At 48.1% G+C, this 52,492-nt stretch overlaps 2 protein-coding genes across 7 annotated transcripts; one reads left to right on the plus strand and one right to left on the minus strand.

The window, feature by feature from the left end:
- The first annotated feature begins 3,629 nt into the window (after positions 1-3,629).
- AMZ2 (archaelysin family metallopeptidase 2) lies at positions 3,630-13,206 on the plus strand. Of its 3 annotated transcripts, none has more exons than XM_042966839.1 (9): positions 3,630-3,714; positions 4,207-4,300; positions 4,840-4,929; positions 5,464-5,746; positions 6,537-6,710; positions 6,824-6,952; positions 10,329-10,492; positions 11,876-12,052; positions 12,998-13,206. In XM_042966839.1, exons 4-9 carry the CDS (start codon positions 5,464-5,466, stop codon positions 13,148-13,150), a joined length of 1,080 nt encoding a protein of 359 aa, XP_042822773.1. In that variant the 5' UTR covers positions 3,630-3,714; positions 4,207-4,300; positions 4,840-4,929; the 3' UTR covers positions 13,151-13,206. The 3 variants fall into 3 exon arrangements, with proteins under 3 accessions (XP_042822773.1, XP_042822774.1, XP_007077602.2); XM_042966840.1 differs by having other exon boundaries at positions 3,687-3,774; XM_007077540.2 differs by lacking the exon at positions 3,630-3,714 and adding an exon at positions 3,847-4,012.
- A 7,860-nt stretch (positions 13,207-21,066) lies between these two features.
- Positions 21,067-39,549, minus strand: SLC16A6 (solute carrier family 16 member 6). 4 transcript variants are annotated; one of them, XM_042967167.1, is made up of 7 exons: positions 39,376-39,549; positions 33,004-33,238; positions 32,370-32,608; positions 29,463-29,606; positions 27,272-27,400; positions 24,266-25,075; positions 21,067-23,390 (listed from the first exon to the last, which is right to left on the minus strand). In XM_042967167.1, exons 3-7 carry the CDS (start codon positions 32,599-32,601, stop codon positions 23,140-23,142), a joined length of 1,566 nt encoding a protein of 521 aa, XP_042823101.1. In that variant the 5' UTR covers positions 32,602-32,608; positions 33,004-33,238; positions 39,376-39,549; the 3' UTR covers positions 21,067-23,139. The 4 variants fall into 4 exon arrangements, with proteins under 4 accessions (XP_042823101.1, XP_042823102.1, XP_042823103.1 ...); XM_042967168.1 differs by lacking the exon at positions 33,004-33,238; XM_042967169.1 differs by lacking the exons at positions 33,004-33,238; positions 39,376-39,549 and adding an exon at positions 37,149-37,236.
- Between the last annotated feature and the right edge of the window lie 12,943 nt (positions 39,550-52,492).

A 52,492-nucleotide genomic window follows, 5' to 3' on the forward strand; every position in this document is an offset into this window, starting at 1 on the left:
CAGTCGGTTAAGCGTCCGACTTCAGCCAGGTCACGATCTCGCGGTCCGTGAGTTCGAGCCCCGCGTCGGGCTCTGGGCTGATGGCTCGGAGCCTGGAGCCTGCTTCCGATTCTGTGTCTCCCTCTCTCTCTGCCCCTCCCCCGTTCATGCTCTGTCTCTCTCTGTCCCAAAAAAAATAAATAAAAAAACGTTGAAAAAAAAATTAAAAAAAAAAAAAAAAGAAAGTCCCACATCCAGCAAATATGGAGAGAAGGAAATTTCTCAGAATGGAAAGATAATAGACTCAAGATTGAAGAGCCTCCTGAATGAGCAGCAAAATGAATGGGGAAGAAAAAAAAACCAAAAAGCTCAGACCAGCTCACATCTTTAAAAAACTTATAAACATATATACTTAAAAAAACTTAGAGTTCTCCAGGACTCTAAGGATGAACGGAAGATTCCAAGATCTTCCTAAAAAAAGCAGGTAACATACAAAGGATCAGGAATCAAAATGGTTATATTATCGTTAAGTCGGAAAAAATGGAAGAAACCCTTCCTAACGCTGAGGCAAGAAGATTTTTCCACCTAAAATTCCACACCCATCCAGGGAAACTCTCAGTCAAGAAAGCGTGCTCATAGCACACGGCTCAGCTCTCCAGTGAACAACGAATAATTATCCTGGTGGGGGTGCTGATCACAGAGTCAATCAAAAGTTGTGATACAACTACATGGGGGGGGGAGGGGAGGAGTGAGCCGTGTGAGGGTGTGTGAGAGAGGTCACTCCCCATCTACCATGGCAACAAATCAATAGACGCTGCCTTAAACCAATGGATCAAGAAAGCTCATTATATGCACCCTGTTCAGAAATATGACAAAAATGCCAGGGAAAACAGCTGAGAGCCTCTTGGAAGTTGGCCTATCGGGTGGTGCTGTTACTTTTCATTACAACTCTTTTGGTATGATCTGGCTTTTTAAAATGTACTTGGAATATTTTCATATATTTAGTAATGTATTTTATTTATTTACTTACTTACTTACTTATTTACTTACTTACCAACTGAGCCATTCAGGCATCCCTAGCAATTTTTAAATAAAATCAGAGAACTAGGAAAATAAATGATAGATTAGCTGTTAAACTAAATGGATCTCTAGTGGAATTTCAGGGTGAGTAAAATTCAGAGACTGTGGGGAAATGGACGAGTGGGAAGGGGGAAGAGGTACAATTAAAACAGGAGTTCACACTGATAAGAAACTCGTATTTATTTATGAAATAATTATGAAAATGTGCTTGGTTTTAGAAAATATATGCTGGAGTAGTTAGGAGTAAAGAGACATCATGTCTGCAACTTACTCTCAAATGGTTCAGAGGGAAGAAATGTAAATTATATACCTTTTTATTCTAAAACTAAAGCTTAATAAATACAAGGTACTAACATTTTTAAACAATAGCTAGTAAATACTTAGGGACTGTACAGAAATACGGTATCCTTCTAAAATTTGGGGGCAACCACAATGGGTTTTTTTGTCCAGGAAGTGAATTTAAATGGTTTAAATGAAAAACGAAAAATTCTTGTTAATGAATACAGGAGTTGAATAAAAACGTAATGAATAACTTTTGTTCCAGATACCTTGAATGAAAGCGTTTCCCTTTAAGCATCTCACAGTTTAGAAAGGGAGACATGAGTTATAGTCGTTGTGATAAGGACAAGGAAAGCAGTATACGCAAGGCGACGAGCACTGGAGAGGAGTGGGTTTTGTCTTCCAGGAGGTGGGGTTAGGGAGAGCTCTATGGAACAGGTGAACGCCCAGCTCGGCGAAGGCTCTCAGGATGTCAGAAGGCCATTCGATCAAGAGTTAAAATGTCCAAAGTTAATTCACTTATTCCCTACGACTATAGAAGGTCTGTGCTATTATTATCTCTGTTGTACAAACCAGGAAAGAGATGCGTAAGGTTAAATAATTCATGCAAGGCCATATGCTAATGAGCAGGGGTTCCAAGGTCCAAACCCAGATCATCGTCTTAGCCCCTGCCCTACACTGACTCTCGGGATGTCTTGGAGACTGGCATTCAATCAAAAGGCACCACGTCCAAGAAAGTTTGCTACTTCTGGGCACAGTGTGAGGGATGCGTTGATGTTCTCAGTTTGAAACTTGGGGATCGGGAATGAGGGGCGTACATTTATTGAAGAATAGGGTCCAGGTAAGGATGGGAATGGGCGCTGTGATCAAAGAATGAATTCGGACATTTCCAGATCGAGGGGGAATAAACAAATGAGAGACCCAGGTCATCCCCGGAGTTGAAAAGATCAAACATCCATTAAGTGAAGGCTCGCTAAGGAGAGACAGCAAGCGATTAAGGGTGGAGAAGATAACCATTAGAGACGGCTCTGTAGTAGGACGATGGCTTGGAAGTGAAAACTGGGGCTCAGGGGTATTTTTGAGTGACGGTTGGAGGGAAGAAGCGATGTCCAGGGAGGAAAGCTGGGTGTCCCTTAAGGTGAGGCTCTTGGGAAGAGAACTTGCGGGGAAAGGTGGAGGTTCGAGGAAACAGGCTTAAGAATGGACTAGGGTTTTTCCGGGGTTCCTTGCAGGAAGCTGGTGTGTATATGGAGTGGAGAGCGTGGGGCGAACCTGGGGAAGAATCAACTGAGTTGGATCCGGAGGTGGGTGGGCTTGTTTGGACGCGCACACCCTTGAAGGGAGAGGGGATGGGGATTAGGTTGGCTTTTGTCCTTGGCAGCCCTAGGGGGCACTAGCGCCTGACCACCGACACTGGGACACAAAGGGGCTGTAGAGGGGTGGGCCAGGGGATCCTCTGCGTTCACATGCAACTTCCCAGGGCTGAAGGGGCTTCAGGGATCAGAGCTCCCTCCCGCCACCTTCCCACAGGAGACCCCCTGAGGCCCAGAGAGGTCAACCGGCCTACCCAAGACCACACAGCTAATTCAGTCCCAGCGCCCGCCCGCGCCTTTTTTCTACTTGTCTCCGGCACACGCCTTTGGGCCTTTTCAGCACCAGCGAAGCACCAAGCGAGGCATCCCCGGGTGGACAGAAACCCTGCCGGGGTCGCCCGGTCCCCGCCTCCGCGCCGCCCGCCACCTGCGATTCGCGGTCGCGGCCCGCGCGGAAGCCGCTGCCGGCGCCGCGGCCAAAGAAGGGAAAGTCCAGAGGGTGACGGCACCGGGGCGCGCGCCCAGGCTGTGCGTCAACCTGCGGCCACGGCTGACTTATTTTGGACCCGGTCGGTTACATCGGTCACGCCGAGGACGCTCCTCAAACCCGAGGTCCCCGGCACGCGCCACGCGGGCAACCGCGGCCGCGTGACACGATGTCCAGCAGGGCCCCCCCGCCCCAGCTGCCCCGGGGGCGGCCCTTGAGGGGCCATCGGGGGGCCGGGGGACAGAAGGCGACCGTGGGGACTGACTTCGACGCCTCGTGACCCCTCGCCGACCGCCCCCAGTCGCAGAGAGGGGGACCGCGACCCCTCATCCGACGTGGGCTCCGCGCCTGCGAGACAGCCTCACGCTACGGGGCGTGGCGTGCGACGTGGGGGCGTGGCAGGGCGTGGAGCGCGCGCGAAGGGGCGTGGCGCGGCGGAGCGGTGCGTGGTGCGATGGGCGGGGCGTGGCGCCGTGTTGGTTGGGCGGGGGGCGGAAGGCGTGGCACGGCGAAGGGCGCGTCGTGCTGGCGCGCCGTAGCGGCCGAGGGAGGCGGGCGGTGTCTAGGCCCGGCCGGGTGAGGGTCGTGCGGTGGAAACGTCAGATCCGGGCCGTGGCCTCCCGGGCTGGGATCCTGGTTGGAGGGGACGGGGGACGGTCGCGGTGGGTGGGAAGGGATGAGGCTGTGGGCGAGGCCGCTGCGGCGGAAGCAGGGGAAGACAGCGGGGGCGGGGGCGTCTCCTGGGAGCCAGGCCTGGCCTCTGCGGAGGCTTCCTCCGGGGCAGGCGGAAAGTCGAAGCGAGAGTCCCCGGGGGATCCCCCCACCCCACCCCGGCCAGCGACCTGGTTGCGGTCGCTTTGGGGCCCAGCCCAAGGTGCGGGTTGCTATAGCAACCAGCTGGGGTAACCAACTTGTCCAGGTTTGCGCAGGATGTGCTGGTTTTGGCACTCAGCACTGCAGGCCTCCAGCCCGCTGAAGCGATCCTATTCGGCCTCCCGCGGCTCCGGCCAGAGGAGACCTGGGAGGCCGGCCGAAGGCCGACTTTTCACACTGCCTTTTCAATATTAGGGTGAAGGCGCCCGGCACAGCACTTTCTCGGCCAGGCCCAAGCATGCCAGTCCTTGTAAGACAAAGACTTCAATGGGAGCCTTCCTCCTTAAAGGTAGGTAGAATACAGAAGGGCACATTTTGTTTGGTGTCTTGGAACTTCAGCCCAGGTGTGGAGCAGCGAGGACGAGCGTCTGCACATATCGGAGCTTTGACAAGAGTGACCTCTGTTTGAGAATTTCTTCCACACTCTGGAACCCCAGGATTCTGGTGTCCAGCCAGAACGGACGTTAGCTGAAAATTTCCCATCAATTGTCAATCATTAAACTGTAAACATCCAGATAATTAGAAAATATGGGGGCGCCTGGGTGGCTCAGTCGGTTAAGCATCCAACTTCGGCTCAGGGCATGATCTCACTCTCTGTGCGTTTGAGCCCGGCCTGGGGCTCTGTGCTGACAGCTCAGAGCCTGGAGTCTGCTTCAGATTCTGTGTCTCCCTCTCTCTGCCCGTCCCCTGTTTGTTCTCTCTCTCTCTCTCTCTCTCTCTCTCTCTCTCAAAAATAAAGATTTAAAAAAAATTTTTAAAAATAAAAGCAAATATAATAGGTTCCAGACAGCGAAGTTTAATTTTTTTTTCCTTTTCTAACTCAAAAAGCCTTATGGTGAAGCAGCTGTTTGACACACTCAGAAGGAAGGATGACAGCTATACAGAGGAACACGATGTGAATGGAAGAGACCTGTCATTGTGAGTCTGGCTTTTGATTAGTCACCTGGTGTCTTCCCCAGGGTGACATGACTTTGAGGCAGTAAACTTCAGTGACTGAGATCTATTAGGAGCCTGCAGTTAAATTACAGAAATGGGCAGGATTTACATCAGTTCTCTTTTTTGTGTGGTCTGGAACATCTCTGACTCACCTTGGAAAGGCTGAGTATTTTTCATGTGGCCCTGATGACTCAGTTTGTAATATTGTTACCCAAATGACAGAAGGAAGTAGGCAATCAGGTCATTCTCTTATGGTTTTTATAACGGGAGCAGGTTCTTTAAGAGAAGAAGGGATGAATTTCATGATTTTTCTTTTCACTTTTTCAGATCCTCTCCCCAGGAAATTGATTGGAAATGGGAAGGGGGGGGGAACCCGTTGTTTGGTGTGAATTAAAAAGAAAGCAATCCGTTTTTCCATTCTAGGGAGAGATTATACATGCAGGTGGAGGGTAGGTAGATTAAAGTCACCTGTATGGATATGCATTGTATATTTGATTCCTTGTGTTTTTCTGGTAGATGGAAACAGTACGGCACTCTGAACATACACTAAAAACAGCTCTCATCTCGGAGAACCCAAGGCTTGTGTCACAGTATGAGAAGTTAGATGCCGGGGAAAGGCGTTTGCTGAACGAAGCCTTCAAGCCAGACCATGATCTCTTCGGACCCATTACCTTGCATTCGCAATCGGATTGGATCATCTCCCATCCTGAGGCTCCCCAAGACTTTGAACAGTTTTTCAGTGATCCTTACAGAAAGGCACCGTCTCCCGACAAACGCAGTATTTATATACAGTGCATTGGTGTGCATCGGTAACGGGCTGGATTTGTTTGGTTTGCGATGGGGCTGTCGCCAGGGACAGCCTGGGTTGCTGATATCATTTAAGTGGGCAGCTTTTATGATCTTTTTTTAAAAAAAAAACGTTTTTTTAATGTTTATTTACTTTTTGAGAGAGAGAGGGGCCAGAGGCAGAGAGAGAGGGAGACACAGAATCCGAAGGAGGCTCTAGGCTCTGAGCTGTCAGCACAGAGCCCAACGCGGGACTCGAACTCACGAACTGCAAGATCATGACCTGAGCCGAAGTCGGATGCTCAACCGACTGAGCCACCCAGGCGCCCCATGATCATTTCTGACATTCATCACAGTGGTGGAAGCGTTGTACCCAAATTGCCTTAAAAGAGGACATTTTGTTTCTTTCTAATTCATATTCACATCAATGAGTGATAGAGGTTTATTAAAGATTTAGAGTCCCATTTGCTTCTAATTTCAGATTTCTAATTAGAGACTGAGGTAAAGACTGAATGTTTTGGGGTGCCTGGGTGGCTCAGTCGGTTGAGCGTCCGACTTTGGCTCAGGTCGTGATCTCAGGGTCTGTGAGTTCGAGCCCTGCGTCGGGCTCTGTGCCGACAGCTCAGAGCCTGGAGCCCGTTTCGGATTCTGTGTCTCCCTCTCTCTCTGACCCTCCCCCATTCATGCTCTGTCTCTCTCTGTCTCAAAAAAATAAATAAAGGTTAAAAAAAAATTAAAAAAAAAAAAGACTGAATGTTTTAATCATCTTCGAGTCTGACTTTACATGTTCTTCCACCTTACAGGCTCTCTAGGCAACACCAGAATTATCAGTGAAGAATATATTAAATGGCTCAAGGGTTACTGTGAAGCATTTTTCTACGGCTTAACAGTGAAACTCCTGGAACCAGTTCCTGTCTCTGCCACGAGGTGTTCCTTTAGAGTCAATGATAACACACAAAACCTACAAATTCACGCAGGTAAATTAAACAGCTTTACAATTTGAACTGAGTACAGGAGATCTATACATAGGTGTATATGGAGAGACATGTATGGATGTACGTATCTCACACACGCATCCCTTTTTAAATAGGGCACATCCTGAAGTTCTTAAAAAAGAAGAAACCTGAAGACGCCTTCTGTATTGTGGGAATAACGATGATTGATCTCTACCCAAGAGACTCCTGGAATTTTGTCTTTGGACAGGCCTCTCTGACAGATGGTACTCCTTTTTGACATTATTGGTAGAAATATCCTCAACTTGAGATTACTGGAAGATGTTGATAGAGGGAAAAAGTTCCAGCCAGTTATAATGTTGGTACTAAAGGCTGTATGGTATTTCTGGAGCATCATGCTGGTGTGGGAAATGTGCTGTGGATAGATTCTGATGACCTGGGTCCCTGCCCCGCTCAGCCATTCACTACCTACGTGACCTTGAGGCCAATAATACCGATTTTTTTTTAAGTTTATGTATTTATTTTGTGGGGGAAGGAGCAGAGGGAGAGAGAGAATCCCCAGTAGACCGCACACTGTCAGCATAGGGCCTGATGTGGGGCTTGAACTCAGGAACCGTGAGATCGTGACCTGAGCCAAAGTCGAGAGCCGGAGGCTTAACTGACTAAGCCACCCAGGCGCCCCTAACAATACCTATTTCGGAGAGCCCTTTTGCGATGGGTTACCTAACAGTGCTGATACATAAACAGTGTGGATACGTAAACTGTGTATATATGCCTGGCATATACATAAGGCGTTCAGCACAGCAGACAGTAGGTGTCCGAAACTGGGTAGCAAGGTGAATGAAGTCCAGTAAGGATGTTTGAACTGTCGTTAACGTAAGTGAAAGTCTTGCTGGTTGCTTTTCAATTCTTAGTTCTCTCATATAGACAGGAAACTATAGGCTGATGTACAGGTGTGTGCTTCTTGTCCTGTGTCTCATGACGTCTTGTTATTTTATTTTTGTAAAAAAGTCGACTCCAGGTTTTGATTTAAGATGTAGTCACCTTGACTCACCAGGGCTTCTGCATGGTGATACTGGGGGTAGGAAAGGATCTGGAAGCAAATCCTATTTTTGCCTAATTTTTTTTCTTCTTCCCGTCTGTCCACTTCTTTCCTCCGCACCACTCCCTTTTTGCTGTCATCTCTCTACCTTCGTCCCCTAGGATCTGACAAGTTGGAGGGGGACAGTCCAATGCACTAAGGGGAGTGGTTGTCTGTTAGCAACGTGGCGGTGGGGAATAGGTACCTGGGACTGTCCCTATTCTGAGTTCCAGTTTGTGGACTGTCTAGGTGTTCTCGGTCTTTCACAAATGTTTCTTTGTTAGGTATCTCCATCTCTGACACATTGATCGGGTCGGGGGAGGGGGGGGACCCAGGGCACCACAGAACCTGTTCATCCCCCTTACTCCTTCATGGGGGTTTCTCCATTTACATTCCTATGGCGCCCCCTCCCCAGTCGGCATACTCTCCTGGAGACTCTGGTCACTGCTGTCTTTCTGACTTTTGGATGAGCTGTCTTTCTGTCAGAAGTAAATTTTTACGAGCTAAACTTTTATGTCCCCTTTTATTATTTACCTGACAGAGACAGAAACTTTAAAAATGTAAAACAATTTATCTGGACATTGCCAGCTGATGCATCTTATGCATTTCAAGAGGGCAGGAGGCATTTTCCCAAAATGTTTCTACTTTAACTCCCCCCCCCCCGCCCTCCCTTTAAAAAAATTTTTTTTTAGTGTTTATTTATTGAGAGAAACAGAGCGCACGCGTGTGCATGAGTGGGGGAGGGGGCAGAGAGAGAGACACACACACAACCCGGTAGGCTCCAGGCTCCCAGCTGTCAGTACCAGAGCCTGACACAGGGCTCGAACTCACCAACAGGAGCCAGGAGCCGCCTGAGCCACCCAGGCAGCCCACCCCCCACCCCCTTTTTAAGTAAGTTTCTTAACTGCTGCATGGCCTCAGAGAAGATACAGGCTTGCAGGACTGATGGGCCAGGCAGTGAGACAGTATCTTGCTACAAGTGACTGTTCTCTCCAAGTTTACGAAGATGGGTATTTTAAAACGGAGAAATATTTAATTACTAAAGAAAATAACCTTCCATTTGTAGGATTATCAGGAGGAATGTTCTCACTAGAGGTATTATAATGAAATATGCTCACACTTCCTTGGCAAGAGGACAGAGGAGGTCAGCCGTGACATGAATAGATTCAGTGTTTTCTTAACTTTCAGAATGTGCTCTTTCTCTCTCTCTCTCTCTCTCTCTCTCTCTCTCTCAATATCAAATACGAGGCGACATTTTCCAAGGGTGGGGTGAGGAGCATTCTCTTTGGATCAGGTTGGATTGGACAGACTTACTGTGAATTCATTTCTTTGACAAAAAAAAAAAAAAAATCCTTATTACTTTCAAGTAACACCTGAAAGAGACAAATAAAAGTGATCATGTCAACAAGTGCCGTCATAAAGCCGTGCCCTTTAGAACGAGCTGTGCAGCAAAGCCTGTTCTCCACCTGTGCAGAGGTGGTTGCTACGAGCCTCAGGGTAACAGGAAGTCAGTTACAAGGGTGTTTATTCTGGTCACCCGACGGCAGCCACATAGTACAGTTGTGTTGTGAGCGAGGAAGGGCAGGAGGGGAGAGGGTCTGTCTGTAGGCGTGGTCTCAGGCATGGTCTCCAAGCATCAGGGCAGTCGCACGGTGGTTTTCCTCAGCCTGTTAGCAGGGACATCCAGGAACTCTCCCCGACACACAGGACCTAGAGATCTGTTTATTGTGTTTTTTTTTTTTTTTTGTAAGTTTATTTATTTATTTATTTTGAGACCGAGACAGAGAGAGCACGAGCTGATAAGGGGCAGAGAGAGAAGGAGAGAGGATTCCAAGCAGGTTCCATGCTGTGAGCGCAGAGCCCGACGGGGGGCCCGATCCCACAAACCGTGAGATCGTGACCTGAGCCGAAACCAAGAGTCACACGGTTAACCGGCTGAGCCACCCAAGTGCCCACGTTTGTCGTGTTCTTAAAGAGTAAAGTTGGGGCGCCTGGGTGGCGCAGTCAGTTAAGCGTCCGACCCTTGGTTTCGGCTCAGGTCGTGATGTCACAGTCCGTGAGATCGAGCCCCGCCTTGGGCTCTGTGCTGATGGCGTGGAGCCTGCTTGGGATTCCGTCTCTCCTCCTCTGCCTGCCCCTCCTCCGCGTGCTCTGTCTCTATTGCTCTAAAAATAAATAAATTAACTTAAAAAAAAATAAGAGTGAGGTCATGGGTGTGTGTTGTCCATTTTTCAACGTTCCTCTTGGAGTACTTGGTTTGGACTATTCTGGGGAAAAAAAAGACTTCTTCCGTGGGGAACAAAAACCTCTGGAACTCCCGATTTCTCGAGAATTTGGACCTCGAGCCCTTTGTGTTTTACAGGGCAGGGCAAATTGGACAGCAGCGGCAGACTTGGGTAGGGAAACCCGGGGCCGACGGCCACCTCTGTCTTGGCAAACCTCAAGCACATGAGACCGTGGGAACATGGGAGCGCAGACGAGACGCCCGGGCGGGCTCTCCTCTTGGTTTGTCCTTCAGGAATCTTGCTCCCGTTCTCTTGCTGCTTGTCCTCCTTTTGTAGGTGTGGGGATATTCAGCTTTGCCAGGTATGGCAGTGATTTTTACAGCTCCCGCTACGAAGGCAGAGTGAGCAAGCTGCAGAAAGGATCCTCGAGTGACTATGCAGTTTTCGATAACTATTACACTCCTCAAGTGACCAGTGTTCTGCTGCTTCGTTCCTGTAAGGTGAGTTGTTGAAAAAAAAAAAAAAAATCCAACAGGAGTATTTTTTAAAGAGCTCTTCCCCGCCCCCCCCCCGCCATGTTTATTTATTTGTTTTTGAGAGAGAGACAGAGAGGCAGAGAGAGAGACAGAATCCCAAGCAGGCTCCACGCTGCCAGCGCAGAGCCCGATGAGAGGCTCGAACTCACGAAACTGTGAGATCGTGACTTGAGCCGAGATCAGGTCGGACGCTTAACCAACTGAGCCACGCAGGCGCCCCAAAGAGCTCTTAATTCCCTACATTGTATGTCAGCAGTCCTTAAGGTAATATGATAAATGAATTTGTATCATTCGTATGCTTTTGATGGACATCGTGTTTGCCTGAAATTACCAATAAAAACAATTTAAATGGATACCTTACTGATAGTGACATTTACAGTATCTGTGCTGGAATTATGCCCTGTTAGTTATGTACAGCCTCAGTTATGTACAGCCCCACATCCTCACCACTAGTTCAATTCCAGAAGTCTGGTATGAGTAAGTAACTGACTCTTTGAAGTTGTGGTCATCAAGTAAAGCCGCTCTTGGAGGGCCTCTGCTGGCAGGTGTCTTGAGAATGGCTTCCTCTTGGGCCCCAGGCTACCTTCTACTGAGGTTAGCTCCACTGACAGCTCCTGATTAATCTCCCCAACTCGTGCTCTTTGGAGAGCCTGTTTCCTGATTTTTCCCCTTTTCCTTAGCTGGAGACATAGGCATTTCCTGCAGCTGGGAAGTTCTGCCTTCATTCCTAGCCACCTCTTCAGGTTTGAGAGCTACACTGCCTGGAACAGTGTTTTCCGAGTGTGTACCCTGCATCAGCATCCGCTGGTGTGCTCGTTAACGTGGAGACGGGAGCCCCCTTCCTTCCAAACCTACGGACTCAGCGTCCCTGGGAGAAAGGACCCAGAATCTGAATCGTAACAAGTGTCCCACTTGTCTGGAGCATGGCTCTCAGGCTGGGATGATCTTGCCCCCCCGGGGACTTTTTGGCAAGGTCTAGAGACGTTTCTGGTTGGCCCAGTTGAGTAGAGGCTGTGGATGGTGCTAAGTATCCTACAGCGCCCAGGACTGCTGTTCTCCCCCCCCCCCCGCCACACACACACACAAAGAATGATCCTACCCAATACGTCAGGGGTCTCAAGGCTGGGCAACCCGGCTGCAGGTATACTTAAGAAATTAAGTCTAGGAAGGAAGGCAGTGTGAGTAGGGAAATGAAGGATTAAGTTTGGGGGCAGGTTGAAGTTTTGGTGATGATGGTAAGGGAGTTGCCTCCCCTACCCTTGTTTCTTGGAAAAGCAAGAAAAAGAAGGAAGGGCTAACCCACTGATGACGGTGGCGCCATAAAGCTTTGATGTGAATGTCTTGCAGACTTTAACCCATGAGATCGGACACATATTTGGACTCCGACACTGCCAGTGGCTCGCATGCCTAATGCAGGGCTCCAACCACTTGGAAGAAGCCGACCGGCGCCCCCTCAACCTTTGCCCCATCTGTTTACGCAAGTTGCAGTGTGCCATTGGCTTCAACATAATAGAAAGATACAAAGTAAATGAGGGGAAGAACAAAAGGGGGAAGTGGTTATATAAGTAGCAAACTACCATTTTCTATTAGGCCCTTCTCTGGAACTATAATTTATCAGAGGAAATTAGTGCAAAGATAAGCAGGAAGCTGTGGTTACAAAAAAAGAAAACCCTGCAAAGAAATCTCATTAAAAACTGCCTGGCCCCGGAGAGCCTTACACTTGTCGTTGAGTGAGAAATGGTGAAGGAGGTAATCTGTACTTCCCATTCCCTAAGGCCAGGAGAGCTTGACTTGTTGCAGAACAGTAAACGTTGATGCGTGCGGCCGGGTTCGTTTCTGACAGCTACAGAAAATGCATAGAGATAGTTTCTCTTTCCAAATGTGGGACAGGGGTATGCAATTCACTGGGAGGAGAGGATGGGTTTCTTTAAGAAGGAAGAGGGGAGGTACCGAATCTCAGGATGCGTGTGCGCGTACGTGTGTCCACACGTGCCCACGAACGTGTCAGTGGCCATCGCGGGACTCCTGGTGGGTGGGACCCCGCGTGCAGGTGGCTTTACATACGTGCGTCCACCTGCGCCTCTGTGCACACTTGCAGACGTGCCCGCTTCCGCATCGGGTTAAAAGCACGCGCCCGGTGCCCCGTGGGACATCTGGCGAGCCGAGGAAAGCCTACCCCTGCCGCCCAGCAAAAACCCGTGAGGGGTGTCTTTCTCTCTGGTCTTCCCCCCCCCCCCCCCCGGCACACTCTGACCATCACTCGTAATCCTAGCGTGTGCGTTGGAGGTAAACGCTCTTTCACCCAGTGTTGTTTCATGTGCACAAACATCTTTATCAAACGGAACATCTCCCTGGGGCAACTGAAGTCACTGATTGCGATAACGTGATTTTGAAGGCCGTGTTTTTCTCTAGCCTAAAACTGTCTTGCTCCGATTTGTTAAAATGTGCGTCTGGCTTGTGTTTTTCAAGGCGCTGGTAAGGTGGATCGAGGACGAGTCGGACAGCCCCGGAGTCAGTACGAAGCGCAGTCGTGAGGGAACCGTGGATTTACCGAAACCCGTGGACGCCTTTAAGGAATGGAAAGAGTGGATAATAAAATGCCTTGCTGTTGTCCAAAAATAAGGACCTTCACTTCACATAGGAGTAATTAAAATAAACATTTGCAGCCTCTGCTTTCATTTGGACGGAGTACTTCGTTAGAATACACTGTTTACCGATTCTGCCCGGTGTCAGGTAACAGGATGGAACCTTCTTGAAAGCACCTGAACTTTGAAATGAGGCTTATTTTTTTTAATGTTTATTTATTTTGAGAGACACTGTGTGCGAGTGGGGGAAAAGCAAGAAAAGAGAGAATCCCAAGCAGGCTGCATGCGGTCAGCGTAGAGCCCGACACGGGACTCGAAGTCACAAACCGTGAGATCATGAGGCAGACCTGAGCTGAGATCGAGAGCCGGACGCTGAAATGACTGAGCCACCCAGGCACCCCATTTTAGCATTGTGAATGATAGGGACTATAAACTCCTCTGTCTCGATAGCCTGGCCTGTGGTAGGGAGCACATCGTTTCCATTCTTCAAATATGCTTAGGTCTCGAGAGAGCCGGGACTAGCAGATAAGTAAGTAAATATTCTAAAAACTGCTGCCTGTGTCCTGAGAACGGATTTCCAAGGCACGTCATTTCCGGGGGCTGACACTTGGTTTGTTTCCTGGAGGAGGGACTCCCTCCTTTGCACCCAGGCCGGCTCTACTCGATCCCTTACCTGTGGCCTCTCCTTCCAGACGGGGGCTGCCTGCTCTCCTTTTATTCTTTGCTGGTTGTCGGCTCGAGCCTCAAGGACGCAATGGCACACTTGGGTTTTCGGCAGCTTATTAAAGGTGACCTCCTGGGGCACCTGGCTGGCTCAGTTAAGCGGCTTGGTTTGGGCTCATGATCTCAACGTCGTGCAGAGCCTGCTTGGGATAGTCTCTCTCTCTGACCCTCCCCTGCTCGAATTCTCTCGCGCGCAAAATACATAAACATAAAATAGAACGTGACTTCTCACTAGTTACAAGTGAAGATAGCGGAACTTGTACTACAACAGACATAGGATTTGTGAGGGGTCTTGCGCATGATTTGCTACAACGGCCCTTAGGTTTGTGAGTGTTGCACTTTGCCTGTAGGCTCAGAGCAGGTGTCGGGTTTATTCCCACAATAGTGTCTCCCTCCCTTCTCTGCACTGGGAAGTGTTTACTTGAGTAGGGGGAGGCCGTGATGCGGTTACCTGTTGGCCCATGATGGCCTGCAGGGCTGGGGACGTCAGCTGGATTTCCTCAGCGGGGAACAGGTTGAAAACCACAGACTTGACACGTCTCCTCTGAGAGATCAATGTATCCTGGAAACCCAGAAATTACGGCAGATCATTTAACTGAATGCTGGTGAGGAGACTGCATTTCTCATGTTCCCATCTTAACCTCAAGGGTAAAACTTCTGGGTAATTAAACATTTCGATCTTTCGACCCTAAATTTTTTTGCTGTTATTTATTATAGTGTGATTTAAAGCACATTTTATAATTGCATCAATGGTTTTCCTGGCTACAATTCATTTTCTTACTTGATTAAAGCTCATAAGGTCATTTAGAAAATGGTGATTTATGTTGAAACTAATTGGAGAGTGGGGCGCCCGGGTGGCTCTGTTGGTTAAGCACTGGACTTTGGCTCAAGTCATGATCTCATGGTTTGTGGCTTCGAGCCCCACTTCGGGCTCTGTGCTGACAGCTTGGAGCCTGGAGCCTGCTTTGGGTTCTGTCTCCCTCTCTCTGCCCCTCCCCTGCTCATGCTCTGCCCCTCTCTCTCTCTCTCTCTCTCTCTCTCTCTCAAGAATAAGACATTAAAAAAATTTTAAACTAATTGGAGAGAGAACGCTTGGTCATTCTAATATGAAAAGACAGTTAAAGGGAGTGTGGACTTTTACCGGTTGTTACAGGTTTTATTTCCTCCTTGAAAAATGTCCTATTGTCCGGTCTGTTCAGTTTTCCTCCGTTTACCTACAAGGTTGGGACGGGTTTAGTGCTGTAGGTCAGCAAGGATTACAAACCTACAAATTCAGATTTGGCTAGGTGTGTCAGTTAGGGGTTGCAGTTATTTGGAGAAGATATAAAATCCATTTGTACCTACCTTGCACTGACCAGGAAAAAAGGCTTCTAGTAAAGAATCCAATCATTCAGTCCTTTACAAGTTGGACAAATTTCATGTGACAGGGACTTATTCAGCGATCATCAATTAAGTGTATAGTATCACATTGTACTTTAAAAAAAATTTTTTTTAACGTTTGTTTATTTTTGAGACAGAGAGAGACAGAGCATGAACAGGGGAGGGGCAGAGAGAGAGGGAGACGCAGAATCGGAAACAGGCTCCAGGCTCTGAGCTGTCAGCACAGAGTCCGACGCAGGGCTCGAACTCACGGACCGCGAGAGATCGTGACCTGAGCCGAAGTCGGACGCCTAACCGACCAAGCCACCCAGGCGCTCCCGCATTGTACTTTTAGACGGTTTCCTAGCGTTAAATTAAAAAATAGAATTTGTTGACTGCAAGGAAATTGTACGTACTACGAACAAATCTTGTTTTGCGAAATGATTTTGCACTCAGTAACACAGAAATCCAGAGACTTTGCTTTGGCAATGCCGAACGAACAAGGTAAGAGTAAAGAGAATGGATTTGTTCGCCGTCTAAACACAGTGCTAGAAATCAGTGCATCTGAAATGCTGTTCACGTTGTCGCCTGAGTGACTAGCAGTCTCTCTGGTCAAGAGAAGGATTAAGTGTCGACAGGTTAGTCCGGAAAGCCTTGTAACGGTGACGGCTGGACAGAAGAACGTGGCCTCGTCCGGCCGGTCCTCTGGAGCCCGCGGGCCCCCGGGCTCGACCCGTGTCTCCTTTCCGCACCCCGGGGTGCCGCGCCGGGTGGCTGGGGGGCACAGGTGGTGGCCGCGGGCCGCGACGGCGCTGCACCCCCCGCCCCTCCCCCGAGGCGGCGCTGTCCCGTCCGCAACCCGAACGGCGGCGCCGTTCCACCCCGTAACCCCCCGGCGGCGCTGTCCGGTTCCCCGACCCGCGCGGCGCCCCGCCCCGCCCCGCCCCGCCCCGCCGCCGCGAGCTCGCGCGGCGCGTCCCCAACCCGCGCCCCCGGCCGTCCCCGCGCGCCCCCGGCCCGCAGCGAGGCCTCCTGGGAGTGGGGGCGCAGCAGCCGCGGGAAGGCCGGCGGATCGGCGCGGCGAGCGGCGGCGGAGCCGTGAGTGCGAACGAGCGAGCGAGCGAGCGGGCTCGGGGGCGCGTGTGCGCGGCGGCGCCCGGAGGCCGCGTGGGCGCCCCTCGCGCGGTTCTGGGGACCAGCGAGAGCGGCACCGTCCAGTGCGCGTAGAGCGCGGGCCCCGGGTGTCACCTTGCCGTGCCTGGGAGGCACGTGAGCACGTGCACAAGGGGGCACGTGGACTGAGGTTGGAGCGCACAGTTTAGCCCAGTTGCAACCCGTCCTCGGTCTGAAAAAGAACATTGTCTTCTCGTCCTGGGTGGCTGCATCTCCGGCCCGGAGGCCACGCTGCACGTGCTCCCCGGCTCCGCGCGGCTCGGGGCTCGTGGCTGTAGATTCGGGCGGGTTTCTAAGCCTGCGAGGCGGCACCAGGAGGCACGAACGGGAAAGGCTGTTTCAGGGGACGCGGGTCTTCCGGGGTGTGAACACTGCTAAGGGCCTTCGCGTTCGGTGTTGACTGGCCCGCAGGTCTGGCTGTTCCCTTCCGTGGCATTGGTTTTGGTTTTGGTTGTTCACCCCCTCCCGTTACCAAGGGCCTGGTATGGCCTTTAAATGTGCTTTTATGCTTGGAATGCGGAATCGTCAAGTGTTAGTAATAACGTGCATGCTGCTCAGTTCACACGTGATGAAACAAGGCCGCGGTAGCTAAGTAAACTTGTGCACGGTAGCACCCGTGGCAAAGACAAAACGGGTCCAGATCTCCCTCATTTCGAATTGTGCTTTGTTTTGCCTCTGCCGCATGACCTCCTAAGAAGTAAAATACCACAAGCCAGAAACCTAACCGATTTTTTCCCCCAGATTGTTTATAGAAGGGGTTGTAAAAGATTAAACTTTCTTTCAACCCCTTTTCTATTTGAGTGGGGCCATCTGGGGTTGCTCAAAGTCAGAGAAATCAGTCCGAGCACTTTGTCTTAGCACCAAAAAAAAAAAAAAAAAAAAAAGAGATTCAGTATCCAGAAAAGCCCTTGCTCCCGAGGAGGCATTTAAAAACAAAAACAAAAACAAAAAAAGTCATCATAAAAAAAAAAAAGTCTACTGGAAAATAGGTTAAGTTAAAACAAAATCTGCTCCAGCAGTATTGTGAAAACTCAGGCTTCCATCGGCCTACCTACCCTCCTGGTAATTTCTTCCCACTGTTTAGTCTCCGTTGGACCTACGTTTTTGCCCTTAAGCTGATTCACCCATGTAGAGCTCCCCCTGCTGGACCATTGGAGACTTAGCTCTTGGGCCACTAGGTTTGGATCCCAGGGCTTTCAGCGTCCCAGGGCCACCCAGCTTCTTTGCAGCGACACCAGACTGTCTTGAGCTGTAATTGTCAATAGATGGCTTTTTTTTTCCCCCTTGAAAAAGCCAGTGGGGGAAAATGAAAGAAAGAAAAAGCCGATGCAAAAGGAAGAACTCATTTGTTCGCTCAACAGTATTTTGGGAGCCCCACCTACCACATGCCAAGCCCTACTCAACGCCTTGGGAATCGAGCAGTGCACAAAACACCTGCCACCGTCACGTACCAAGGGAGGAGACATAGTGAATGAGGGAAAACAAATACTTCTATAACTTTTTTTTCAGGGTAAAGAGTAGAAACAAGGACTGTGTTGGGTAGGATGGTCAGGAATGCCTCCGCAGGAAGACTTGGAAGAAACCAAACTGACGGGTGTGCCAGGGAAAGGGAACAATTGATGCTAAGGTAAGAGGCTGGTGTTTTCAAGGAACAGTTCGAAGGCCAGTGCTAGAGTGGCAGGAGGAAGGGAGGAAACAGTAGCAGCAGGCAGTGCATGAAGAACCCATTGTTAAGGATTTTAGGTTTTTATTTTATTTATTTATTTTTAAAAAATTTTTTTAAATGTTTATTTTTGAGAGAGCATGAGAGAGAGAGAGACAGAGCATGAGCAGGGGAGGGGCAGAGAGAGAGGGAGACACAGAATCTGAAACAGGCTCCAGGCTCCGAGCTGTCAGCACAGAGCCCAACGAGGGGCTTGAACTCATGAACCGTGAGATCGTGACCTGAGCAGAAGTCGGATGCTCAACCGACTGAGCCACCCAGGCGCCCAGGATTTTAGGTTTTTAAATGTGATCGTGTCTGACTTGTGCCTTGAAAGGATTATTGTGGGGCGCCTGGGTGACTCAGTCGGGTGAGCGTCAGACTCTTGATTTTGGCTCAGGTTGTGATCCCAGGGTCGTGGGATCGAGCCCCACATCGAGCTCAGTGCTGAGTGTGGGGCCTGCTTGGGATTCTATTTCTCTCTCTCTCTCTCTCTCTCCCCCCCGCTCTCCGTCCCTCCCCTGCCCCCTCCCTCCCTCCTTTCCTCTGCCCCACCCCCCACTCCCATGCACTCTCAAAAAAAAAAAAAAAAGTATCGTAAGGCTTCTATATGGAAATTTAAAGCAGGAAAATTAAAGCAAAAGTGGAATTGGGCAAACCAGCTAGATGATTATTGCAGTAATCCAGCTAAGATGCTGTTGGCTTAGATCAGGGGTCCTGGTAGAGTTGGCGAAAGCAGGTTCTGGCTATATTTAGAAAGTAAAGCCAATAGGATTTGGGGAGGAGCAGGTTTGGGGAGGAGGGTCGGGGGTTCCACTGAGGACATGTGAAGGTGCAAATGCCTGGTTGGTGTCAGGTGCTGTCACACAGGCGTGCGTGAGTCTGGACCTCACCTGCAAAGACAGATCTTAGAACAGGAGTTGTCCGTGTTGGGAAGGAACTTACGGCTTTGGTTGAATTCTAGGGGTGACGTTGCTAGGATAGTTGCCGGGCTTTTCTTGAGTTGCTGGAAAGGTCTATAAAGAATATAAATACGTGGCCACAACGTGTATCTTCTCTGCATAATATTCGCTGAACTCTATTTAAAAAGCCTTTACAGATAAAGTGTTCTGGGATATCACTTTTGCTCTCCAGTTTTCCCTCTAGGAAATACGTAGTCACTGAAATAATTTTGGTTCGGACGTGAGAGTTTCTCTTCCAGGAAAAGCCAAGTTGTCGGTTCTTGAACTCGTCACTTTTCTGGTTTTGCACCCTCAGGGAGTCCTTACAAAAGCCGAACACCAGGGGGAGCTAGTGTCCTTACTTATACAAAGGCTGGCCCACCTGTCGGGAGATTGTAGCCCTCATTTATTTGATTTATTTGATTAACATGTGCATGTATGACATGTACACCAAAAACGAGGACAGCTTCTCTTTTCTCCATGCAACTGCTGCTTATAGGATTGACCTTTTAGCACAGAACATGTCGGAATTGTCTTTAAATTGGTCGTTTCAAGCAATGCTCATAACCAAAGGCAATAGTATCCGAACTTTGAATCCCTATTAGTGAGTCTGATATCTGGGAGCTTTTTACAATAAGCATTCGTGATTATATCTGATTTAGGATATTTGAGAAAGAGTACAAAAATCTAAATGTAATGTAAATACCTCTGGGTGATTTGAATGGATAGCAGGCCATGGGAGCCTGGACTTAGGATCTATATTTTCCCTTCTGTTTCCGTATCACCAGGCATTAAGCCAGAGGAAAGGCAAATAAATGCACAAAGGCTACATTACACATTATGGAAGTACAAAACTGACACCTTTGTTTAAAGGTTTGGAGCCACTGTATCCATTAAGGATACATTTGTAAGGATACATTAGGGATGCATTTGTCTGAAAAGAGACATGATCTTCATTCATTTTTACCTCTGAAATAATTTTACTTTTGGGGAGGGAAGTAGTCTTCATTTATACTGGACCGTTATTAAGTCGACAAGGTTAAAGCAGAATCTCCTTAATCCCAGGAAATGGAAACCTGTAATTAACATGCTATCAGCTGTTTGATCTTTCCTGTCTTTGGCACCCGTGATCCAAAAGCCACTTTTACCACAGTGATCCTTTCCTGTCAGTCCCGACGTTCCTCTTCACTGACCATTCCAGTGTTGCAGATGCGAATGGGGCAGGGGGTCAGAGACCACAGTCCACCGGGCCGAAATCCAGCCAGTCCACTGCCTGTTTTTCTTTCCAGATCACAGGCTAATAGGGTTGGTTTTTATTTTTTACACTTCTATGTGGTTGAGGAAAAAAATCGGAATAATACCTCATGATGTGTGAAAGTTTTATGAGATTCCAATTTCAGGATCCATGCATAAGTTTTTATTGAAGCAGGCATGCTCATTCTCGTACATAGTGTCTGTGCTGCTTTCACAGTACAAGCGCAGGGCTAAGTAGTTGTGACAGAACCCACCTGGCCCACACGGCCTTAAATATTTACTATCTGGCCCTTTGCAGAAAAAGTTTGCTGATCCCTGGCACGGACAGTATGCTGTTTACTTAGGATAGCTCTTAGGACTGTTCCGTAACTGGATATAGATAGTCTCAACTATTTATTACTTTCGATAGGCTTTGCTCCTACTCTGTGGTGACCGAGATATCATCTCATTTATATATTTTTCATTAAGAAGTAATCAAGTCCCACAAACACTTCTTGGAAATGTTTAAACATCTCTAGCAGAGTTAAAAGATTCTGCAGAGGGGAGCCTGGGTGGCTCAGTGGGTTAAGCGGCCGACTTTGGCTCAGGTCATGATCTCGCGGTCCGTGAGTTCGAGCCCCGCGTCGGGCTCTGGGCTGACCGCTCGGAGCCTGGAGCCTGTAGCCTGTTTCAGATTCTGTGTCTCCCTCTCTCTAAGCCTCCCCCGTTCATGCTCTGTCTCAAAAATAAATAAACGTTAAAAAAAAAAAAATTTAAAAGATTCCGCAGCAAAGTGAAAAAAATTATTTATTTGGAGTGAATCTTCCTTGAGTTTTTATGACTTTAATTGGATCACACAATGAATGCTGATGAGTCCATTAAAAAAGGAATCCGTCTCTTTAAATAAAAAAAAAAAGCCATACATTTATTGCATATCTAGTAGAAGTACCAGAATGTCACAAATACAGAACAGATCAGCAATCCTGCTTTAATTTTCTCCAAAACATTTAAAACCTTGATTATTGACATACTGAAATTGGCATACATTGTTTTTCATGCAGTTAACAGAATGGCAGATTGCTCAGAAATCAGTTATAAATATTAAATTGTATTGAACATTCATAGTAAAAAATGTTGTAAAGTGCTGAAGTCATGTAAGCCTGCAAAACTGCCACAAAGCTCAAAGTCCTTCTCAAGCAGTGACAGAGATTTGCTTACATCCACCATTCCAGGTGTGTCTGTTTTCGACACTTTGTCATTTTTTTCCCCCACCCCCCCAAAGTTTTACAGATTGTCCTATTTCTATGGCTGATAAAATGCTATACAAAATGTAGCAGGTGGTGATGAACTACGCCACTTTCATTTCAGTGCAGAGAAATATTCAAGCTTGTGTGTACCTGTAACCAAACTAGGCTTGTTATATTTTTTCCCCCTGAGTTGTCATAAATTAACAGTAAAGATGAATCAAAGAGCAGTGAGGGACCATCACCTGCAGAGTGAGATTCATTACATGTAAGTAAGTAGCCCCCCTGTGACCCTCACACCTGCCCTCTTTACGGAAAAATGGTAACATGAGAAATTCTATACATGTAGTGTGATTCCAAAAACAAACAAACAAACAAACAAAAAAACCAAACCAACAATGACCAGTTGACCTGATAACTCTGGCAACTTAGAGCAATCAAGGTTTATATAAGATGTAAATGGCGACTTGTAACGTACGATGGTAAAATACGATGTCTCTGCTACCCCATGTGAAATACAGAAATGCTTCAACAGTTAGCTGTTTAAAGGAAGAAAAAAAAATCAGAAATGCTTCCACAATTCAATGAAATAGAATTCCAATCAAAGGAGATCCTCAAGTATTCTTAGGTGATAAAACAAATTATTTTAAGAAGCTAAGGCGATTTGCTATTCATTATTTTTTTTCCCCTTTAACTAGCACATGTGGCCTTTAATCAAATTGAAGAATCATTATAACCTGGCCCTTTTATGAGAGTAACTTTCCAAGAGGTCTGAGGCATTTCAAGGATTTGCCAAAAGGAGGTAAAAATGATGCTTAGGTCTCAGATTTTACTTCTTTTGATTATTTTAATCATCCTAGAATAACTTAATAATAAATAGTGGATTAAATTAAAGATACTACAGTCACATATTTCGGAATACTTAAAAGCAACAGGAAACATATTTTTGAATGCCATTCTGTATATTCTGTGTTGAAATACTTCTGGTAATGACTGGCCATAGAAAGAAGTGGTAATCTTCACATTTATGAAGTTCAAGTTATATATCTATATTTTTTAGAATTTGTTAGCCGAACGTTTGGTCTTAAACTATACTTCATTCCCATGGAATAGTTGAAAAACTGAGAAACCATGATTTGTTAATGGAGACCTCAGTGTTTTCCAAGGGGTTTTAAACAGTGTGTTCCTATTTCTGAAAATGAGAAATTTGAAACGTGATTTAAGATTTTTTTTTTTTTTTTTTTGGTGGCCAATTTCATTTCAGTGATCTGGGCTGATGGCATTTTATAAGATAGTTGTTTATCACATGTGAGAGCTCTTAAAACCACTCTGGCGATTCACGTCACTGTTTTAAACTTGGAATGTGAGCCAAAGGGTCCTTCTTTGTATCTCTTATTGCTACTGAAGACAACCAGATTGATGTGTGGAAATTGCTGGGTTGTTTTTGTTTTGGCTTAAGAAACAAGCAAAAAGGAAAACTTACAAGGGAAAAAAAGAAAAGGATGTTGGTCGTGTTCACATACACATTCCCTTTAAGATGTCGTTTGGAAAGTGCACAGAGCCGACAGCCCCCGTACCTCCCCGGGTCCCCCCCGCCCACCGTCCGCCCACGTCCCGGCCAACAGGGTGGCTGGCGTTACTGCAAAGCATGTCATACTGGCTCCATGGTCACGTGAACTTTATGCTCATTTTTCCCGAGGTCCATTTCAAGAAAGTCTTCGGGTATGTCCTGTAAAGCTTTCCCACGAGGATTCTCGGCCTGGGCCTCGCCTGCAGGACGACGCTGGCATGGTCCCTTTTTACAAGGTCTCACAAGCGCGAGGCACCCAGCAGCCACAGACGTGCCAGCTGCACACGAGTAGAAAGCTCTACTGTAAATCTTACTCTGGTCCACCAGCAGACCTGAGAGAAAGCATTCGTATCTGTTAGCAACATGGCCACAAACCCTGTCTCACCCAGAAGCTTCTCAGTGGCTTAGCCTTCTGTGTTCTAGCTGGGTTTTCGAAAGAAAAAAGGGTGTTGAAGGTATGAGTCTTCCCTAGACTGGGGAGAAGGGAGAAGTCAGACAAACGCACAGCTGAGACGACTGGGTTGCTAGCATGTTCTTCACGGGCTAATCTGTCCTCATGGAGCATAAAACGCGGGACAGTTAGATGCATGCTTCTTGGAAAAGGAAACAGTGAGAAGAAAGAACTCTATTATTTTCACTTGAGTTCACTTTAGGGCTCTTTTAAGATGAGGCAAGATTTCTGTCCTAATAACTTTTGAGGACCTATTTCCGGGGCTAAGGTATGAAACACACCCAAGTCCTTCCGCCGGGAAATACCGTGTAGTGATCAATTAAGTATTTGCAGAGTGAGTTCTGTGCTCAGTTTCCTCACACCCTTCCTAAGAAGGGCAGGTGACTTACAGAAGTCCTTTTGTGCTGTGGTTCCAAAAGTCAGAGGGTAATGAATGAGGTTATACCGCGATGGGTACCCCTTTAGCATTTACAAGGCAAGATGGCAGCCAAAGGTTGGGGCAGCCTGGACTGCAGACGGAGCTTCTAATCCTGACTTGGTCACTCATTTACCATACGATTGTTGGCTTACATGCTTGGACCTTCAGTTTCCTCCTATTTAAGTCAAGAGAGCTGGCTCAGGTAACCTCTAATCCTGTCAGCTCTGAAATTCTATGGACCATATAAAAACCAGTAGGTTTTAAGACTCTCACAAGAAGCCAGCACAACCGATAAGGGGATAGTAGACAAGGGTTCGGATTTCGTGTATGTAAATTACCTGCAAGAGGTGGTCCCGCCAGTCCTGATATGCTCTGAATGAAGACATAGGCTCCCGCCGCAGAAGACATCTTCTCGATCCCCACGACGTCGTCTTCGGCAAGCAGTGGAATGTGGGTACCCCCTACCGTTCCAACCATGAACCCAAAAAATATGCTGCATGACATCAGACCCCAGAATTCAGTAGCGAAAGTAAAGGCAAACAGAGACACAGTCAACAAGATGACGCAGATGAGCTCAATGTAGATCTTCCGGATGGGCTCTCTGTTGAAGATGCAGCCGGCCCCGATCCTTCCAAAAACTTCAGCAATCGCCATGGTGGACAGTAAGAAGGCAGCGCGGTCCTGTTCGATGCCTAGACTAATGGCCAAGGGAATGATGTACAAGGAAGGTGCGAAGAATCCCAGGGTTGCAAAAAGACCGAACAACGCATAACAGATAAAACTTGTGTCTTTCAAGATGGAGAAGTCCAGTAGAGGGGCTTTCTTATCGCTCCGCTTGGAGCTGGCCTTCACCAGCTGCGTATTGGCCTTCGGCCCCAGTTCTATGTTGGCGTGACTAGGCACATTTTTTGGTGAGGTAGTTAATTCTACTCCTGAGTCAATGGAATCTATTGAGGTGCGTGTTTTCTCATTTTCGAGCATACATTGCACTTCCTTCCGGTGTTCGTGTGCGGTTGCTTTCGGGGACCCCGGTCCTTTGATGATAATCGGTCTCAGCAACGCCCCGCAGACGACAATGTTCAGCTGCAGCAAGCCCACGAAGAGGAGACTGTATCTCCAGCCAATGTTGTCCTTCAGAGCCGTGATTGCTTGAGGAGGCGGGGGCGAAGAAGAAAGAAAAATCGAAGGTCAGAAAACAGACTCGAGGCCCAGGAGAAAATACCGAGCAGAAATAAGGGTTCCGGTTGAGTACTAACTTCGGTAAAAGTTAGGACTTGGCAGTTAGTACTTGGCAGGGTGAATGCGGTCCGCCTGTACCGTATCCTTCATTCTAGGCTTTGATGCTATTCTGAACCAATCAGGGGGAGAAGTGCACAGGGATTATCAGATTCAAACCCAAACCTGTCAGCCTAGGTCCCCAGAAGAGCTTTGGAGGGTGTGTTTTGCCCGGTGGAGGCACGAGAAATGAAGTAAGCCGGTGACCTACTTCCAGGTTTTGGCGAACAGCAGCCTGCAGGCCAAGTCCAGCCTACTGCCTGTGTCTTTGATACTAAAGCCTGTCTGGAATGTGGCCCCGCTCATTGGCCGATGTGGTATATGGCTGCCTTTGTGCTGTAACCCACAAAGTGTGAGGGGTTCTGACAGATACTGCTAGTCTGCGAAAACCTTAAGTATTTACCGTCTGGCCTTTAAAAGACAGAATTTCCTACGTCTGAGCTACATCACTATGCATTCACTCATGCAGTCTTTGGTAGTCATGGATTAAGCAGAAAGATAAACGAAGCATCTAAGCTCACGGTGATCCCAGAATTCCACGATGACAGAGTTCTACAGTTTCTATTCTGCAGACTGTCGTTTACTGTGTGAATCCTGCTCCTTCCCGCCAGAAAAGCTGGGTCCCGGGCTGCTGACCAGGGGCAGGCTGCACACTGGAATGGGAGGTTGGGGGAGACGGCCGCAGGGGAGCCCCACAGCAACAACTGAATAATGCAGGCCCCCGCAAGACCTTAAAGTATCTTCGTAATCATCCCAGAAAGGCTAAATGATATTCATTAGAATTTCATGATATTCTAATTCTTTGAGAGCAGACAGGTACGAAGACATGGGAAGCTGGTTATCCAGAAGATAGGCTGAGCAAGGCAGCCCCACATTCCGTGGCGGGGGGGGGGGGGTCCAGTTACTTTTATAGCCTGTTTTCACACTTCTCGTTCCTCCCATTAATGTGGGAAACTTCAAACTGCAAGATATTTTAGGCTTGGGTATTTTGAGAAGCTTTATGCTCATCTGGCGAAAGTGGGTGCAATATTCCTCCCTCCATTTACCTTTTTTTTTTTAATATAAATGTTTATTTATTTTGAGAGAGAGAGAGAGAGAGAGAGAATATCTGAAGCGGGCTCTATGCCAATAGCACAGAGCCCGATGCGGGGCTCGAACTCACGAGCCATGATCTCATGACCTGAGCTAAAGTTGGATGCTTAACTGACTGAGCCACCCAGGCGCCCTTCCGTTTGACATTTCTTGGGTGCCTACCAGGTAGCAGGGATTTTCTAGGGAACAAAGCCAACCCAGATGCAGTTTCTACCCTCAGGTCATTCACAGACCACTGAGTCTCCCCACAACATTAAGTGGACAGAAAAGCAGAAAGAATGGCACCAGGGTGTGTGACTGCCCGCCCTTTGCTTAAATTCAACACTTGACATTTTCCCTGTCTCTCTGCCTTCCTATAGACCTATATGCACACACACATTTCATTTTTCTCAACCATGTGAAAAGCTTCAGTCACTAGGACATGTTACCCCTAAACACTTCTACATTAACTCCTTCGATCAAAGTATAATCACAGACACATTCTTCAAGGAAACGGCAGAGTAAGAAACGAATCTGGGTCTTCGAGGTTAACCATCTGTTGCTGGTTAGAGTGAAATTTACCTGCGGACACTGAGACAGCAAGTAAACTAGGGAGAAAAATTTTGCCGCGAGATTACCTACACACAGATAATAAAGCTAACTTTATCAGCACATTTTAAATCCACACTGAATTTGGTTCTTTTGACAAAGGAAAGATAATAGTATGACCAGTCTCAAATTATTAAATTAGTTATTTTGGAATGGATGTTTCCAGCCTTCCCACTGAATGGGCGTCTTAACACCTGTTGACCTATTTAGGTCAACTCGGATTAGTATTAGAGTGGAGGGATTCCTAAAACGGGATGAGGGAGGACAGATCCTCAAACTGCGCTGCAGGAAAGAAGGCAAATACGGGTAGAGTCAGCCGACTGTTGGCCAGAAGAGCAGAGGGGCTTCCCCAACCCGCATCCGTACATGGACCACGAGGGTCTGCCTACCTGGGGCGAAAGCGAACATAGCGAAACATTCTCCCGTGGAAGCAATTGCAGTGACCATGGAGCGCCTTTTGTCAAAGTACTGGGATAGAATGGTGACAGTTGGTAGAAAGCTAAAGCAGAATCCCAAACCTGAAAGAGAGCCAGAAAGAAGAGTGAGCATCACATACGATTGATTACAGAAGGGTGCAAAGATCTGGGATTATTGTGTTTTTTAAATTTTTTTATTTTTTATGGGGAAAAAAAAATTTTTTTAAAAATGTTTACTTACTATTGAGAGACAGAGAGACAGAGCATGAGCAGGGAAGGGGCAGAGAGAGGGGGAGTCACAGAATCTGAAGCAGGCTCCAGGCTCTGAGCTGTCAGTACAGAGCCCGACGCGGGGCTAGAACTCACAAACTCCGAGATCATGACCTGAGCCGAAGTTGGATGCTTAACCGACTGAGACACCCAGGTGCCCCTGTTTTTAATATTTAATTTAATGTATGTATGTACATACGTATTTTTAGGAATTACTTAGGTTTTTTTTTAATATTATGTGCCATGTCAAATAGACATTTTTGGTTTCCCCAAAGATTTTTGTGCCAGCAAATACTTTGGTCACGATGCATGACAATCTGAAAATAATACCAAAAAAGTTAACCACCAGACAATCGAACCTCTTGGAAATCCAAACCATACATTTCCTAAATGATTACTGGGTAAATGAGGAAATAGAAGCTGCCATTATGAACTATTTGGTGAGAGAGGGGTGTTTATTGTATAAATCTAAGTTCTGGAAGCCAGTGAATTTCATTCTGGAAAAAGGTGCTGTAGTAAAAACTAAAGTAAGATAAAATAAAAGGTTTCAGGGGTGCCTGAGTGGCTCAGCCAGTTAAGCATACCATTCCTGGTTTTGGCTCAGGTCATGATCTCAGTAGTTCATGAGATAAAGCCCCAAGTCGGGCTCTGTGCTGGCAGTGCAGAGCCTGCTTGGGATATTCTCTTTCTCTCTCTCTCTCTCTCTCAAAATAAACTTAAAAAAAAAAAAAAAAAAGGATTTCATGAGAGGTCTAGAAAAGTTGTAACAGTTCAGGGATGCCAGGAGTATAAAAACTGTTTCCTGTTTTTTTTCCCCCCTATTTTTCGGCATTAAAAGAATTTATATAATTCACAATGCACAGACCACTATTGAGTATAGTTCTTATATAAGACTTGTATTTAAAAGAAATAAATGGGGGCGCCTGGGTGGCTCAGTCGGTTAAGCATCCGACTTCAGCTCAGGTCACGATCTCGCGGTCCGTGAGTTCGAGCCCCGCGTCGGGCTCTGGGCTCATGGCTCAGAGCGTGGAGCCTGCTTCCGATTCTGTGTCTCCCTCTCTCTCTGCCCCTCCCCCGTTCATGCTCTGTCTCTGTCTCAAAAATAAATAAATGTTAACAACAAAAAAAAGAAATTAATTAATTAAAAAGAAAGAAATGAGCTTTAATAGGTGCAGAAATATATGAAAAGTCGTGCAAATCTTAACTAAATACATATATCATCTGTTAAGCAATGTAGGGACTGCTTTTAATGTCTATTTTTGAGAGACAGAAGGAGAGACAGAGTGTGATCGGGCAGGGGCAGAGAGACGGGGAGACACAGAATCCGAAGCAGGCTCCAGGCTCCGAGCTGTCAGCACAGAGCCCGACGTGGGGCTCGAACTCGTGAACCGCGAGATCATGACCTGAGCTGAAGTCGGATGCTTAACCGACTGAACCCTCCCAGGCGCCCCTGTAGGTACTCCTTTGAGAGGGAAAAACGTTTCCTCAGACCCCGAGACAAAGTCGACCATGCTTGCTTCCTCCCCTACAGCCCAGAAGTCTCAGACTCCCACTTTGGAAATACCCGCTAAGGAAATTCCCATCTTACTTTGTGAAAATGATGTCTTTGGGCTGCAAACTAATGCAAAAGAGAAGTTGTCTTTCTCATTGGTAAATATTAAAAAAGAAAAAAAAAAAAACAGTCAAAAACTCTTGGGCACTGAGAAGAGATTCCCGTATCCCCTGGAGTCTATCCAGCCCAGTTTAAAACCACCGATCTGGGGCACTATTAATTTTAAAGGAAAAAAAGAGAAAGAGAAAAAAAGATACATGTTGGGTTGGACCCCCTCCTTCCCCTTCCTTGTTTTTCAAACGGAGCATTTGGAGGACTCTGGAGCCCAGGAGCAGCACTTACCGGATATGATGCCGATTGAAATGTACATGTGGTACAGCTTCCTGGAAAAGGAGGCGGTCACCATTCCCGTGCTGACAAGCAGGCCCCCTGCCACCACCACGAGACGGTGCCCAAAACGAGTGCTCAGGACAGCAGAGAGGGGAGCTGCAGCGAAAGACCATAATGCGACATTTTAATTCCCAGAGGCGTGAACATTAGCCTTCTTAAGATTCCTTCTCAAGTCTTGAACGTGGAGAGATGATGTGCGATATATAATACACTTTACACGATGGTTATATTTGTTCAAACGGGACAGTACATTCTTTGGGCTTCTTAGCGAGAAAGCCAGAGTAATAGGATAAAACATATGGCTCTATTTTTAGATGAAAGCGATGTGGGCTCTCCATGAGCACCTATAAAGTTAGGTATGCATGTCATGTGTGCTATTCTGTGACAAAAATGGGCTTTCCTATGATGGCTTGAATCGTCTTCGTTTTCTATATAGTCACTGCTTTGGATTCTTTTTTAGAAAGCTCCCTTTGGGGTCAGTTTCTAGCTCAGTTTCATTTGACTTTTCTGAAAATGATGTGAAAGTACAGTGAAGGCTCAGTTGAACACCCCACGAGGAGGCTAGCTAGGGGCTAGCGAATTCAGAGTGGCTGATGATCATTCACTCATTTGCTTAGGGTCTGTACTCCATATCCTGCAGAACAGTTCGGTCTGGCAGATCAGTTTCCTAGTGGTATGTTATTTAGGCCAACACTGATACTCACTTGAATATACCAAGATAAGGGAACCATTGACAATTGGGTAAAAGAGTAATACAGAACATGCTGGATAGAGAAGCAAAAAACAAAACAAAAAAACCCCAAAACAAACCAAAAAGGACTAAATTTATTCCATTGGGGTGAGTCCATATATAACTCTTCTGTTAGTGGACTATAAACCAGTATTGAATAGAGCTCATAACGAAACCACTCATCGCTTTTAGGTGGCACATTGGTGCAAAGCACTAACTCGTATCGTAATAGCATTTAGAAGAATGATCTTCTGGTATAATAGTATTAATGGGAAATTTCTTGTTGACTGTAGCATTGTTTTTGATTATAAAAGAGCTCAAAGTGAAGCTCTGACATCTTTTTATTTAGAATGCCAAAGCTAAAACTTTAGTTCGAATGCACTTACATTGTCTTGCTGAGTAAACTTTCCCAATTAAAAAAGTAAATGTCTTGGGGCACCTGAGTGGCTCGGTCAGTTAAGCGTCCGACTTCGGCTCAGGTCGTGATCTCGCGGTTTGAGCCCCGCGGCGGGCTCTGTGCTGATAGCTCGGAGCCTGGAGCCTGCTTCAGATTCTGTGTCTCCCTCTCTCTGCCCTTTCCCCACTCGTGCTCAGTCTCTCTCTGTCTCTCAAAAATGAATAAAAAAACAATTTTTTTTTAAAGTAAATGTCTTCATACTCAGTTCAACTGGAACTGGAGAGCTCCTCTGTGACGCTCCCAGGACACTGTACGAGGAGTAGTAAGAAATTCTTTACTCATAGGAAAGAACCATGGAGCTGCCTCTTTAAGACATTATGCGGCTGAAAACTACATTTAAAGACAGAACAATTCAGAGATAATAGTTCCATTGTTAGGATATTAGGGTCAGGGAAGTGTAAGGTCAGCCCCATTAACTTTCTGAGGTGAGTTCAGTGGCCGTGTTTTCTTGGAAGCCCTTGCCGTGGCCCCTGATAGACGGACGGACCGTCCTGAGAATCAGGCCTGTAAGGGACCCAGAGACAAGTAGCACATTGAAAATTATACTCAAACATGGGAGTGCAAGCTGGTGCAGCCACTCTGGAAAACCGTATGGACCCAGCAATTGCACTGCTAGGCATTTATCCAAGGGATACAGGGGTGCTGTTTCGAAGGGACACATGCACCCCCAGGTTTCTAGCAGCACTGTTGACAATAGCCAAAGGATGGAAAGAGCCCAAATGTCCATCAATGGATGAATGAATAAGATGTGGTATATATATACAATAGAGTATTACTCGACAGTCAAAAAGAATGAAATCTTGCATTTGGATGGAACTGGAGGGTATTATGCTAAGTGAAATCAGTCAGAGAAAGACAAAAATCATGACTTCACTCATATGAGGACTTTAAGATGAACATAAGGGAAGGGAAACAAAAATAATATAAAACAGGGAGGGGGACAAAACATAAGAGATTCTTATGTATGGAGAGCAAACAGAGGGTTACTGGAGGGGGTGTGGGAGGGGGGATGGGCTAAATGGGTAACGGCCACTAAGGATTCTACTCCTGAAATCATTGTTGCACTAGATGCTAATTTGGATGTAAATTTTAAAAAATAAAAAAATAAGAAAAGTATACTCAAACCCCATTTTCTCAGAGGCACTCTGGTTAGCCAGTGAAATCCTTTAGGGAAGCGGCTGTCTGCATTCAGAGTGTCCCTCCTGGATAAGATTTGTAATTTTACATTATTTCCTGATTGACATCCTCCTGCTCTTCACGCATCCACATTTACACGTCCCGACCTCTTTCCTAAGCATGCGTTTATGAGACCAGGGCTAGTATGGCAAGTCCTTTTGCTGTTGCTTCTTCAGAAAATGACTACATAGGACGGGGCTTTACTGCGGGCCTCAAAGTAATCTCTCGTATCCTAAGACTATGCATACAGTAGGTGTCTAGTGCATGTGCGTATAAACTGAAGGCCATCAGGGCAGGCAAACGGGGCTCTCTCCTTCAGTGCCTCTTGTTACTCGCCATCCCCAAGCCCCTGAAAACCCTATTACTGAACTGAGGCTAGAAAGGGCCCATGGGCCATCTGAGGAACGCGTTGCCAATATGGTGAGTGCATCATGTAGTTAAGCCAATGAAGAGCGGCACATGCTTCCATATCATTTAAACAGAAAGAGGTACCAACCTGTGAATGTTAAGACAAATACACATATTGATATGACCCACGAAATCCTGCTATTAGATTCATTAAAACTGTCCATTAAGTCATTGAAGAAGACGCCAAATGACTTGATGATGCCGTATGTGAAGACTTCAACAAAGAAAAAAGACACAGCCACCACCCAGCCCCATCCTCCGTCAGGCACTTGAGTATAAACATTGGCTCTGGAACAAAGCTGTGATGTCTTTTGGGTCATTCTTAATCTGAAATAAAAAGTAAAAAAAAAAAAGAAGAACATCAGACCAGCCAATAGCATGAGGGTTGATGATTCTGCTACTCTTTAGCAAACATAACAGATAAGGACTACTTACCACATGTCTTAGGGTGATGAATATTTGAACAATGTGCGGTTACTATAAAGTCTCTGGATAACAATTACACACTTATTTAATTGTCACAGCTGGGAAGTCTTCCTTCCAGATTCTTTGGGAGCTCCGAAGACTTGTATTGTATACAGAGCCCCCAAAGAATCTGGAAGGAAGACTTCCCAGCTGTGATAATTAAATGGGGAAAAAACAAACAAAAGGGATCAGAACAGCGTAGTTAGAGGCACCCTGAAGGATACAGAATGGCCACCAGACCGAGTATTGATGCTGACCTTGAACTTGAAGACAAGTTAGGTGTAAAGGAAGCGTGGGTTGATCATAATGTTGATCAGAAATGAAGCCTAGGAAAAGGGAGGCTAAGAGGCAAACACTGTCAGTCCATCTAGCATCTTCCATAGGATAAATGTTTGTGGCATCCTATGTGTCTCTGGCTGATGCCCCCAGCCATTCAGATCGTCAGCTGCCTCTCCTTCTGATTATGATCTGGCATTTTCCATGCGGATGTACCTACACGAACAGAATGTAACCATCGTGAGTAAGTTCCTCAGAGTTAACCACTACTTGATGTATTAGCAATTGACATATACTCAGTAACCGAATAGAGCACTGAAAATTTGCAAGGCCTGGGCAGCCAGTGAACCTAGCCAAGTTACCCTGACCTCAATATGCTTTTGCAGGTGAACTGCCACAAACGTCAGAACAAACAGACCTGTGCCTGTAACGCCACCAGTAAGGGGAAACACTATACTTAACATTGGAGGGAGGGGAGTTGAACTTGCGTCTTCCCCTCTGGGAAGTGTGCTTTCAGAGCCTCTGCAGTTACGCGCGCTTTGAGACAGTGATGTGTTTCTAGCCCAACCCAGAATTACTATCTGTAATAATGAGTCCGTGGCCTTAGAGCTCTTGAATTTAAGAATTCTCTACAATCATACAGTTGTGTACAGGTTGAATTTTTAGAGGATGCACGGTGTCCTTCTCCTGGCCATTAGGTTGTCGTGTTCAAGTACTAAGGCAGGTTTTATTGATGTTGGAGGGCAGCTGAAAAATAACGGGACACAACCTCATCTCTCCGGCGGACTTGCCAATTTTTGGTATTGGGATCTAACCACATTCTGTTAACTCTCTAAATCATAAAAAGCAGCAAATCTGACCCAACTTAGTGTCCTTCATCCTATCGATGGTGCCATTCGCACTGTAGACTGAGACTCTAAAAGGACAGTATACTCACTCTTTGTCCTTCACTGTTAAATATTTGATTGAACAAAATAGGGCATAAGATGCTTAAAAAAGCTTATGCCCTCTGCAGCAAAGGCCTCTGCGTTTTGCTGTGTGTCAGTGCATCCTTTCTGAGAGCACATACAAAGGTGGGAAGGCCAGTTAAATGGATCAAGATGTAGGCTGGGCAGCGACAGAACAGCTTGGCATCAGCCTTCCCCAACAAGGAAAGCAGCTGATTGAAGACAGAAGCCGGGAGCCCTCCCGCAAATGAGGTTTTCACAACACCCCTCCTTCATCAGACTTTCAAAATTCACTCCCAAGGTGAGGCAGCTGGGGCAGGGGTGTGAAAACACTACTAGGCTGAAGGTCTAGAACCCCCCTCCCCCCAAAAAAACCCCACAAAAAGTACTTCCCAGTAATAGGGTCCATCTAGTATTTGGTGTTTATGCCTAGAGAGAGGTGTTGGGGGAGAGGGAGAGGGAAGTGGTGGGAGCTCACAGCTTAGGTCCTCAGCTTCACCCCTTCCATTTCATCCCCCTACCAGGCTGTTAGTTTGGACTTTTCCTTGCGGAGCCCAAGACGCCTTTACTAGCCTAACTGGCTCCGTGTGTCCAGTACGATTAATCTCTTTGAAATGCTGCACTGTCATGACATTTTTCTGCTCAGCCTTTTTCAGTGGCTTTCCTCTTTCTGAGGGATAAAACCCATGGATTAGCCTGGCTTTCCATGCCTTCATCGTTGGACCCCACCCTATCTTTGTAGCCTTCTTGCTTCCCGTTCTAAGACTTGACTCAGGCTGTGGTCCAAATGGACTCCTCCCTGCCCGCTAGTCTCTAACCACCTTGCCCATGGCCAGGCCCTCTCCCCCGGCTCCGGGACTGGTTGCCCCCCACTTTTACAGATGGCACCTGTCAGACCCTGCTCCGTCAAATCTTCTCTCTTCCATAATGCTTCCTCTGACCAACTCAACCTAGGGGGTTCTCTTCTTGTGACAGGTATCACTTAGCAATGGGGTGTTGTTTGTGTTTACCTTATTTGCTCATGGAAATAATAGGCTCATGGAAAACAAACCCTGGGGCCTTTCTCTCTTTGTACCTCCTTCTGCCTTCCTGCCCCCAGACCTTTCACACAGCTTGTATTTATTTTTTTCAACAAAGTACCTAGGAGGGGCCAGACCCTATGCTAGGCATCAGGGATACTACGGTGAAAGACAGAGGGATGGTCTCTGTCTCCATGGACTTAAGTCCTTGTTGACGGTAATGATAGGAACCCTATGACTGAAATGCATAGTAAAACCACTTGGCCATGTCCTTCCAGAGTTCAGCACATTTCTGACAAGCAGTTAGACTAAGTGGCAATGAAGTCCAAGGACCTCTGGCATGACTGTTCTAACCCAGAAGGGTGCTCCTAAGATCTTAGGGCTCAGGACCAACCTGAATAAAAAGACTGGCATAAAATTGATAAAGGCAAAAAAAAAAAAATTGATAAAGGCCCCCAAGACTGAATTTCTTTCTAGCCTGAAGCCTCCACAGGGTCAAGAGACAGTCTTTCTGTTGGACTGTATGTAGGACAAGATTGTAGTTTTGGTATGAAGATAAGATTACCTATCCATCGTCAGAAGACTCTGGTGATAGGTATCTATCTCACTCGTTCTTTGCATGTTATGATCTGTGGTTTGAACGTGCAAAATGGGTGCAATTTCCACCAACCGGTAGCCCGGAGTGGTGTTAGAATTATAGAATGTTAGGGAATTTAGAGCTCATTTGTCCGTCTCCTTGTAAAACCTTACTCATTTTTCTTTACAAAAGGTGGAATCTAGACCTAAGAGAAGGCACTTGACCGAAACTGTTCAGAATCAAATCTCCTGTCTCCCAGTGTCATCCCGCCCTATCAGCCTAAGGGACAGCATTTTAAAGGCCTGGAAGGGGCTGTTTTAGGCAGAGATTGGGAAGAATTTCTTTCAATGATAAGAGCTCTCTTGACCTCCCTATGTAAAGTTCCATAAGCTGTGTCACCACTTAACTGTGTGACCTTGAGAAAGTCAAGTGCACCTCTCTGGGCCTGAGTTCCTCATTAGTCAAATGACAAGGTTGGACTGGAGAATCTTTAAGGTTCCATTCAGCTTTACCAGTTTATACTGTGGTACTCAGCACCGAGTTCTATGAATCACCTGATTCCCCCTGGGCAAACCTGGTGGTCCAGGGAAAGCCGGGAGCTAGGAGGAAGGTGCAAATGCTAGATGGTTCTTGCAGATGTGGGCGAAATGTAGTTGGACACCGCTCAGATCTGATCTTTGGCAGCTGGTTGGAAGACAGCAGACTTGACTCTATGTCTATGTTCAATTCCTTTGGTTTTTTTTTTAAACTTTGCTTTATATCTTTGCTACTCTCCTGAAGCTAGATCCAAATAGAAGTTTCACCCGCACTGTTAGGGTTTTGGAGGACAGACGCTTTCTTAGTATTATTACTGGGGACATCATAAAGCAAAGATGACACCCCCAAACCCACTTCCTCCAAAGTGTATGCCTTTATCCTCCTAAAGCATCCCACGTCCTGTTATATTTATCGTTGGAGAGAAGACCACAATATAGAATAATCATAGAATAACCTGGTTTCTAGAACATACTGGATGAGAACTTCTGTGTTCTGCATGTAGGATCACATAGGGCAGGCACCTACAAGGGCAGCCAGCAGCTCTTTCCAGACCCAGTGCCCGGCAGCGCGTCTGGCACCTAGTATGTGCTCAATAAAAGCTCCTTCGACAAAGTAGGAGTCTTGCCCTACTGCCGAAGCGGTGCCCTGCTCTATCCCTATGAGACCCAAGTGAGGACGTCCCTGCTTGCAGAATAAATCCCTTCCTGGCCTCCTCTCCTTATGTCCATTCATAAGCAGGCCAACCGGCTTAAAAGTGTCCACCTCCACAAGGCTAGAAACAAAGGCCTGAATTTTGAACTCAGTTACTTAGAATCCTCTATCAATTCCAGGATACCAAATACTGCCTCGGTCTTATGGCGATGCGAACTGATCTTACGGGAAGGGACGCTGGTTTACTGTGTGGGGGTCTAACAGGTGAGGCAAGCTGAGTGGGTGAATCACTCTGCTCCTTGATTTGTGTTGTCAGCAGGTAAACAGAGTGTTGTCCCGATCTTTCCCTGCCCTAAGAAGCTACGGTTCTAGGACAGCCTTTGAGCCGGACTTACTCTGAGTTAGACTTTCATCCTCCACTCTGGAGTCCTCTGGGGCCAAAGCCCACGCGTTTGTTGTCTGGAGGCCCTTGGGCATTATTTGTTGAACGTCTGTCTACCATTAACTGGCTGCACAATCTTGGGGAAATCACTTAATCCCCAAATTTCATCATCTGTAAAGTAGGGACTAGCCACAGCAGACTTGAGGGTCCCAACTGTAAAGTTCTATAATGAACGGGGCTTCCTGGCAGCTGAGCCGCCTGCTCCCTGATGTTTTCCCAAAGGAAGTACAATGACAAAACACGCTGGGCAGTTTGAAATATTTCCTATGAGCATTTGGTTGTCTTCACCTTAAATAAATGAGGATTCTGCCAAGGTGTGGAAGTCTGCTATACCTGGGAATTTCACTGTGATTTGATCTGTTGAGTAAAGGTTTGATTTGGGGCCATCAAGAATGCAAAATATTGGATTATTATAGACCGTCAGAGCATCAGTCCAGGGTCAGTTTAGAGCAAAGTTCAAAATGCAGGCTTTGGATGGAACGGTGATGGCTGCTGGTTAAAGCCAAGCCTCCGTAAAAGCAGGGCTAGACTCTGTTCTTAAAGGCGTAGCCTGGAGAACAGCTTTTGACAAGCCGTTTCCCCCTTGCCGCGCCCCCCCCCCCCCCCCCGGGTCAAAACCAGTCTGCATTCAGGTAAAGTTCATCTGAATTCTCTACTAAAAAAGTCCCAAACCTAACCTGGAGGTCTGCCTCAGCAGCTTTGAATCACTGGATAAAACCAATTCACCCATTTTACAAGATCATGATGTTGAAATGTGAACCCCTAGTTTAAGTGTCCTCCTCAGGGGTTCCACTGAGAAAAAGTCCAGTTTTTGGAAACCACAGAAGGAAAAGTCACAGTTAGTGGTACTCATTAAGGCAGAAGGCGCTTTTCCACTTGGCTGCATTGTTTATTTATGAACTGGAACTCTCTATCTTGGCTACCCTTCCCTTAATTATGAGAAGAGGTATTTCTTTATCCCTGGGGCAGGATGTATCGTTGACCCCCCCAAAATGCCGCATAATGGTGCTTGGGACATGGGAAGAAGCATCACTCAGAAATCTCAGCAGAAACACATGGTATTTTTTTTGCAGAGAAGACACTCATGTTCATAGGATTTGCAAAACAGATTAACTGAGAAATCTCATTCTCGGGGTAGAAACCATCTCCTTCAAGAAGGAGCCCGCACGGAGTGTCTAACTGTGCAAACAAAACCAGCTTCCAGGTTGTCAAGTTGTAATGCTCCTTCCCCAGTTGGCTCCGGGGAGCTTAGTCTCTTAAGGCTAATGCCCCCCGCGTCTGGTGACATTTTACATGCCACCGAACAAACTTCTATCACCTGTCTGCTGGGGGGCACGGTGGGGATTTAATTTAAAAAAAAAAAAAAAAGAGTAAAAAAAGAAAAGGCAAAAAAAAACACAACAACCCCAGAAGGAAATAACCCATTTCCTCTGCAAAATCATCCTCCGCCACTACGGAACTGCTCAGCCACACGGGCGCTTTCCTGCGGCTGGCAGCCGCAACCGGGAACCTTGGAAGTTGAGCGGGACCAGCCGTCAGGCGCTGACAGCTCGGACGGTCAAGGTGTAGGACCCGCGCGCTCTGCCTTCCCATTGCGGGGTCACGTTGGCTGCCCCGGCAGTGTGTGTCGGCTTGGGGGGGGGGTGCGGGGGGGACAGGGATTCCCATTTGCCCTGGCGCTGCCTCAGTGGCCGGCCTGCGCGCGCGCGCGCGCGAGCCTGGGGAAGCTACCTCTGACATTTCGCTCCTGTGACGCGCGGGCAACTTCATGCGGAAAATCCACGCAGGGGTGAGCGGGCGCCCCCGACTCGCTCGATGGCCTGAAGCCCCCAATCCGGGACGGGGCGGGCACTCAAAACCAAGCCTGCCTCTAGCTGTTTTCCAGACCCCAACTGCCAGCCAGGGCCACGGACAGTCAACTCTCAGCTGCCCACACTGGCTTAGAGCGCGTCATCCTGGTGGCCCCGGGCATTCCCAACTGTCAGAGAATATTTTTCAGAATAACCTCTCCAAAATGTTAAGATGTTAAGTGGTCTCCTCCCGCCGTCCTGCCCACCCCACACACCACCAGCCCCCCCCCAAAAAAAAAAAAAAGCTCCCAACACAGATTAAAAAAAAAAAAAAAACAACCCACCCCACAATCAAACTTTTAAACATGTAAAATAATAAAACCAACTCACCAAGTTAGAAGGGAAGAGAATAAACCCCAAAAGGCTCCCAATAAGGCGGAGGCTTGGCCTCCCCCTCCTTATAAGCCGCTCGGTAACATGAGAAAGGTTTAACCCCTTAGGGCGTGGGCCCGAGCCTACCGCAAACTGGCTCCGGCGGGTGAGCACCGGGCGCCCGGCCCGCAGCGCCCCGGCCCCGGCCCCGGCCCCCCACCCACGGCCGCGCCTCGGGCACCCCGGCCACACCCTCCCCCCGCCCCCCACCCCGGCCGCCTGCGCCCGGGCCCTGCGTGCGGCTGCCCGCGCCCCGGCCCCGCGTCGCTGCCTATCCCTTATCCTATACCGGCTGCAGCCGGTCTCCGCCGGCCTCGGGGGCGCGCCGCCGCCGACCATGTGCTGCGAGCGCCGAGCGCCGCCAAGGAGGGGGCCGGACTGGCGCGCGCGCGCCGGCCCACGTGGACCGGGGCCGCGCTGGGCGCGCGCCCGCCCCGGGCCCGGGCTGGGGGTCACGGAAGGTAACGGCGTCGCCGGCTGGTGCCAACGGCGGGGTCTCGCGGGGCCACCCCCGCCCCTGCCGCCGGGGTCCTTGGCACGCCGCCCCGCTCCCCCCACCCGACCCGGGCGCGGCCGTGCGCGCCTGCTCGACCGGACCCCGGCGCTTTGCTGCACCGCAAGCGGGGAGCGCGGGCGTGCTCGGGGCGCCTGCACCTCTCCTCCGGCACCCTCGGCCGGGCGCGCGCGCGCGCGCGCGCGGGGCCCCAGGGCCGCTTCCCTTCCCTCCGAGCGCCCCCCCTCCCCCGAGCGCCCACCGCCGAGTACCCCCGGAGGATTTGGGGATTGGCTGGGGGCGATTGGGGGTGCGGGGGCTAAACCCGCGCGGCGCTCGCGGCTGCGGCGGCTCCGCGCCAGCCCCGAGCAGAACAGGTTCCTTCCAGTTTGGGTGTGAGCTGCGCGCGCGGCGCCGCGCACCCCGAGTTCCTCCTCCAGCGCCCACTTCCCCCAATTTCGTCAACTCGCGCAGGGTTCTCCTGGTGGGGGGGGGGGAGGGAGGGAGGGAGTGCCGCAGTGGGCCCCAGAGAGCAGCGGCCCGGCTGCTACGAGTGCCTAGCTTTCCCCCTTTTGCAGCAGTAGCGGCGGCGGCGGCAGCAGCAGCAACAGCGCCAACAGCATCCGCGTTGCGCGAAAGGGATGTGAGCAGCCGGGCTGAGTCAGCATCCCCGGGTCGGGGCGCGCGCGCATCCTCCCGGCCAGGCGGCTGGCGACGTGCACACAGGTGCATGGCCGCCTAATCCGCTGGGAGCCCCCGGTACGGCAGGGACCCGGGCGTTTAGGGAGTACGTGCCCCTCATCCCGAAGTCCCCAACCCCAAGGTCACTGCGAACTCAGCAGATGATGCCCGGGAAACCAGTTATGGGGACAAAGCAGTGTGTCGTATCCCAGGCATTTCGGAGTGCGCGGGGGCGCCGACTTGGCTTCCTGGTCTCCACCTCACTTACCAGGGCTGGTTGGAGACCTGCTCGGAAGCAAAGGCCTTATTCTCTGCATTTCCCTGCCGACTTTGGTACGGGCTGCTTCCTCCTTTGGGGTTCGAGAATGTGGTTCTGATGTCAGAAACTCAAGAGAGCCTACTTTGGGGGAGCGTGCACGCGGGGTCGCCACCGGGAGGAGTCAGAGATTTGAGTTTTCATAAAAATCCGTTTGCAGTGGGTGCCTCATTTCGCTCCTGGTTTGGGGATAGGGTCGACTGCGTTAAATGCCATTCTGTACTGGTACAAGGTCTGGCGTGGGGTAGGTGGGGAGCAGGTGTGTTCCTGTGAAGCGCCCTGTTTCGGCCAGTAATGCACAGCCAGGGGCAACTGATTCGCTTCGCAACCTTGTGGGAAAGTAACTTAACTTCTAGGGGCGTCAATTTCTCGAATCTATAAAATGGGGTCGGTAGTGGTATTCCCAGAATTGAAGGGTTTAATTTATGATTCCTGTGAAGTGTGGATCAAAGTGACTGACATACGGTGAGCCCTCAGCACCCGTTATTATTATTGTTATTATTTATGGCTTACCAAGTCTGATGGCTGACTCCACTATACCAAGCCATCTGTTTGTCGAGTTGTTTGAAGAATCCACACGTGATGATGTTCAAAACTGATTTTAATCACTAAAACGAACATTGTAATCACTAAAATGTAATGTCCTTACAGTGTATTAGGACCTGTCACTGTTTTTAGTATGGAATTGTCATATTCGCTATGGCACAAAATCTACTGTATTGGGTCTTGGGAACCTATGGAGGTAGCCCATTATTTATTACCGAGTGGTTCTAATCAAGTCCAGAAAGTTCCCGGTGCTTCAGTTTCTTGATTTAAAACATTAGGCAATGGGATTCTCTCTCTCTTTCTCTCTCTGTCCATCCCCCACTCGCTTTGAGAGAGAGAGGGAGAGAGAGCATAAGTGAGGGAGGGACAGAGAGAGACATAGAGATGTAGGCTCGAACTCATGAGCCATGAGATCATGAGCTGAGCCAAAGTCGGACTCTTAACCAACTGGGCCACGCAGGTGCCCCTCAAAATAAATAAAATTTTAAAAATAGGTTAAAATATTAGGCAAATCATACCAAAAGCTCTAGTTATGAATGAATGACTGAGAAACTCACATCTGAGTATTTGACCAGAGTGAACGCACTGGCTGTTGGAGAGGCGTAACTACAATGATAACAATCACAACAACAATAATACGTTACTATTATTTTACTAATATTAGTTAGACCTGTTGTTAATTTTTTCGTATGTTTGCTTTGTTCCCAGCACTGTATTAAGTGCCACACATGTGATCTAACTTTAACCCATCAGTAACATTCTACAGTTGATCCTTACCATCCCCATTTTACAGATGAGGAAAGTTGAGGCACACAGCCCTGGAGGGATTCACCCGAGGTTTCACAATATAGGCACACACTGGCCCTTTTCTGCAACTAAAGCTCACTGAAGACGATATTTGCCACCTGCATTTGGGTAACAGAGAAGGGGAGCTGGAAACCCAATCTCTGCCCAGTCTTGCCAGCCACAAACCAATGACTTTTGCATGCCCTGGTTAGAGGCTGGCTTCACCTTGTTCCCTTTCCTAGTGAGACCAAGCGTGAAAACCCTTGCTTTTTTTTTCCCCCCTCACTCTTCCAGGGATAGCGAAGAGAGGGAAAGCACAGCATTGCCATGCTAATCAAACCCCCCCAAACAAAACTAACTCTGTTTGGTTCTAAATACAAACAAAAGAACCCTTGGAGTCTGGAGTACAGAACCAGAAAAATCAGGATATTAAGTTAAGGGTTCAGCTCCCCTTTTAGCCTCTTCTGTTGTGTCTGCCGTAAGCCAAGGAGCAACAGAGCCCCCCCCCCCCCCCCCCCCCCGGTCCTTCATTTACAGTGGGCAAGGCTGTGATGATGCCCTTTAAAAAGTCCCTCAACATCTTCTGGGGAAATAAATTGGCTCCTGAGCCTATCCTCTGTGCTCTCTCTTGCTAGCCATCTTGCTCCGGGTCATTTGCATGAGAACAGATTCCTTTGTGCAAAGTTGGCCAGCCTGTTCTCCGTCTACGTTCGTAGCCCTTCTACTCTTCACGTTGGGTTGCTAGGCAGATATGACCCTGGCTTGCAAATAAGCTCACTGCATTTACCAGCCCGTGAGAACTTAAACTTGGGTAAGGAGATTGAAAGGAATCTTGTCTGGAGCTCAGAGAGGATTCGAGGGGGCTTCTGTGGGAGGTCTTGGTCCCCCGTCCATGCACTGTCCCTCTTCCTGTCTCTGCACCACCACCCCATTATCTCACCCGAGGGCCTGTGCTGGCTTGGGGGGCGGGAACCCCCTGTGTAATTTGACTGAAGCAAATTCTTGCTTTAAAACTTGACTGCTCCTCCAGACGGCAGAGAACCCCACAAACTTCCTTGGAGGAACTCCAGCTAGATGTGTTGGGTTCATCTGGTGGTTTGTGGGGCCTCCCCCCACCTCACATCTAATGGTTTGAAGGCGAGGCAGGGCCCTGCTAATGGGAATGTGGGCTCCTGAGGGGGTTTGAAGATCTGCCAAGGGGCCTGAGGCACGGACGGTTTTCCTGCAATCAGCTTCAGAACATGAGCTCTTTCCTAAAGCCCATTTGTGTGAGAACCCACTGTGGGGCAGGCCTGGTGCTCCGTTAGCCTTGCACGGCTGACTTCTCCTTCGCAACCAGAGCCAGGATCCCACTAGGGTGCACTTTTCCAGCTGAAAACGGCTCTGCGGTGAATATTGAAATACTGTGTCAGGGAGGCCTCTTTCGTCAAGTCAATATGTCCCATCCCCCAGTCCATCTCATAAAGATGCTTTTGCAGTAGTAATAACTTGTCCAAATGCACAATGTTTTTTCTTTGATTATAAATGATCACTTATAGGAGTAATTGTGATCATCATTCGACCCAAAAGGGATTTTTTTTTTTTTACACTTGAGGCATAAAACACAAAATTTCAATTTATACCCAAAGTCTGTGTTCAGAGACATAGGATAAGGTAATTAAGTACTTTTGAATCTATAAGTATATTGTGTTGATGTAGAATGAAAATACAGTTTTGAAAAAAAAAGGAAAAAAGAAATGATAGAAAGTTTCTGACCTCATGAGAAATGTTCTCATGTATTTTTTGTAATTTTTAAAGAAGTTTATTTATTTGGAGAGAGAGAGAGAAAGAGAGAGAATTCCAAGCAGGTCCATGCAGAGCCCGACGTGGGGCTCGAACTCACGAAACTGTGAGATCACGACCTGAACCAAAATCAAGAGTCAGACACTTAACCCAGGCACCGAGGTGCCTCATCAACTCATGTAATTTTTAAATGAATGGTGATGGTTTTCAGATGACTCTGACGTTTATATTACACCGGATACAGTTAAAAAGAGTGGTTTAAAATAGTTTTACTGTAAAAGTCAACATTTACAGATACAACTGAAACAATATCTTTTGCAGCTACGATGAAACATTGGACGGAACTTAAAAACTGCACGAGGGTGGTGTGGACTGAAAGTGTGTGGGCCCCCTGTGCCCCCCGCCCCCGCTAAATTCATAGATTGAAGCCCTAACTTCCAATGCGATAGTTTTTAGAGATGGGCCTTTGGGAGGAATTAGGTTTAGACGGGGACTTGACGGTGGGGCCTTCAAAGAGGGAGAGAGAAAGGCCTTGGGAGGACACGGAGAGAAGGCAGCTGTCTGCAAACCAGGAAGAGAGCCCTAACCCCACCTTGTTGGCGTCTTGATCCCAGACTTCCAGCCCCTAGAACTAGGAGAAAATGAATTTCTACGGTTTAAGCCACGCAGTCTGTGGTATTTTGTTATGGTGGCCCAAGCTGACTGATACGGAGGGGATTTATTGTTTTCTAAATTCTCTTAGAGGTTACCCAAGCAAAAGAATTTGCAGGCCACTGAGTTATGATCTATGTTCGTAGGAGCACAGGGAGGATGTGGTCCCTGCCCTCATGGGTAAGTCCTCCCCGAAGAGATAGAACAAACCCGAGAGTCACCACAGCGAGCCCTGGGAGGCCAGGTAGGGGCTGTATAATTGAGAAGTACAAATGTAAAAATGCACGTGGGTGTGGGCTCTGGAGCCTGACCTTGAACCCCAGCTCTGTTCTCACTAGTGGTGTCACCTTGCTGGGGCAAATTACTTAACCCCAGTCTACTTCAGACTGCTTATCTGTGAAGGGGGATAACAGTACTCACTGCATAGGGCAGTCACGTTGCGGGGCTTAGTGCTGTGGAGCTAGGTTCACTGAGTTAACATGTGTAAGGGGCTTATTAGCAGCTTAGTGCTGTGCTTGGCTCACGACGGGTGTCCCTGACTCTTGGTGGGAGACCAGAGAGGCCTAGACCCAGGAAAGACCTTACGAGGACTGGCAAGGGGGGAGGGAGGAGGAAGGATAAACAGCAGGAGGTACTGGGTTTGGGGATGGGAAGGTCACCTCCCCACCTTTGCCTCTGGTGATCTGGCCTCTATCACGGCATTTAGTGCCTCGTTGATGATGTATCCCTGGGTGCGTGTCGTTAGCTCTGGAGTGAATTTTACTTGATTTCAGCACTGATATTCATCCCTAGACTTCTCAGTCTTGATAGTTTACGGCTCCTATAGTTTTGTCATCCTCCCAAAACTCTCTCAAGCCTGTTGCAAGAGGTACTGAACCCAAAACAAAAAATCAGAATTGCCAGAGCAAAGTGATTTTCATCCCATTGCTTTCAGGAATAAATCTATGTCCTGTCAAAAGTTGAAGACACAGATGTGGGTCACGAAATCTAATCGGCCATGCTGGAAAGCGTGTAGGACCACTGGGTTTGGCCCCGATTAAATCAGGCTTTCTGTGCACATTTCTTGAGGGTGCCCCACCCATCATGTCGCTCAAGGCCAAGGAATAAAAACCTGCTTCTCCTGCTATGTTTCTGGCCTAAAGGGAGATGCTGGCTCTCCCCCTTCTTGTCTAAACATGCTCAGCCTGTCCTGCTGCTCTCTGGAACAATACGCAGTGTTAAGCTTTGATTTTAACCCTTTCGGAGCAGTGCATCTGGTCATTTCCAGATGGCTAGGGGGTCGGGGACGGTGCATGGAAGCCGGAAGGCTGGTCTAGGCTGTGTTATGAACAGGGGGCCAGGAGGGGACCCTGGCTGTGGTTGTGGTCGGTGGAGGGTTCTGGCCCTCCTTAGGGGAGCCCACATGCTTAGCCGGGGTCCATGGTGGGACTGGGGACGGGGAGCGTCCATCCCACCTTCCCCCGGCCGCTGGCTCTCCATCCAGGCAGCCTCTGCTCATTACAGCCTACGCACGAGCCCTGATGAATGCAGTTGTTTCCTGGGCCACAGAACCACACCCCAGAGAATGTGGTCCCTCCTCTCCGAGTGTTTACTGTCTAGTTCAGAAGACAGGACACGTGTGATTGTTACCTAAAGCAGGATTTCAACAAGTGCGCTTTTATGAGGGAGGACCTCAGAGGAAGGGGAACTCAGAAAGGCCATGTGAGGTTAGGGAAGTGAAGAGACAGGGCTGAGGTCTGCGGGCGGGACAGAGCAGGCTTGGCCACAGTTGGATCCTGTGAGGTGCATTCGTCCGGCCGGTATTGATCGAACTCCCTCCAGGAGTCCAGTACCAGGATCATGCAGTGCGTAAAATACATAGATATTCCTGCCCTTGTGTGCCTTACAGTCTAGACCTATGCACAGACTTACGGCTTTTCTTGCTGGAGCCCCAAGCCAAGGGTCTGGGGCAAACCATTCTTGTGGACGTTTCTGATTTTAACACGTAACTCGCACTTGCCAACTTGCAGTTGGCATCCAAGGGGAGATTTCCCTCGCATCCACTCTGCATCTCAGCTTGGCCTCATACTGTGTAAACTGTCTAAAACCAGATTGGCTGCTAGGTAGGGTGTTCCAAAGACCGTGACGACTGTCACCAGAGTCTGCCCAGGCAGAGGGACCTAACTCATAGCGGAAGTGGCACAGACAACCAGCCGTGCAACTGTGTGACAAGGAGTTTGGAGCTTTGAGTTCACAAACCAGACGGACTCTTCGCTTTTCCCTTTGGCGTGGCTTGTGACCGTGGTGTTTGTGGCTCCAGGACCTACCACCAGAGAATGCTGGCAAGTGGTTATGACAAAGACAGCCAATAGCTGCAGGGAGTCCGGATCTCACCATCGACACTCAGAATAGTTTTGCTTAATATTAATTTTAATAACGCTTTGGGCGTGTATAGTACTTTTTCAACATGTTCTCATATTTGTTATCTCTTTATCCTCAACACAACAGACAGAATAACGATAGCCAGTGTTTCTGAGCTGAGAGCAGGCACTTGTGTTTGATTGTTTCATCCCCCCATCATGTCTGAGGTGAAGAAAGTTTACTGTAGCTCTCTTTTTCAGGTAAGTGGGTAAACTGAGGCAAGGGGCAATTTTTTTTTTTTTTTTTTTTTTTTTTTATACTTATCCAAGATCACACAGCTAGGAAATGACAATTCTGAATCCTGGACACACGTTCTTCCGGAAACAGGTCACCACATGCCCCAAATCAATTTCCCAAAAGGCAAATTTGCCGAGTGACCGCTTCACTGGATTGAGCATTATCCCCCCCCCCCAGGTTTTGGCTTTTCCCTCTCCTTCCTGTGCCTCTTCCTTAGCCTCAGAGGTTCTCGGTTGGAGCTTAGCTGGAATCTGTATCAGTTGGCTTGGGCTGCATAATAAAACACCGCAGACTGGGAGTCTTAAACAGCAGAACTTTCTTTGTCACAGTTCTGGAGGCTGGGAAGTCTTTGATCAAGGTGCTGACCAATTGGATGCCTGGCGAGGGCTCTCTTCCTGGCTTGTAGAAGGCCACCTTCTCGCTGTGTCTTCACCTGTCAGAGAGAAAGACCAAGCTCTCTCTCTGGTCTCTTCTTAGTAGGACACTGGCCCCATCAGGAGAGCCCCACCCTCATGACCTCATCCAACCCTTATCACACTGGGGGTGGGGGGGTCAGGGCTTCAACATACCAGTTCTGGGAGGACACATTCCATCCATTACAGAATCTCACGTATTTCATCGTACAGGCAGAGCAAACCCAGGGAAAAGATAAATCTGCAGAAACACGAAAGCTGGCACATCCAAGTTGGTAGAAAATTCCCCATTCCCATGCAAAAGTGACACAGGGACACGTGAAAATTTGACAGGTGAAACCACTGGTCAGTTTTCGCGTGACAGGGAGAAGGCTGAGACGTAGGGGGTGGGCCTGCCCAAAAAAAGTCAAACCTGAATCAGATTTCGCCGTTGGGTCTAGAAGTCAGTTAACAGGGGCTTGGGGGACATTTTAAATCACACCAGGGGGTGCAATCAGCCACGTCCAAAATTGAGAAAGTTTACAGGGCAAACAACTGAATTTTGTTTATAAATATATGGCAGGGAAGACAAAGGAGGAACTTATACATGAAAAGAGAAGAGACATGTGAACCAAATGCAATGTGTGATGGAGTTTGTTTGGATATTAGATTAGAATTAAAAAATTATAAGTGTTTATATATATATATATTTTATAAATAAAACATTGGTGAGACAGTGGATGACATTTAAACATTAATTGGAGTTCTGAGGATCCTAACAAATCATTGTTAATTTTAAAAAGTGGCTACTCATAGAATTGTGGTTCTATTTAAAAAGAATTCTTATCTTTTAGAGAAGCACGTAGAAACAATATTGGAGGTGCCTGGGTGGCTCAGTCAGTTGGTTTCGGCTCGGGTCATGATCTCACGGTTCATGGGTTTGAGTCCCACATCAGGCTCTGCACTGGCAGCACAGAGCCTGTCTGGGATTCTCTCTCTCTCCCTCTATCTCTGCCCTACTCCCCCCACCCCCTCATGCTTTCTCTCTCTCTCTCAAAATAAATAAACTTCAAAAAAAGAAACCATGTTGGATGGAGTTACATGATATCTGACGTTTGTTTCAAAATAGTCTAGTGTATGTGAAGAACGAGAGAAAGGGAAATAGTAGGGGTGGGGTGGGGGGAACAGATGAGAACAGGCTGGCCGAGTGCTGATAACTGTCAAATCTAGATGCTGGGTAGGTGTGCACGAGTTTCTCAACTTTCGTATGTTTGACAACTTCCGTAAGGAAACGTTTAATAGATAATAAGTAAACGCTGCTTTGTGGAAAGCCCTTAAACGTTTAGCAAACAGGGAGTGCATTGAGGGAGTGGATTTCAGGTACTCGACCTTGGATCCTTTCTGTCTGACCGCATTTCTTGTGATATCAAGTGGAGGATAGAATTTTAGAGAAAGGATGTTATTCAGAGGCCCATCTACTTTCTCCGTTCTTCTGACATGTGTTCAAGGACCCAGATATAATTTCTGCAGGGCTACTGAGCTTTTAGAGGCATGGCATGAGGCCACCTCTGCTCTCCCAAATTGGCTCCTGCCACATGGCTTCCCTCTGTGACACTTCCAACAGGTGGTTCTAGCTAACGCTAGGCAGGATGTCATATGCCCCGTGTGGATGAGTGTCCTGGCGTTGTTGGGTCTGCAGAAGTAATACTCCCAACAGTAGGGTCTGACTTACTCCAGTTATAAGATTAAATAAGTATTGGGGATATAATGTACAGCTCGAGGACTACAGTTAACCCTGCTGTCTGGTATATTTGAAAGTTGCTGAGAAAATAGATCCTGAAGATTCTTATCATGAGGAAAAAAACATTTCTCTCTCTCTCTCTTTTCCTGTATCCGTATGAAATGATGGGTGTTAACTAAACTTGCTGTGGCAATCATTTCATAATTTAGAAGCCACATCATCGTGTGCCTACCTGAAACTTATGCAGTGCTGTATGTCAATTACATGTCGATAGAACTGAAAGAAAAAGAAACAGAAAAAAATTCCCTTTGCTTCTTGTGTTGAGCTAAGACAGAGACCCCCAGATACACTCTAAGAAAGCAATCTTTCTGATGTGGGGCAGCCCCGAACTGACATGTTAGGGCCTCAGGACAAAGGAAGGGCCCCACGAGGGTGTTTAAAACCAATTTCTTTTTTTAATGTTTATTTATTTTTGAGAGTGAGACAGAGCGTGAGCAGGAGAAGGGCAGAGAGAGAGAGGGAGACACAGAATCCGAAGCAGGCTCCAGGCCCTGAGCTGTCAGCACAGAGCCCTACTTAGGGCTCAAACTCACGGAACCATGAGATCACGACCTGAGCTGAAGTCAGACGCTTAACCGACCGAGCTGCTTAGGTGCCCCTCCATGAGGATGTTTATTACACACAAACATTAAATAACCTGAATGACTGTTACCGAGGTAACTGGATTTTCCTGTCCACTTGGGCCTGGTTTTGGGGGAGGCAGAATTTAAGGAGGTGCTCAGTGTTAGAGTCCCATGGGCACAGGTGGGCCCCGAGATGTTGCTCCCCAGGCTCCGAGCCTGCCTTGCCTGAGCACTGTCTCTTACCTGGGCTCCCCTGGTCCAGCGGACTCCTGACTTCTCAGCTTCTTTTCTTACCTGCCACCCTGCAGCACGGTGGCTTCTTCTCAGCAGAGCAGGGGAGGAGTTCTGGTGTCCGTAAGTCAGAACTTAGCGCTTCCCCCCGCTGCTGTTTTTGCCGTGACTTCTTGGCTGCTGCTCACACGTGGCGGTCCTTGGCCTTCCTGGTTTCTCTGCCTGGCATTCCTTTCCGACACAACTTCCCAGAGCCGGACGGCTTCCTCCTCTACCTCCTGCAGAGAGAGCCTCACAGAAGGGTCACCTTCTCCACGAGGTTGCCCCTGACCTCTTTAGCTTTGCGCCTGCTCTCGCCACACTCAGGAGCTGCGTCCCGCCTCGATGCTCTCGCCGGCACTTACATTTTACTCGTTTCATTTCTTCCCCCTACAAGACAGTAAGTGGCATGAGGGCAGGGTTTGTTTTCGTGTGTGATCCTTTCTCTGCTGTACGCACAGTGCCGAGACTGAGACCCGTCACTCGGTCCATGTTTGCTGGATGGATGGCGAGGCATGGGGGAATCATTTCAGACTCCACGGGGGCAGCTGGTGCCCCAGGCCCCTCCTGGCCACCCCCCTGGGACTCTCGGCCCCAGCCAGCGCATGACCATGCTCTGATTTGGCAGGTAAAATAACAGTGCTCTACCGCCAGAGATCACACTGCCCCCACCCCCGCCCCCCCACCCCCCACCCCCGGCGCCTTTGTCTTTTTTGGCCTCAGCTCATCAGAAGCTTTGTCTCTGGAAAACCAACAGAGCCCTCTGCCAGAAAGGTCTGCCCGACCTTCTTGTTATTTCAGCTGTTTTCAAGGCCCTCCAGCAGGCTGCTTGGCCACAGGGAGGCCCTCAGGGAGCCAGGTCAGGTGACGGACTTCCAGCCCTGACATTCAGACACCGCTACACCGCAAAGCCCATCTTCAGGTTGCCTCATTCCATTCCATTCTCAGCCCTTCTGGCCGGCAGCTTGCCTGTGGTCATTTCACTGCTCACGAGCCCTGCTCGCTTTCCCACAAGCGAGCCCGGAACTTGAAGGGAGGCCAGACTTTGCAGCCCCAGAAGCCTTGCTTTACGGTGGGGGTCGTGGAGGAAAACACAAGTCCCTGCAAAGCCCATTGGCAACTCAAGTTCACTCTGTCGCTGCCTGAGGAACATTGAGGCACGGGCAGTGCTCATGCTTGTGCTCAGCAGGGGTCTATCCCAGTTTGTTCTGCTTGGATGGAGCAGGGGGGCCTTCCCTGTGGGGTCTGTTGAGGAAGGTGGTCAAGTTCCTTCCAGCCCAGTGGAAGAAGGACGGGATGCTCTATTTGCCAAAGACTCCCCTTTGCTTCCTTAGCCCATAGACATGCTCCTTGCCTGTGTCCACTCTCTCTTCGGAGAGGGGGAAGGGTGATGCATAAAGCAAGCTGGGGAAACAACCTCAGATCAGCTCGGAGCCCAAGGATGCTTCCCCCAAGTTCATCGAGGTATAACAGACAAATAAACCTTGTTCGGGTTTACCGTATACAGTGTGATGTTTTGATGTGCGGATACAGTCTGAAACGATTTCCAAGATCTAATAAACACATGCCTCACCTCATGCGGTTACCTACGTTTTAAATTTCTTGTGGTGAGACATTTAAGATCGACCCTCTTAGCGAATTTCAAGTATGCAACAGAGTATCATTAATCGTCATCGCTATGCTATGCACTGGATCCCCCAAAGCTGTTCACCTTGTGTCACTGAAAGTTTGTCCTCTTTGACCAGTATCGTCCTATTTATCCCTCTACCCCCATCCCAGCCCCTGGCAACCACCATTCTACCCTTTGCTTCTATGTGTTTGACTTTTCTACATTTCGAATAGAAGCGAAACCACGCGGTGTTTCTTTTGCAGTGTTTGTCTCGCTGCTGCCTGGCTTATCTCACTCCGCATAATGTCTCCCAGGTTTAGAAGTTGTTGCTTCTTTTCCACAAGCCTTCTTTTTAAAGGCTGAATAATATTCCATTGGGTGTATATTACATATGCAGTACATTTTCTTTTGTCATCCACCCACAGACACTTAGATTGTTTCCATATCTCGGCTGCTGTGAATAACGTTGCAGTAAACACAGGGTGCCGCTCTCCCTTCATGATAGTGATTTCATTTCTCTGGATATATACCCCAGAAGTGGGATTGCT

Source organism: Panthera tigris, chromosome E1 (assembly GCF_018350195.1).
Source record: "Panthera tigris isolate Pti1 chromosome E1, P.tigris_Pti1_mat1.1, whole genome shotgun sequence".
NCBI classification, from domain to species: domain Eukaryota; kingdom Metazoa; phylum Chordata; class Mammalia; order Carnivora; family Felidae; genus Panthera; species Panthera tigris.

Bases quoted from the DNA above. Each gene is read 5' to 3' on its own strand.
- AMZ2 (XM_042966839.1), top strand. From the start codon at position 5,464: ATGGAAACAGTACGGCACTCTGAACATACACTAAAAACAGCTCTCATC. The intron at 5,747-6,536 runs GTGTGCATCGGT...TCCACCTTACAG, and splicing joins TATTTATATACAGTGCATTG to GCTCTCTAGGCAACACCAGA. The intron at 10,493-11,875 runs GTGAGTTGTTGA...AATGTCTTGCAG, and splicing joins TGCTGCTTCGTTCCTGTAAG to ACTTTAACCCATGAGATCGG.
- SLC16A6 (XM_042967168.1), bottom strand. From the start codon at position 32,601: ATGACCCAAAAGACATCACAGCTTTGTTCCAGAGCCAATGTTTATACT. The intron at 25,076-27,271 runs GTAGGCAGACCC...CGCCTCCTCAAG, and splicing joins TATGTTCGCTTTCGCCCCAG to CAATCACGGCTCTGAAGGAC. The intron at 23,391-24,265 runs GTAATTTACATA...GCTTTCTCTCAG, and splicing joins GGCGGGACCACCTCTTGCAG to GTCTGCTGGTGGACCAGAGT.